The following is a 61,299-nucleotide window of genomic DNA, read 5'->3' as shown; positions in this document are numbered from 1 at the left end:
CAGTGGAGGTCACTGGCCCGACGCAGGGTGACGTCCGCACGCCAGCGGGGGCCCAGTGGAGGTCACTGGCCCGACGCAGGGTGACGTCCGCACGCCAGCGGGGGCCCAGTGGAGGTCACTGGCCCGACGCAGGGTGACGTCCGCACGCCAGCGGGGGCCCAGTGGAGGTCACTGCCCCGATGCAGGGTGACGTCCGCACGCCAGCGGGGGCCCAGTGAAGGTCACTGCCCTGATGCAGGGTAACGTCCGCACGCCAGCGGGGGCCCAGTGAAGGTCACTGCCCCGACGCAGTGTAACGTACTCACCCCAGTGGGGGCCCAGTGAAGGTCACTGCCCCGACGCAGGGTAACGTCTGCACACCAGCGGGGGCCCAGTGAAGGTCACTGCCCCGATGCAGGGTAACGTCCGCACGCCAGCGGGGGCCCAGTGAAGGTCACTGCCCCGACGCAGTGTAACGTACTCACCCCAGTGAAGGTCACTGCCCCGACGCAGGGTAACGTCCGCACACCAGCGGGGGCCCAGTGAAGGTCACTGCCCTGATGCAGGGAAGATGGCTTCCCACTGCCCTCCTGGGCTGTAGCTAGCTGATGAACACTGACAAACTTAAGGGGTGCCCTCACAAGCTGAACTGCACCTGTCTGTCACAGGGCAAATATAGCTGCTCACTAAACAGAATATCTGTTGCACTTTTGAAGATTGAGGCCAAACCTAAATCTCAGCCTTAGTTGCAGGACTGTGTTATGGAGGTCAGGTGATCGTGTAGAAAAGCAAAGCGTAGACAGGATAAATTGAATGCAACTGATTTGGACACTTCTCAGACAGTGACTAGAGAAGCTAAAGCTACATATCTTTCAGATATTTTCTCACAAAAAAAGGCCAAAGGTTCTGTTCAATACAATTAACTAGGCATTCAAACCTCCACCTAGCTTTTATCTTGAAGCTTCCTCTGAATTATGTGATAACTTCCTAGTTTTTTTCTGATAAGATCTGGAATATCAGATGCCAGATTACCCATCTGGTCCTGATCCATCTCCCCTCACCACCTGCATTGTTGTTTTTAATACTTTTCAGCAAATTTCATTAGCATCCTTAATTACTGTGGTGTCCAATCTAGCCTGTGGTACTGTGCCTGCTTCTCTGAAACAAGCGGTGATTCAACCACTTACTAAGAAGCAGAATCTGGATCTTAAGGTCACTAATTACAGACCCATCTCAAGGCTGCCATTTGTTCCAAAGTATTCGAGAAAATAGTCTCAATACAACTGTTACATTTTGTGAACAAGAACGAAGTACTGGAGAAGGTCCAATCTGGGTTCTGGGCAATTCACAGCATGGAATCTGCATTATCGAAGGTGGCAAATGACCTTCTGCTTGCACTTGATTCAGGGAATTGTGCTATTTTAGTACTTTTATACCTTAGTGCTGTGTTTGATACCATTGATAATGCCAATACAGCATCTAAAGCAGTTTTAAACTGGTTCAAATCTTATTTAGCCACTTGGCCACAGAACCGACTTAATATTGGACATTAATTCTCATTGTCTGTGTTAGTTGAGTGTGGGGTTCCTCAGGTATCAATATTGGAGCCATTTCTCGTCACGTTAGATATGTTTCCTTTAGATATGCTTACCAGTCACTGCCGTCAGTCCCACGGTCTTGGTTATAGTCCAAGGATGACTGTGCCTTTGCGGTCACTGCCGTCAGTCCCACGGTCTGAGTTATAGTCTAAGGATGACTGTCCCTTTGCGGTCACTGCCGTCAGTCCCACGGTCTGAGTTATAGTCTAAGGATGACTGTCCCTTTGCGGTCACTGCCGTCAGTCCCACGGTCTGTGTTATAGTCTAAGGATGACTGTCCCTTTGCGGTCACTGCCGTCAGTCCCACGGTCTCGGTTATAGTCCAAGGATGACTGTGCCTTTGCGGTCACTGCTCCGACCCTTTGGAATAATCTTCCATTTCACATTAGATCAGCTCCATCCATCAGTCTTAAAACTCATTGGCATCTTGAATGTTAGTGTTGGACAAACGTTACTGTTAGATTCGTATGCACAGTGATGGCCATTTGATTTGTTTTTATATATTTTAGGGCAGGTCCATTGACTAAGTTGCACAACGCTTTGGTGAGCGCTTCCTGATTTTAAATGTGCTTTATAAATAAATGACTTGGCCGCCTGCTGTCTAGTCTAGCTGGCTGACCTTGCCAGCTCTACAACCGACGCACTGACAGCTATGGCCCTGCTGTTCGAGCCTCTCACCACGCTCTTGCACATTCTCACTTCTTCTCCTGGGCTTCTATCCAAACACTGGCCCTCAAGTCTCAGATGTTCGCAATGTTATTGTATGGAGATGAAATATCTCTGCACGGTAACAGACCTCACAACACTGGCCCGGGTAAGAGGCTGGATGCTAGATGGTGAACAGTGATGGAAGCTGGATGCGATTTCATTAAATCTATGGTCCTACACGTCTACTTGTGCTGTAGAAGTTATTGCTAACCCTAGCCCTTCATTTAAGACACCACTTTCTTTGGATTTAAGCCAGGAATTTTCTATATCCTCGCACTAGCAGCAAAGTCTTGGGTGGATCTCCTCCACCATCTCACTTTGACTTCTGTAAACTTGGATGCATGTGGTGAGAGACCTTGCTAGTACAACTCACTTACCTGCCAGTCAACCGGTGAAGACTGATGACCACCCTGAGAGGACTGTGTTCCCTGGTACTGATAGCCGTAGACCACCAGAGTCAAACATGGAGGACAGTTACTTAATAAAAAAATACAAGCACGCTCTGGCAGCATACCAGCTTTGGGGGGGAGGGGCACTGAGGATTATGGGTACACAGATGACTGCAGCCCCCCTCCTGAGTGGGCACAGCTGGTGCCATTTCTGATGAGGTGATAAACTGGCAGGAAGAGGTTTGCTGCCTTAAGCTGGAGCTGTGAAGTGTGATATTTCACAGTGACTCTCTAAAATCAGATTTAAAAAACAGCACATAAAACTGTTTAAGGAAGAAAATTATGAAGAAATTATGTAATTAAGGAATAAGGAATTTGTAGCCAGAAGCCCTCTGGTTAAAGGCCCCTGAGGGCCACTGACACTTTTTGATTACCGAAAATGAAAATTCTTTGTTTGGACTGCAAATGAAACAAGGCGATAGCAGGCCTGGTGATGGCAGGCTAATTGATGGCAGGCCAATTGCTGGCAGGCCTGGTGACGGCAGGCCAATTGATGGCAGGCCTGGCGACGGCAGGCCAATTGATGGCAGGCCTGGCGATGGCAGGCCAATTGATGGCAGACCTGGCGATGGCAGGCCAATTGATGGCAGGCCAATTGATGGCAGGCCAATTGATGGCTAGCGGTGGCTAGGCTACGTTCAGGAAGTTCTCCGCAGCCACAGAAACACCAGGAAATCGCCACCAATACAGATTAAATTAAAGGCCTTCTCCACAGTTTAATCTGTTCTTTTTGTCGTTTTTGTTTGTCTTTTGTGTGAAAGGGGGTGGGGGGAAAGGTAAAACTCTACAAACTAGACAAGACACTAAGTTCCTCCTAAAAAGTTTCAAAATCAAAATTAACAGAGTCCATGACCTATGACGGAAAGCAAACAAGAGACCTGCTTGTTTCTCTGTTCACAGCTGAGGCAACAAATACTGCCTTTGGGGGAGGGAGGGGGAACGAAAGGTACACACAGCGGCCTGTTGGTCTCAGAACGTAGGATAGGGAGGATGGCACAGCTGAGCCAACCAGCATCGCTCCAAAGTCTGAGGCTCAGGCCATGCTCTACACTCACCCTGCCCCCAACAGACCTCTTTGGGGTTCATTCCTCAAAATGTACAGAAAGGGGGAGGGGGCCCAGAGCTCATCTCACAACCTGCCCACATCATCCACCTAAGCAGTATGGGGAGGTGGGTTCAGTTAGAAAATGCTGGAAGTCTACAGGTGGAGAGGTGCACGTTTAGATGAGTATCACCTGCTAGACTAGCGGGAAGCTCAGCGTAGCAAAAACACACACACACACACACACACACACACAAAATGGATCATTGTGCGGCAGAACCCCGGTGTCCCGGTCCTCCGAGTCGACTAACCCACAAATCTCTGTGCAGAAACACTTTGCTTACGCAAAGTTCTGAGACGAGCAGAAGGATTCGTTCCCGGCAGAGGAACCCAAAGTGGGAGGAGCCCCACCAAACACCACGGGCAGAGTAACACTCCAGAGGACGTGACCAGCGTGAAGGTCACTGTGATGGGTTCAGGGGTGAAAGCAAGCTCACCGAATGGGGCGGCACAGTCAAGTCTGGGAGTCACACGTATGAGTATCCTGGGAATAACGAGTATCGCGTCCGGTGCAACAGTCTCTCTGTCCTTCAGCATATGGGCTGCCAATGGGCGACGGAATCATGCCAGGTCAGGTGGGCCTTGTGGGGGGGGGGGGGGCACTGTTGAAACTGATGGGAAGGTGTGGAGAAAGGAGCCTGGAGTGGGGGTGCAAAGGTGCAGAATACCGCTGAGATGACCCAAAAAAAAGGGCTCTTTTTGAAAGTCGCCAGTTTTGGTTTTCCTCTTGTTGGGAGAGGGAGGGGTCGGGGTGGGCTTTATGCACCTTGGGCAGGCTGGGGGGGCCCTAACTGCCATAGTGCATGGTGCTGCTGGGGATGGCCATGGGAGAGGCCATGGAGAGGGGTGGGCCGCCCATGGTCAGCTGGCTGTTCACTGGGTAGTGGGGGCTGTTGCTGCTGCTGCTTGGTCCTGATTGGCCAGCTGAGCTTCCTGAAAAGATGACACACACACCAGCAGATCGTCTCACACTCGGAACAGGACACCCAGGATTCAAAGCACCCCGCATGCTGGCAACCCACAGTCCGAAGGGGGCGCCATACCTTGGACGATGCCCGTGCTCATGATGGAGCCCATTCTGGAGTGGGTGTGGTTCACAATCCCCGCATTGACTGGATAGAGAGGGGGTGAGCGGAGAGAAAGTCAACAGGGTCACAGTACGGCGACAGGAAGACCAGGCCCCGCCCCATCTGTAAACTCCACCCCTTCAGTATCCAGCCTGAGAGAGCAGCCATGGTGACGCGAGCATGCGAGCCTCACCCCCCCACACCCACCCACACCCACGGCCCGGCCAGTCGGTCCCTACCCAGAGGAATGAGGTTGTTATGTGACACCGAGGAGCCACTGCCGATGACGGTGCTGAGGTCATAGGCCGCAGGCATCCCTGGGGGTAAGATGGAGGAAGGGGGTCAGTGATGGGGAGGGGTGACCAAAGGGGGGGTGGAGGCAGGGCTGACCGCGTTTACCCGAGACAGCCATGCCCTGGTTTACGCTGTAGGCCCCCGCTGTGTTCCACATGTTTTCAGACGGGGAGGTGTAGTGTGAGCCAGGAGGAGGTGCTGGACTCGCCCCTGTGTACCTGTGAGAGAAGCACAGCTGGGCGAGTCAGATAGACACGCCCCCCCACCCACACCAACCCCCAGCGGCTTGGGAGACAGACCTGAAAAAGGGGTTCTTCAGATCTAGCAGGTTGCTGGATTTTGAGCCGGTCTGGTCCACCTGGGCCACTATGCTGATGTCGTAACTCTGCCTGTCGGAGTGCAAGGGTTGGGGGGGAGGTTGGCTGGTGTCACAAGAGAGGGCATTGGGGGGGGGCATCTCTAGGGAGATGAGGCCCTGGCCCCTCACCTCTTGTTGGCGATGAGCAGCACCGTGCCGGACATGGTGTCTCCAGCCTTGGCGAAGAGGGGTGACTGCAGCAGGCAGCGCACCTGGTACCAGTGGGTGAGGGGCTCCGTTGGGGCCGTGGACAGCCAGACTGTCATCCTGCGGGGGGGGGTTAGAAGAGGGGTCAGGATCACACGGGGCAGGCAGGGATTCCCACCCCTCCCGCAGCCTTAAATCACCACACCAGCGGCTTCACATGACAACTCACACTGAACCGATGAAAGCCACGTCAAACCAGAAGGCCAGGCCGTGCACCAGGCCCGAATGGACCATGAGGAACTTGTAGGGGATCTCTATCCTTCGATGACACACAGACAGCACACTTAAGTTCAAGAAACACAGGCGAAAATGGCAAAGCAAGGCCACAGAGAAACGTTGGCAAGGGACATGGGGCCAGACCTGTGAAGATCTCCTTCCTTGGCCTCCAGGAAGTTGACAGTGTACTTCACCGACTTGGCCATCAAGATTCGGATATCGAAGGTGTCCTGGAAGAGAGAGAGAGAGGTTCCTCTGGGGCCAGCAGCCATTCGTGTTGGATCACTCACAACTTACGGATGGGAAGGAAACGAATGTCTGAAGAACATCTCAAAGCTGCCAGATAATCACCTGCTGCCAGCTACACACACAGTCATTCATGCAGATGTGCCCCCCCCCCTCCCCCGACTACATGCCCATACAAAACATCAACTTGTTTCAATATGCCCCCTTCCCTGTAACACCATAGGTCTTCTCTCCTGATTTCACCCCCGGCAAGATTAACAAAATGTGATTGGTCCTCTGGAGGGGTTGAGGTTACTCCCCCCCACCGCACCCCACCCCACCCCCCAAGCAGTTCAGGCGAAGCTTTGAGCCCCAACTCACCACGATCGGTTGCCGGAAATACTCGTCGACGGCGGCTCCCCTGAGGGCAGACAGGTCGACACCATGGAAGGACGGCTGGTACCTGGGGGCGGGGCCAGGGAGAAAAGGGAGGAGTTATAGCATCACCCATAAGTTCACAAGGGGCTGCCTGTCTGGACCGGATCTGGTTTACAAACCGGGTCTGTACCGGGAAGCCAGCCACCACCCAAGACAAGGTGAAGTGGTTAAACTGGGCACAGGACACAGGACACAGACCTCAACCCATGAAGGGAAACCCGACCGAACACCGCTTCCCGGAAAGTATCACCTGCCACTGCAGTATAATGGTATAATCCAGTGCCACCCGGTATGCTCAATAGCCACGCCCTCACAGGTCATATGCACACACAGGCCACGCCCCCCCGGTAGCCATACCAGAAGTTGGCCTTGGTGAACTGCTCCATGTAGAGCTGCTCGTCTGTGAAGGGGGCCAGGTGCACGTCGCCGATGGTGGGGAACAGGTTACCTGCACAGGTGAGGTCACATAACACCGTTACCGGCAAGTGCCACAGCAGCAAGGGGGGGTGGGGTGGGGGGTCCGGCAAGGGGCCTCACCGTTGGGTTTGAGGAACTTCTTGGCATGCAGATAGCTCTCCAGCATCCTCTCATTGAAGAGCATGTAGCCCATGGGCTCCGAGATGATGATGTCCACCTGCTCGGGGAGGGCCACCTCTTCCACCTTGCCCGGGATCACCACCACCCGGTCTGTCAGCCCGTTGCTGTTCACCAGGACCTGGGGGGGCAGGATCCGGGGGGTGGCTGAGGCTCTGAGGGACTTGCTCAGGATTTAACTGAACACACAGTTTTTCTATGAGAAAGTCACCAAGCTCATCTTACAGCCATGATTCTCCACCTTTTCAACATTAAGGCCCAGTTATCAAAGCACGTTGTCAAAGTTCTCTGGGCCACGTTAGATGGTGTTTAATAACCAAGCAACGATATTAATGTTCTATAACTCAAAAGCTTTAACAAGAAAAATCCCAAAAAAGCTGAGCGCGGCTCCAGCAGCCTCCAGTGTTCATCTCTCAATGTGTCTGGAACAGCCTGGCAAATACATATTTAAAAACTGAGCCACAGGTAGCTGTAACTGTACACATATTTACTGAATACCTAATTCCTGGACACTACGAACAGTTTCTAAACAAACTGAACTGTTCACATCGTCATATGATGATGGTCGTATGATTCGGTGTGGATGCCGTTTCCCGATTATGCCACTCACTCTTCACCCACAACAATTTACTAGAAATTTAAGACAAAATACCTTAATATTTGTTTTATGGTAATTTATTTGCCAAAAAAGTGCTGTGTCACTAGTGACCCGAACATGGTAAAATGGATTATATAGTTACGTGCCCATTTTAAGTGACCTTTGCCAACAGCGCCGGAGAGCTTTTTACCCTTAGTAAAGTTTTCTGAAAGTCCCGTGTACACAAGGGTTAAATTAGCAGAGAACGATCAAACATAAAACACTTATTACATAAGCTGTGACTTAAGTTAGATAAAGCAATAATAAAACAGGGAGCCGGCAGCTTCCGCTGCCTGGAGCCTTAATGACAGGACCTTTCTGTAAACAATCTCTGACCACAAAATAGGTAATTTGCTTATAGCTCAGCAGCGGGATCAGTATCTTCTCGCATTGTGAGTGGAAGCTTTTCCTTGTGTTTGTGGGCATATAGACAGCCACCTTGGGCCACTTCTGATTGGTGAGCATGACTGTCACACAAGAACGGCATGAATTTGTAAAACTATTCTCACAGTTTTAAACCCTCGTTCAGACGTGCTGTAAAATACATTTCCTAAATTGCGTCTTTGCGATCCTGCATCATGTTCTGCAATTAAGTCTTTGCGATTCGCTAATCGCGTTGTTTCAAACTGCGATTTCCATCTGAAATTGATAAGTGGTTAAACTATACAGTATTTACTGTCCAAATTAAACATGGTGCTGACGGCCCTTTATGGACCAATAGCCTCTCCCGATGTTAGACTCGCGGTCAACACGAGAAAGCTGGGCTGACAGCACATTAGGGTTTTCGGTTCGGGCCTGTCAATCTCAGCCAGTAGGCAGTGGGAATATCATGGAATAATCTGTATACTACTGAAAAACTGGCATCTGGACAAACATGGCCGCCCCTCCTCTAAAGCCAAGCGATTATTGTGATTGCGCTGTATAATCGCGATATGATATAGTGCAGCCCTAGAGAGCAGGACACAGAGGTATTACTACATAAAATACATTATCATTTCAGACCCATGTCTGCTGTACTGCAGAAACTACAAACCAAACAGAAATAGACGTGTTTTCTCCTCTCCTTGTGCCACCTGGATAAGCCTTCACACAGTTGTTAGGGCAGCTTCTGCGGGCGCTGGCTCACCTCAGCGTGCTGCGCCATGGTGCTGGCTTCCACCGCGTACACCTTCCGCGCTCCTGCCTGGGCCGCGAAGAAGGACAGGATACCGGAGCCGCAGCCCACGTCCAGCACCACCTGCGCCAGAGGGAAGTGTGTTTAACGCCCCGCAGTGTCCGCCCCCCAGGTGCCATCTGCTGAGATATGTGACACATACTACACCAACTTTTGCCCACCAAAACTGGAAACGCCAACTCATCTGGAAGGTCCATTTAGTCAATATCCACTGAATGGTGCTTAGAGCGCCGCCCTAGTGGCCTGGAGGGACTCAAAGACACTAAATAGCTTAAACAGCCACTAGAGAACCTCTGGCCCACAGTAAACAAGGGGTCTGTTTGAACGTCACATGCCAAGCGTGCCAACGGTCTACATCCGCATTATCATCGGTCCGTCAGGCTCGACAAACCCGAGTCATCTTCTCCTCACTTCCTTCACTGCGGCATCAGTTTTAATTAGCCACGGGGAGCAGGAACATCCCCCACATGCCGCAGTTAGGCTCACTAGGGCCCACGGCCCCATCCCACAGCGCCCCCCCCCCGACTCTCCTTTAAGACCTAACAGCCAAAGTGGTCATGTGACCTCAGGCTGAGGGGTCAAAGGCTAACTGCGACCAGCCATGTTCCCTGATGGTTCACATGGAAACAGGCCTTGTTTGGCAGTAATCAGTGTTAGGCACAGATTTCTGCTATATGACCTGCTGCTTGATTCACACATGATGGGAACCTATGGCAGACCCGCGGGCCCAGGCAGGACGGCACCCAGCACCTTGTCCTTGAAGTCAGTGTGGTTCTGAAGGATGGCCCGCTGGTACGTTCCTGTCCGGACGTAATCCTGCATCATGTTCTGCTGCTGGGAGAGGTAGCCATAAAACTGGGGACAGAGAGATGGATTACACACGGATCACACACCTTCAGTTTGCATGCAGATTAAAATGCCAACTAACTGAGGAAGGAAAAGAGCAAATCCTAAAAGGCTCAGGAATAAAAACCAGGAGACAGATACTGCTCCCAGTGGCCTGCAGGGGGCGCTCACCTGAAAGTACTGCACAGCAGAGGACTCCTCTGTCCGTTCACTGAACACGGACCTCTCCACGCTGTGTCCGCGGCTATTCTTCAGGATGTTGTAGAATGAGTTAAAGTCTGGAGAGAGTGAGAGTGTGTGGGCATCGCTTTTCAGCCACAGAAGCGTTTGAACTCGGAAATTTCAACAGAAATGCCCCCTGACGTCGGAATTTCGACTAGGAAAGTTGGAGCAACCTCTGCAACCCCAACCTCAGAATTCAAGATGGCTGCACCCTTCAGAAGTTAAAGCTGAAGTTGTATACTGTTTATTAGTAATAATGTCTTATTTGGGGTTCATTACATCAGTCACACACAGTACAGTCCAACCTCTATCTGCGGACATATTGCTACGGTGTTTGTATGCACGAAATACAGTGTAATGCGTTATCAACTGATATTGCTAACAACTGGATGGATAACTTGCCAAATTTAAGGTAGTCTGAGCTAAATGTAGGTGAATGAAGATAAAGGCCATTTAAACTGGGGTTCCTTAAATCTGACAAGTCATCCAGCCAAGCAAGAAATCTTCCTTTCTGAAACTGGTACTGCTAAATGGTTTTCCGATTCATTGTACTGGAACGTGGTTAACTGGGTGTCATTCCCAGCACCGACTTCCAACCTCTGACGTAAATGGGACGCAGAATAATTCCCGCCTAAGACCTCAGACAGCCAAGGGGGCGGGAAAAGCAGTGGCCCCGCCTGAAGGGGGCGTGGTGGAGCGTTACCTGCTGGGGATGTGAACTGCAGCAGGACACTGTTGCAGCCCAGCGTGATGATGAAGGACTGTTTGCCCACACGGCTGCACTCTGTCTGCCGTGACACCGAGCATTTGAAGAGACACGTTTCCTCTGCTGAAAGAGGGATGAGCCTGTGAGTTGGGCCAGGCCCCCCCCCCCGGCCCACCCGCATGCACCCCAGTCACATGGAAACACAAAGGCACGTTTTCGAGACAGACAAGAAGAACAGCGTTAGACAGACAATGTGCCAAGTTCTGCTTAAATAAAATGTTTTACTTGCCATTTGTACACGTATGAGAGCAGGAACACTGGCATGCATTCCCCCCCCCCCCCCCCCACATCCCAGCATGCCCTGCTTTTTTAAAACAACACACATATACATGTGAGAGTGAAGCTTGGGGTCTGAGCAGAGGGTCAGCCATCCATCCAGTGCCCCTGCAGCATTTTATTCGGGGGGGGGGGGGGTAATAACCTTTGCTCAAAGGCCCAACAGAGATGTGGCGACGCTGTCGACCCAGGGATTTGAACCGGCAACCTTCCGATCACAGACACAGAGGCCCAGCCTGTGTCTTATTTTCACAAAGAACCTATTTAAACCGAGAGACTCATTCAGGAAGGAGCACAGCTGAAGATGACCTCATGGCCTGTATCTGTAAAGCTCGAGGCGGACAGCACGCCTCTAGGGTCACGCGGCAGCCAAGCTGAGAGATACTTATGGCGTGGAGGGTTATGGGGTCGGGGGCAGCGTCATAGTGCCGTACTTCCCGTTTGGAGAGCAGAGAGAGCGGGAAACCAGACTCCGGAACACAGCAACAGTCTGAACGTCACAAAACAGCATGAAGCGCAAGCTGACCTCCGTAAGCGGACCTCCGTAGGAGTTCACATAATCATCATGAGTCAATGATGTCTCAGTGAGGCCTGGGGTCCAACCCAGGACTGGATTTTGAGAGACAACCCTAAAATGTCCACGGAACCCAGAGGAACAAAGCCAGCAGAACTGGGCTTGAAACTCAACCACTGAAAAAGGACAAGAAATGGACCAGCACACACAGTGACCTCCCACAAGACAAACTCACAAAAACGGACCTGCCTTTCCAGAATAATCCACACAGGGACGGCTACTGCTCAACCACCAAGCGAATGTGATGGACAGGGGTCAGTCGGAGGACTCAACAAACACGAGGCCGGCTGCCATCTGAGGAAGTGACACCCAGACATGTGACCGGGGTTAAAGCAGCAGGGGCGCAGAGCCTAATCAGAGGCCCAAGTTCCTCTGCTAGGAGGATCTGAAAGCAAAATGACCAAATATCAAGCCATCGCTGCAATCTGAACGCCCAGGACATCCAGGGGTAAGTTTCAGAGCAGGGAACCGCAAAGACGCAGAATTAATCGAGCACCCCCCAAAACAATACCTGTATGACAGTAGCCTTCTCGTCCCACCTCCAGCATTAACGCTCCTAAGTATTCACTTATTAACTGATCACATTTTCAAGTCACAGGTTCAGAAAACAACTTCCTAAATGTCATTTGCCTGGTGGGCTTGACATATGTGCCTCTAGCCCCGAGAAACAAGCACGCATTTCTCCCTCTGCACATTTACCATATATTTCCCGGGCTCCACCGTAAAATTATCGCACGAAAGGTGGCTGGAGGGGAAGGTTGCAGAGCAGGGCTGGCTGCCCTCTCCTAGCCGCACGTATGATCTCACGCTGAAATCTTGGGCTTTTGCGTAACTTGCGCTGCTTGCGTTTCGCAGGCGAACTGCCCCGGTCTTATATGAGATACATGCCTATAAGCGGCACCATGAGACATCCCGAAGGGGCTTACGCGGGTCTCACTCTGCGCTGGGGGGGAAACACTAATAAACACACCGCAAAAGCACAGAGACGGCGGCAACTCGTGTATAACAACTGCCGGGTTTTGATTGTTAACATCGCCGGCGGCAAGAAAAAAAAACGAAATGTCCCACATGAAGGCCTCCCTTCCCCATCTGCGCCATTCGGCGTTAAACAAAAAGCGGCTCGATCGGGAGCCGCCAAAGCGTGGGAGCCGGAGATGGGGGCGGGGGCGCCATTGTTCACTGCGGACCGAGAACCGGGGGGCGGCAGCGGGACGCGCTCATTGAGGCCGCAATGAAAAGCCGCAGGAAGATTCCATGGGCTTTTCGGAGGAGCCGCGCTGCATAGGCTGGGTGTCCGATTACCGGGCCGGCGTGGCAGATCGCAGCGGGAAATGCGTAGACACCGTGCGGCGTCAGACAGCCGCCCGGACGGCGGTGCACAGCGGCATTGCGACCCCGCTCCGAGCGGACAACGCGCGCATCCACCGCGGCTGTCAGTCCCTCCGATGCAGCGTCACACTTAACCTACACGTATCCAAAAAAGGAGAAAACTGGTTACACTGTAATTAATGCAAATCGGTCGACAAAAGTTACCCCCTCCTGGGTATCGGCGCTGCGATCCGGCATCTCCGGGCTGCAGACAACGTCCTGACCACGGCATGATCGTGGCGGGTCGCCGTACGCTATAGTTTCGGATCGGAACCGAAAGCCACCACCTGGACACGGTGCTTGTGTCAGCGATGAGGATACGGATTGTCTGACTAAGGCGCTCCGCAACGTGTACGGTCCCACCATGGAGTTTTGGGGGGAGAAAATACTGCACGTCCGAAGTTAAGCGATCGCGGGGCTACGGCGGAAGAAACGACAACAGGCAACATAAGACGACCGGGCCGCGCTGCGCGGACTGAGCGCAGATCCTAGCCGGCTTTCGGTCGCTCCTGGGCCGGCCGGGAGACTGCAGAGGAAAGCCAGGATCTACCCACCGTTGGAAAGGTTAAGCAGGGCCGCGTCCGGCGTGGTTTTCACTTCCAGCCTCAGGGGCTGCTGCTCGGAGTGCCGCTGTATCTCTCCGTTGGCATCCACGATGGAGAGGAGCCGCACGCCGGAGAACACGGACACCGCCATCTTCAACTGGGTGCAGAGCCACGGGGGCCGCACGCTCCGCACCTCTGCGCACATAAAACCCAGAGCGACTCGCTAGCGCCCCCCCGCGTCCGCGGAGCGACCCCCAAAGCCCCCCCGACGTGGGTCTGGCAGGGCAGGTACTGAATGGTGCCGCGTTTCTTTGGATCCATCTCTGGCTCCAATTAATCCGCTTTGATTTCATGTAAAAAAAATTAAGGAAATTCGGCAAAGGCGTTTTACGCTCCTACCATCTAAAGACCAAGCCACAGTTTAAAGGTAGCGGTGACTTACACAAGAACAAATCGTAAAAAATGTAAAACATACATTTAAGGCACACTAGCTGTCGTCAAGTGTGCATTAAAAAATAACAAACCAGACGAGTCATTCACAAAATTAATGTTTAATGTTTTCATTAATCTATATTATAATGTCATCGAAGACAGTTCATCCGTGATTGAGGCATGAACAGCACCTGCCAGTCTTGTCATATTAGCTATCTGGACATTACGTTTTTGTACGGTTTTCACAAAGCTGACTGTGATGTTCATACAAAACTAATTTTAGGAAGTCGCAGGGGGAAAAAGATTTAAGGGTCCACTTTGCCTGCCATCAAGGAAATGACGTGTGCCGGACCCTGTCGAAATACCGCCCCCTAATGGCGGGGAAAGGGGAGTAAAGCTCTTGAAAGACGGCTGCCGACGGCTTCAGTTACCAAGTGTTTTGCACACGCTGAATGACAGAAATAGACATTGTTTACATTCTTAATAGGTTTTGCCAGAAAAGGAGGTGGAACCGTGGAAGAGAGAAAAAAAAGAAACAATGGTCATGTCATCTTTGAAAACAATAATAAAAAACATTTTACCTCAGTAATAGAGGCCATTTTACTGAAGGATTCAGGAAATGAGACAAAACAGATGACAAACAGGCCAAGACCTGAGAAAGGGAGCATTTGGCAGAGTGTGACACACAATGGCTGCCTGAATGACTCTTGTGCTCATTTACTCCCAAAATGACGAGACCCGTCAGGGTCAGGTTGTGTAGACGTGTTATTCAGACCAAAGGGGATCACTCCCCGGAAGCTGGACGCACAAATACCCCACCTGTACAAATGTAGGCCATAGTTGCCCTTCCAGGTAGGTCTGTCATCGGGAGTATGGCACCACAAAGGCTGAAAGCTGACCGTGCAGCCGCTCTTCCTGGCTGCAATCAGACGATTCCTTTACCAGTGAATGATGTGAGGCAATTAAAGGATCACTTTCATTTAGCTGGAAGCGTGAAAAAGGAGAAGTAGACTGTAGTGAGCAAGAGGCTTCTCTCTGGACACATTTCACCTCACCGCCGCCGAGCGAAAAATGCAAACCGTTGTCTGACACCTCCTTCAAGGCATGAGGTCCAGCGCCGTGACGTACAGCGGTGCCGATACCTGGCAGCGAAAGGCACTTTAAACAAGCCCTTACACAGATCCTGAATCCAAAATGGTGTATGTTACTGGGGGCACTGAAGGGCAAGAGCAGCGTGGGGGGTGGGGGGCAGAGGATTCAGGCTGCCAGGGCGATAAACACACCAGCACCCAGGTCAGCCACTTCCTCATCCTACAGGTTTGGCCGCACTGCGTCTGGACGGGTATCGGAGACGCAGTGTAGATGAGAACCAGGTCAGCATGCGCTCCTCAACACCAGCCAGGTACGCCTTAAAGGTTCCCTTCACGGACGATACCCATCATGGGGGGTGGTGACAGACCTGCTTGTGCTGCCAGATGAGGGGGTGCTGTCTCAGAGCAGGGTGTGGGTTCGCGAGACAGGCTGTCAGCAGTGGTACTTAAAAAAACCCTCAAACCAAAAAAGTTATTTAAATGCCTAAACTGTAAACTGATCTTTGAATAACAGTCTGGTAACTTGTTTAATATAACAGTGTAAAAATAGAGTTCTTTCTTGGAGAAGTCGTGTTGTGTTTTGTTTGATGATAGAAGGTGGCAGGTTAGTCGGGTGTGTGTGTGTATGGGTGTGTTGCGGGGGGGGGGGCGGGGTAGCCATTGTTGTGGAGATGATCTCCCATATAAGAGCGGTCTGTGTGGACGGGCTGAATGGACTGGGGGCTCCGCCTCTGAGTGTGGCAACTGGGCCTGAAAGAGAGAAGGGGGCAAACGGTGAACCACCCCCCCTCACAGAAACAATGCCCTTTCTGATGATGGGGGGGGGGGGGGGGGCAGCAGGAGGTCAGAGTACACGCAAAAGAGCAGCGGAAAAACACAGATTGACATTCATGTATGGGGAAACAGATCAGCGCCCCCTGTGGGCACAAGGGGAAGCAGCGGAATGGAGGTAGGCTTACCTCAGAAGAGGCTGCAAGACTTGGGGGGTCTGAAGGGGTTGTCACTGGATGACACCCCCATCAGGAGGGGGTCCCTGTGTGCATTCTGCAGACAGAAGCCCTTCAGGTCCGAGGCGGCCTGTGAGACCTGCAGGAGACGCACGGTCAGCAGGAGCCGCTCACACACGCCATTCACACACGCCATTCACACACGCCACTCACACACGCCGCACCCCAACGCCACTCACACACGCCGCACCCCAACGCCACTCACACACGCCGCACCCCCACGCCACTCACACACGCCGCACCCCCACGCCATTCACACACGCCGCACCCCAACGCCACTCACACATGGCGCACCCCCACGCCATTCACACACGCCGCTCACACACGCCATTCACACACGCCGCTCACACACGCCATTCACACACGCCGCACCCCAACGCCACTCACACACACCGCACCCCAAAGCCATTCACACACGCCGCTCACACACACCGCACCCCCACGCCATTCGCACACGCCGCTCACACACGCCGCACCCCCACGCCATTCACACACGCCGCTCACACACACCGCACCCCCACGCCATTCACACACACCGCACCCCCACGCCATTCACACACGCCGCACCCCCACGCCATTCACACACGCCGCTCACACACGCCGCTCACACACGCCATTCACACACGCCGCTCACACACGCCGCACCCCCACGCCATTCACACACGCCGCTCACACACGCCGCACCCCCACGCCATTCACACACACCGCACCCCCACGCCATTCACACACGCCGCTCACACACACCGCACCCCCACGCCATTCACACACGCCGCTTTTAAACTTCTCAGTGAGAAGCCTTTTTATTTATGTATGTATTCCTTTATATTAAGTAATAACAAAATAACCACTATATGTTGTTATTGATACTCTATATTATATATATATATATATATATATATGAGACACAAACACACACGCACACATATATAAATACACATATACATACATGCATAAATACAGTTACACGCCAGTTACACGTCGCTTCCGAGGCATATACATCGGCAGCCTCCCACCCCTGGCCGGCTGCCGTGAAGGTTTCCCCGTATCCTCTCCCACCCCGGCCGGTGCGACGCCACCCCCGGGTCCCCCGCAGGCAGACGTTTCCGGAACGTTTTTAAAAACATTAATTTCACCGCGAAGCAACGTCAGAGAAGCAACGTCACTTTAAACGAAAGAAAACAGATTTCGGCACATTCAAGGTTCACTTGTAGATTAAACTAAATAGTACAAACTCATAACAAGCAATGACTCTCGATAGTTTTTTTTTTTTTTAATATAGAGGCTCTATAATTGATACCCTGTTATTCCTGAATGATAAGTATCCTATAGTAATACAGTAAAATGCAACACGCTTTCGGATCTGCTCCATCGTGCTCTTGATTGTAATAATGCATTCTAATTTAAGCTATAGGCTATACAGTTCAGACATCCACAATATGAGACATAGAAAAACTGCAGGCCAGGTGGCCCTGGGTACCGCCATCTCCCGGCCCTTTCCCCGTCGCTGCCCAGCTCTCTCACCTTGATCCTGGACATGCTGGCCTCGAAACGCAGCTGCTTGACGGCTTTCTGCGCCATGAGCAGGGTGCCGTTTGCGCTGCTGTTGGACATGACAGCGGGGGCAGAAAGGATCCGCTTCGGGGGAAACAGAAAGAAAGAAACGAGGCAAAGCGGGGCTCACACGCTCCGGCTCTCCTTTCCTTTGGCAGGAAACAGAAAACGTCAACGCAGCCCAGACAACTTCCTAATTGCTGGCGAGATCGGCTTCAGATCAAGGGAAAGGTTACAGGTCCACAAAGCACTTTCGGGAAAACACCGAAAGGCGTCTGGTTACGTGAGACCCGCTTGTCACAGAATTACCGGGCGACACGGGAAGAGCAGAATAAATTCACAGTGGGTTTAAAGTTTACGGCATAATAGCTAAACTACAGTAAATTATTTAATTTTAATAAAATACCCACAAGACATATAGGCCTATAAAATAATTTTTATCTATTTATAATTCGCATTAACTAAGTAAAATAGCCCTGGAAATCGCACCAAACTAGGGGAAAGAGCAGTAACTATTCTGAAGGGTCGAGGAAAAGTAACACTGAAATGAAAGCGAAACAGCGTAAATAACTACGGTAGGCGACACAATCGCTGTATTTCAGGAGCGATGGCGGCAGGCAGCTCAGGTGGGCCGCTCGCCTTAGACTGCACTTCACCCGTGAGTGGCTGAGGTTTAGCGCTACTGTTACTCACCCTTACATTTTTCGAATTTTATCTCATTACAGATGCTGGTAAAAGATAAACTGCAGAAGAAGAGAGCTTGATCAAGATTCAAGAATCTTTATTTGTCACATGCATAGTTATACAGGTACAACATGCTTGAAATGCATCCTGAACCGCTCATACTTTGTGCAAATAACAAAGAAACTAGAAAATAAATTGTAAAATACACTAAATAAATTATAGAGAGTGTAAACAGAAAAAAGAAAAATTACCTATGAATTTACAAGAGTGTATATACAAATTACAGGATGAAATACTGTGCAAGAAATGCTTATAGCCAGTTTAAAGTGCAGTGTGCAGTGTCAGCACAGCAGTGTAAAGTGAACTGATAACCATAACACTATGACCAGGAGAGTGGCATGATAGCCAGTTAAAGTGCAGTGTCAGCACAGCAGTGTAAAGTGAACTGATAACCATAACACTATGACCAGGAGAGTGGCATGATAGCCAGTTAAAGTGCAGTGTGCAGTGTCAGCACAGCAGTGTAAGGTGAACTGATAACCATAACACTATGACCAGGAGAGTGGCATGATAGCCAGTTAAAGTGCAGTGTGCAGTGTCAGCACAGCAGTGTAAGGTGAACTGATAACCATAACACTATGACCGGGAGAGTGGCATGATAGCCAGTTAAAGTGCAGTGTGCAGTGTCAGCACAGCAGTGTAAGGTGAACTGATAACCATAACACTATGACCGGGAGAGTGGCATGATAGCCAGTTAAAGTGCAGTGTGCAGTGTCAGCACAGCAGTGTAAGGTGAACTGATAACCATAACACTATGACCGGGAGAGTGGCATGATAGCCAGTTAAAGTGCAGTGTGCAGTGTCAGCACAGCAGTGTAAGGTGAACTGATAACCATAACACTATGACCGGGAGAGTGGCATGATAGCCAGTTAAAGTGCAGTGTGCAGTGTCAGCACAGCAGTGTAAGGTGAACTGATAACCATAACACTATGACCGGGAGAGTGGCATGATAGCCAGTTAAAGTGCAGTGTGCAGTGTCAGCACAGCAGTGTAAGGTGAACTGATAACCATAACACTATGACCGGGAGAGTGGCATGATAGCCAGTTAAAGTGCAGTGTGCAGTGTCAGCACAGCAGTGTAAGGTGAACTGATAACCATAACACTATGACAGGGAGAGTGGCATGTCTTGGTTGAGGAGTCAAATCGCCTGGGGATAGAAACTCCTGAGTCTCTGTCTGGCCATAATGACCCGGAACCTTCTGCCTGAATGCAGAAGCTTGAACAGTCCGTTATTGGGGTGAGACAAGTCCTTAATGATCCTAGCTGCATACGGAGCGGTCAGGAAGGCGTCTGAACGTCACCGTGCCATAACGGAAAACCCTGATCATCAGCAAATAGTGTTCCATCCAATGAATGCTCTTATTCCGGACGGCCATGGATACCTTGACAGATCTGGGGAAACATTTGACAGGAAGCCTTGAAAACATAAAATGATACGTAAAATTGGGCTGGGGGGCAGTGATATTTTGTCAGGGTGACCAAAATTTCTAGATACACCCTTGCTCTTAGTTTATGTTATTTTATGTTTCGGCTCAGTCATACTGCAGTAGCAGACAAGCTGTACCAATATCGTGCCAGTGGCATCCCGTCTGCAGTGCCCAGTGCTATTTGGGATATGGTCCAATCTTTACCACGATCTTGTGCTAGACAAGAGCTTGGAACATGGCTGGATTGATGGATTTGTAGGTAAGGTAAATGACAGATATGTAAAGTAAATGTTAAAATCATCTCCTTCCATCTAGCGACCAAAACTTAAAATTTTAAACCAAGTCGCGCACTGCACCCTAAGCACTAGACAGAGACTCAAGGCGCTTGTGGAGTTTATGGATAAAATGCGACTCGGAATAAAAGCTGACATGATACCTGCTGTGTTTGATCACTGTAAGCAAAAGCAACGTGTCGACGACTGACTTTCAGTACTTGGACAACCAGCACAGTACAACATTTACGTTAAAAACGCATAAATCACGACAGATAATTACTGTTTTATTCCAGTTAATTACTGTTTCTGTTAGTTTTTGTCTCAAAAGCAAAATCTCACTGGTGTGTGACTCCGCATTGCCAGTGACCAGGAGGTCGCCGGCTCAGATCACTGCGTTGGCAGAGTGCCCCCCCCCGACCACGGCTCTCAACCCCCAACCGTTCCAAGGACTGTCAGCTTTCTCCAAAAAATGCATCTCACCGATTGCCCCACTAACGATAACACCTCTTTCTTTCCGTTGAAGGCCCTGCCTGCCAGCCCTTGCACACAGTGTAAGGTTTTGCTTCCTTTCACGGTGCTTCCTGAGTGTCTTCTGCCTCTCCTGGTCCTTGCTCACGTTTACCTGTCGGACGCTCCGTCAGTCCCCCGCCCTGGCACTCTCCCCGTGTTTCCTCATGCCCGTGTAGGTCTGACCTTACCGGCTACGGGCGCTCCGTCAGTCCCCCGCCCTGGCACTCTCCCCGTGTTTCCTCATGCCCGTGTAGGTCTGACCTTACCGGCTACGGACGCTCCGTCAGCCCCCCGCCCTGGCACTCTCCCCGTGTTTCCTCATGCCCGTCTAGGTCTGACCTTACCGGCTACGGACGCTCCGTCAGTCCCCCGCCCTGGCACTCTCCCCGTGTTTCCTCATGCCCGTGTAGGTCTGACCTTACCGGCTACGGACGCTCCGTCAGTCCCCCGCCCTGGCACTCTCCCCGTGTTTCCTCATGCCCGTGTAGGTCTGACCTTACCGGCTATGGACGCTCATGGAAGAGTGACCCTGCCAACACTCTAAGCTGATTCCAGTCTGATTACTTGAATTCCTAAGTAAAACCTGGATTCCCTGATCATCAAAATGACTGAAATATTAATTATTATTATTGTCAGTTCATTTAGAAAGATTATTGTAAATAAGACGGGTTCATATGGAACCGTATCTCCTGGGTCTCTTAGGGCAGTGACTCTCCCCTCCGGACCCCCGGATGGTCCACGCAGAGCATTATGCCGTCAACACTAAGGTTGTAATTTCAGCTTCCAGGGAGCCACATAAACTGAAACCCTTCTCTCTGTGGTAAGTTGGTTTGCATGAAAGTGTCAGATTAATGTAAATATACAGGCATTTGTTCAAATTAGCAGTTCTTGGCATTAATGCATTTCACTTGTAAATCGATAGCAGTTAAATTTCTTCCACATGGAGGCGCCATTGTACATTTGTAAAATCTTGGTGAAAGCTAATGTAAGGAGGGACCCTTAACACCAACCAAAGCCCACTGCTGTGCAACCAGAGACTCTTCATATTTACCCGACGTCAATTTTCTCTTACTCAACAGTACAATGTCACTATCATGGATTTATATCAGGCTTTTGTCACGACTGTAAAGTATGTTTATCAGTGTGTCAAGTATGTTTATCAAGCCAAGTAACTGCAGCTGCTGTATCATCCAAAAGGAGGTTCACCCTGGTCTCTGAGATACTGCCCCCTGCTGCACAGTACAGAAGCAGCAGTGCATTTAATCTGCCATGCAGCCTGAAAGCTTCTGCTCCCACCCTTTTCCTCCAAATCATGTGATCTGCTAATCCTTGGTAGTTTAATCTGAAACCTGTATCACATATTCATAACTAGGAGGTCTGAGTGAGGTGAGGGTTTGTGCAGAAGTTTGTGCAAGTTTGTGCAGAAACTCCACACGCACAAAGACGCGGGATTGAAACCACTGGCAGTGCTACTGACTGAGCCACTGCGCCACTTTTCTGGGGCTAGACTGTCACCTGATTCCCTCCCTCACACATCTACAGGCTCCTGCTGCATCCGATGACTCTGTTCAGCTGCTCCGAAATGTCTTTCTTCTCACATTTTTTTCACAGCTCCAGACTGCGCTGCGCAGCGCTAATTCCCAGCTGCCAGTGGGAGGCAAAGCTTTTCCATAGTGACCATCTGCCCACAGATACCGCAGTAAATAAAACCCGTCCATCTACCATCCAAATGCTTATGTACGTCAGGGTTCTGACGGGCCTGGAGTCCATCCCAGGCAGCAAAGGGCACAGGGCTGGGAAGCGAGATTTGAGTCCTTCACAGGGAGCACATTCATACACCACAGCCAGTTTAAAGACTCCATTCCACCTATCTGCACGTCTTTGGACTGCGGGAGGAAGCCACAGCAGATGCTGCTGTACACAGTGAACTTGCTCCACACATAGCCTGGATTTTGTATGCTGGCTTGTGCTTCTGTTGCGACTTTTTGTTTTGCCGAGCAGTTTTTCTAGGGGCCTGTCTCATGATTGCGACGTTTATCATGATGTGTTTGGCCTGCAGTCAACCCCACTGCTCATCTGCCAGATCTTCACCTCACAATCTGTCACTGATGTCTCCTGCATCTCTGTGTGCGTCCAGATAATCCATTTCAGAGGGGACACAGGTTTTACAAACTACTTTAAAACTGGAAAACTCCTGTGCTTGGCTGACTAGCTCAGTTCTTGTTGTACTTTAACTGGTTTGTTTCCTTAAGTGACTGAAAGTCTCATCCAGCTGTTTCACATTAGCATTAGTGACACATGCATGATTGTAGGGGACTGACCAATCAGCACACAGCAAAAAATCAGTGCTTAAGTGAAATTCGGGTCCTTTTAATTAGAAAAAAATCCTGTTCTGGCTCAAAGTGTCCCCCTTGACATGTATTATCTGATAACCCTGTATTAGAAACATATTGTAACGTTCATACACTCAGCATAGAATGGAACTTTACTGGGCACTGACCAAACAATATCCCAAATGTGAAATGAAAGAAGCTTTTAACAATGTCTTGCAGTCACTCCTGGGGCCGGCTCTAAGCATGGGGAAATGCCACCCCCCCAGCTGATGAGATCTAACGAGGAGGAACCCGCCCCCCAAAACTCATTTCTGGCTAAGGGTCTGCCTAGGGCCCCTGAAAAGGGAGACCCAGCCTTGATCCCTCCTCATCGAATCCTGCCATTTCTCCTCCCAGCCTTGGTCCCTCCTCACCGAATCCTGCCATTTCTCCTCCCAGCCTTGGTCCCTCCTCATCGAATCCTGCCATTTCTCCTCCCAGCCTTGGTCCCTCCTTATGGAATCCTGCCATTTCTCCTCCCAGCCTTGGTCCCTCCTCACCGAATCCTGCCATTTCTCCTCCCAGCCTTGGTCCCTCCTCACCGAATCCTGCCATTTCTCCTCCCAGCCTTGGTCCCTCCTCATCGAATCCTGCCATTTCTCCTCCCAGCCTTGGTCCCTCCTCATGGAATCCTGCCATTTCTCCTCCCAGCCTTGGTCCCTCCTTATGGAATCGTGCCATTTCTCCTCCCAGCCTTGGTCCCTCCTCATCGAATCCTGCCATTTCTCCTCCCAGCCTTGGTCCCTCCTTATGGAATCCTGCCATTTCTCCTCCCAGCCTTGGTTCCTCCTCATCGAATCCTACCATTTCTCCTCCCAGCCTTGGTCCCTCCTTATGGAATCCTGCCATTTCACTCACAATGTGCCACCACTCCATCGTGAACAAGCTGCCCTGCCCCCCTGGGACTGGCAGAAAATGGCGAGAGGACCTCGAATCCCAATAAATGCGCACAAACCAGACAAACCAAGCCCCCAGTCACTTGGTCTGCCCTCCGCCATCTGTATAAAAATATAAGTAACTTATTACTTCTAACTTATCTGACAGCATATAAAGTTGTTGCTGCAGTGAGTCATACACCAAGCTAGCGCCTCATAAACATCAGTCCCTTGTGTATGTAGATGAGGCTGCTAACAGATTGTGTCTGCCTGCGATTTAACTAGGAGTCACTGAGGTTTACGAAAGGAAGCTCAATCCAAGACTGATCCGCTATAACGGGGGCTGCAATCCTACTGGTAAGTCGTCATAAAATTACCTGATGAATGCAAAACACTGTGCTGTGCATGCAGTTATGTATAAATACCAGATGTTTAAGATAATTGATTGCATAGCTTTCATAAAACTTTACAGTGAACCACAACCTGAGTGAAATATCCTGGTATATTATTAAATTTAGAACAACATAGAATTAATCACTTGGGATATCTTTTCAGGGTAATGTTTTGTTGTGAATTCAGTGTTCATTACACTTACATAGTATTTATTACACATACGTAGTGTTTATTACACATACGTAGTGTTTATTACACATACATATAGTTTATTGCACATACATGGTTCAGACATCCTTTGTGGAATATGTCTGACCAAGGTTACGAAGAATGTGACAGCAAAATGTACTTGTTCTACTATGCTTAATAGAGGATTTTGGACTGATTTTTGGTGTATCATCATAACCTTAAATATAGTGCAATCATGAAGGATTACTGAACTTTTGATTCAAAAGTATCTGGTTCTTCGTAACCTGATATGAACACAAGGAGTATGTTATCTCATGTTCATGTGAATATACTAACTGATAAGCTTATCAACAGACATTTTAGTGCCAATATTCTGCCCTTTCTATTTTACAACAGATCTGTCTTTGCTAACCATTGTTTTGTAACAAACCTGTTTTATTTATTTTCCTAGTTTTTTGTCTCGTAAAGTTTCCTTTTTTTTAAAAAAAAAACAAAACACAGTATTATGCTTTTACAGCTGAAACAATGGCAGACATCACATCCCAGCTTTTCTCCACCCTGGAGGATCTGGTCAAGGATGAGCTGAAGCAGTTCAGGTTCTACCTTTCCCACAAGAACCTCCTGGAAGGATTCAAGCACATCCCCAAAGGCCAGCTGGAAAATGCGAGCTCAACTGACATCGTGACGCGGATGGTGGAGAGCTATGGCAGGCAGGGGGCGCTAGAGGTCACCATACACATCCTGAAGAAAATGAGCCAGATGGAGCTCGCCAGCCGCCTGGAGAAATCACGCAAACAAAGTATATTCTTTAGATTTTTACAACTGTCAGTCTTGATAAATGCTTTTATTTGAATTTGCTTTCATCAGCCTGTCAATAAGATCAGTTTGCACTATATGTTTACCTTGTTGACCCTACGGTGATTTGATTACAACGATTGAAGGAATGACACGGGAAATATTTTATCTATCATGATTCAATTTGATTAATCGATTGTTTTGATTACCTAAATTCACTTGAAATAATTCACAAATGTTACTATGGGAACATTGCCACACTATTTGTGGAATACAAGGAAAGCAAAATCTCAGATCATTATTTTTTATTGTTATTTGTAAACTAGGAGGAAACGCCAGCAGGTTGACCAGGCTTTCCTCATATGTCCATTGCTTTGGACAAACGCTTATGCTAAATACGTAGAATAAAAACACCACAATGGTCATGGCTGAAGTGGCTCCCCATTGATTCTGTAAAGCACCTTCATTCATTCATTCATTCATTCATGAAATGATAGAAGACCTTGACACACAGCAATCCCCCCTTTTCCAGGTTTAACATCACACTGTCTTTTTTCCTTCCCCATTTCAGGCACAGGATTGGAGGTACCTGCTGACCTAGGTGAGTGGATCACTGGCACAAAAATGCCAGATTGTTCGATTCAGAACATTAGAAAGAGAAACTAAAATGTACCGTAACTCCCACACCCCCACTGATGCTGTACCACCGCCGTAAAATGACACAATCATATATTTCACTGCTTCTTTGCACATTGAAGCTGTGTGATAAGGCACACTGTTCACAACAATCGCATTTGAGAATGGGGCTTTCCCCGATCTTTAACTGTAATTTGAAAAGTGAATGTAATTTGCCAGTTTTTCATGGCTGCAATGCTATTACTAAACACTAGAGGTGCTGCTCATATAATTCATCCCTTTGTTTCCTGTACTTCATTTTTGTATGTGGCCTTCATGTCATTTTTACTTTTTTATTCCTCAGAGAAGTCCATGAAGGCAGCACAGAACGATCTTAAATCCAATTTGATCGCAAAGTACAGGGAGATATCTGAGGGTGTGGCCAAGCAGGGTAACAAAACTCTTCTCAACGACATCTATACAGATGTCTATGTGACTGAGGGCGAATGCGAAGGGATTAACAGCGAGCATGAGGTACGGCAGGTAGAGTGGGCCACCAAGAAGCAGGCTGCCCCAGAAATCGCCGTGCTGTGCACCGACATCTTCAAACCCTTACCTGGGAAGAAGAAGCAAATCAAGACAGTGATGACCAAAGGTATTGCAGGCATTGGAAAAACAGTCTCCGTGCAGAAGTTCATCCTTGATTGGGCAGAAGGAAAGTTAAACCAGGATCTGTATTTCACTTTCATTCTTCCTTTCCGTGAGCTCAATTCGATCAAAAGTGAACCATTCAGCTTGCTGAAACTGATTCATTATTTCCACCCAGAGTTGGAATCATATGGAAATGTCCTCTTGGGAAACAGGAAAGTTTTGTTTATCTTTGATGGTCTTGATGAAAGTAGGATTGAGCTCAATTTCCAGGTGAAGAAGTGGTCAGATGTAGCAGATCCAACCTCGCTTGATGTGTTGCTGATAAATCTCATCAAGGGAAACCTCCTTCCTTCTGCTCTCCTCTGGATTACTTCCAGACCTGCAGCTACCAGCCAGATCCCCCCAGAGTATGTCCATCGGGTGACAGATGTGAAAGGCTTTAAAGATCCACAGAAGGAAGAGTACTTCAAGAAGAGGTTCAGCCACAATGAGGCCTTATGTAGAAGAATTGTTACATATGTAAAGTCAACAAGGAGCCTCTACATCATGTGTCACATACCTGTCTTCTGTTGGATTTCAGCTACTGTCCTTGAGAAGCTGTTGGATGGAGGAGATCAAAGGGACTCGACTGGCCCTAAAACCCTCACTCAGATGTACACAAGTTTTTTGCTAATCCTGACTAACATGAAGAATCAGAAATATGTAGGGAGTGCCAGTCCTGAGGCAAAGGCACAGTCTGACAAAGAAAAAGAGATCATTCTAAAGTTAGGGAAGCTGGCTTTTGACCACCTAGAGAAAGGAATCCTCACTTTTTATGAAGACGACCTGACAAAGTGTGGCATTGATGTTAGTGAAGCATCAGTATACTCTGGCGTATGCACAGAAATCTTCAAGGATTCAGAGATCACACAAGGGAAAGTGTTCAGCTTCATACATCTAAGCATCCAGGAGTATTTTGCCGCCCTCTATGTGTTCCTGAGGTACAAGAATGACAAAACAAACCTCTATGAAAAGCACAAAATAGGCAAAAAGTTTTCTAAGCTATTCAAAAAAAGCTCATTATTCGACTTGCACAAAGGAGCAGTGGACAAGGCATTGCAATATAAGAATGGGGAGCTGGACCTGTTCCTTCGGTTCCTCTTAGGCATCTCCAGGAACTCCAAGGAGTCAGCAAGCCTTCTCAGAAACCTCCTGAGAGAAACTACTAGCAGCGCAGATAGCCTTGAGGAAACAATCAAGTATATCAAGGGGAAGATCAAGAAAAACCCTTCCCCGGAGAGCAGCATCAACCTGTTCCATTGTCTCATTGAGCTGGATGACACCTCTCTGGTCCAGGAGGTCCAGTCCTACCTAAATGCAGGCAGTCTTGAAGGAAAGGAGGCATCCCTCTCGCCTGCACATTGGTCGGCACTAGCTTACATCCTGTTGATGTCTGAAAACGTGCTAGAGGAATTTGACCTGAAGAAGTATGTCAAGTCAGATGAGGGGCTACTGAGACTGCTGCCTGTCATCAAATTCTCCAAAGTGGCTCTGTAAGTGCCAGAGCGCTTCCCGTGATGTGACACACACTGATGCTCCACCTCCATGACTTTATATGTAACCGGTACATTGTGGTTTCTTTACAGGATGGACAACTGCAGCCTCACCAGGGCCTGCTGTGAATCACTGGGCCCGGCCCTCAGTTCTGACCTGAGACAGCTGATTCTGAGCCAAAATGACTTACAGGACTCTGGAGTGAAGCTGCTCTCTGCTGGCCTAGAGACCCCTGACTGTAAACTGGAGATACTGAGGTCTGGAGATATGAGTAATCAAGAGAAAACAGAATAAGCACCTACATTATGAATGAACTATTACATTTACAGAAAAACTGAAAGCAGTTTATTCAAAGGGAAATGTTCATAAAAATATATAAAAGTTTATGCAAACGTTTTGATTAATGATTTATTTGTCTGGTAATCAGGTACAAAATGTGACTGGCTCCTTTTGACGTCCCATCACCATGTTCCAAGTCACACTCTGTTTCTTACTCAGACTTGACGGGTGTAACCTGACTGGAAAGAGCTGCGACAGCCTTGCCTCAGCCTTGGCCAAAGCCCAGAATCTCAGAGAGCTGGATCTGAGCACCAATGACCTGCAGGACTTGGGAATGGAGAAGCTCTTGGAAGCACTGGCTAAGACTCCATGCACCCTGGAGACAATGAGGTGGGAATGAAGCTTCCTTGACTGATGCTTCAGAGTGAGGAGAATAGATACAATTATATTTTCATGGTATATTAAAGGGTTACCACAGTCAAGTCTTTCTAGGTATATTTAATAAGATACAATATTTCAGTACAGTACTTTTTAATACTTGTGATGTTGCATATTAATTTCAGTATCCATCAGTAATTTTTTTTTTTACAGAGATTGCAGTTGTAGATTCAGGACAAAATTAACCTCTTCTTCAGGTTGAAATGGTGTAAACTCACGGAGAAAACCTGTGAGGGACTAAAGAACGTTTTTAGCTCAAAGTCATCAAAACTGAAAGAGCTGGACCTGAATGACAATGACTTACAGGATTCAGGAGTGAAGCTGCTCTCTGCTGGGCTGAGTAACCGGGCCTGTGAACTGCAGACACTGAGGTCAGAACTCCGTCTTTTCATGGAGATCCAGTGAACTGTCCTGGGCTGGTTTCAAATGTTTTATGACAGGAAAGAAGCCGAGTTTATTACTCAGTCAGTTATTCAGGATGAGAGTCCAGGGGGCTGAAGTCTGTCCGAGGAAACACAGGCCACAAGGCTGGCGGACACCCTGCCATGTCCGTCACAGGCTAGTTTAGTTAGCATTAGCCAGTTAGCCTGACTGTGTGTTTTTGGATGGCATGAGGTAGCAGTGCTATGCATTGACCCATGGTAATGGTGACAGTAATGATAATGAAATTAAAGCTTAATTTTGCACATTTCTGCTCAGCCTCGAGAGATGTGGACTCACGATGAAAGGCTGTGAGTCCTTGGGCTCAGCAATTAGCTGCATGGGCTCCAAGCTGAGGAGGCTGAACCTGAGGGACAATGATCTACAGGACCAGGGCGTGAAGCTGCTGTCGGTGGGGCTGGGGAGCATCCAGTGCAGGCTGGAGAAGCTCTGGTCAGTGTGAGACTCGCAGAGACAAGGGGAAGGCAGTTTGGGTTGGCAAGGCCCTGGGGGCGGGGTTTCCCTTTCGAGGGATTAGCATTACCATGGCTGTAAAACACACCCATTTGCACCGGTATTCAGGGCCCACATTTTCACCTCTCCGCAGCCTATCAGGGTGCTACATTACGGAGGCAGGCTGTGCATCTCTGGTTTCATCTCTGAGGTCAAACCCCTCACACCTACGGGAGCTGGACCTGAGCTACAACCACCTGGGAGACTCAGGGGTCAAGCTGCTCTCTGCTCTGCTGGGGAATCCCAAGTGTAAACTGAAGTGAGTCTGTGTACCTGTACAAACTGCACAAGCAGAGTGTGGAGGTGATGCTCCCCCTCAGTCAGGAACATTAATAATACCCCCCCGCTGTCTTCCATTCAGCCTAACCAGGCCAAGGCCATTGGCTTTCCACTGCTACTGCTAATAATAATGCCAGTATGTTATTTGTATTGAATACTATATAATAATATAACAATCATTTATATCATTCCATCATACACCTGACACTTTTCCCCTATATCAGCCACCAGCTGAATTTTCACACTTCATTCATTCATTAGCTGAACGTGTTTCTCCTGAGACTGAGCAACGAGACACAGACAAAACAAGGTGATAGAAAGACAAAAGTATAAAGTGAGATATATTAAAAATGAACAGTGGGAGAGCATTTAACGGTCATTAATTGGGAAGGAAGGATACTGTGGCTGACAGGCTGGCTCTCTGTACACATCTGACCATCTGGTTTATCTGCAGCACAGACCATGCTGGAGAGAACAGGAACAGATCAGGGCTGCTGAAATGTAAGTGTTGCACATTAAGCGTCTAGAGCAGCGTTTTCACTGCGATCCTTGGGACCCCACAGTCTGTCAGGGAGCCGGCGAGGGGGAACAAAGACGTGGACTGTCTGTGGGTCCCTGAAGACCGTGCTCGGAAACTCTGCTCTAGAGAAGTTTTGAAAAGTGGCAGAACCTTCTTCGTTTTTGCATTGCTGGTTTCTGTTTACAACCAAGTACATAAGCTTACTCAGAAAATTGTTTGCTCAGAAAATTTGGGCAGAATAAAACTTTTGCTTTAACCCCTGCTTAACCCTTTGTTATGTAATCATAATATCACGGATAAGCCACCCACTGCTGGTATCAGTAACTGCTGGTAACTGCTTCAGACACCACCATAACCAGTAACGGTTCTGGCTAATGTGGAGCCCTAGGTGAGCATCACTGCTGGTGCCCCCTGTCTGAGGCAAAGTGAAACTGGCTGGCAAGTTGGCACCTCTCAGAAGTTGGTGTCCTATAGTAGGTGGCCATCTATGTGGCCTATCGGATTGACCGGTCCTGCTGGTCGCCTATGCGGCCTATCGGATTGACCGACCCTGCTGGTCGCTTGTGCGGAATATCGGATTGACCGGCCCTGCCAGTCGTCTATGCGGCCTATCGGATTGACCGGCCCTGCTGGTCCCTTGTGCGGAATATCGGATTGACCGGTCCTGATAGTCGCCTATGCGGGCTATCGGATTGACCGGCCCTGATAGTCGCCTATGCTGCCTATCGGATTGACCGGCCCTGCCGGTCGCCTATGCGGCTTATGGCCTGTAACCCTCGCCTTACCCAGGCTTTACTGTGTTCCCTTTGATACTGATACTGAGTCTATATTGCAGACGCTTGCCAGCTCACAATGGATCCCAACACGGCCAATAAGCACCTATCTCTGTCAGACGGGAATCAAAAGGTGACCCTGGACTCCGAACAGTCCTACCCCAGCCATCCAGAGAGGTTTGAGCGCCTGGAGCAGGTACTGTGCTCCCAGGATCTGTCTGAGGCCAGGTTCTACTGGGAGGTCGAGTGGGCTGGTTGCTGGACTTCTGTGGGCGTGGCCTATGCAGGCATAGCCCGCAAGGGGAAAGGTGACGACAGCCAGCTGGGCTACAACGAGCAGTCCTGGAGCTTGTTCTGCTCCGAGGCTGGCTACTCTGCCCGGCATGGTGGCAGGTTTCTGGATATCGCCGTACCGAGCCCCAAGCCCGAAAGAGTCGGGGTCTACCTGGACTGGTCCAGAGGCACTCTGTCCTTCTACGGCATTGCCTCCAGCACGGTGACGCTGCTGTATACGTTCCACTCTGCGTTCACTGAGCCCCTGCATCCGGCATTTGGGATGGGGTTTGAGGTCAAGGCCGGACACCGCCATCGGCTGGACAGCTGGGAGGATCCGTCCCACGTGTGTCTGTGTCAGCTGTGACAGAACATCTGGACCCCCTGAGATCCCACTTTCTTCAGACACACAAGCATTTACTGTCATTGCGAAAACATCCAAAGAACTTCATATCAAACATTAAAACTATGTGTCGTAATTTAATGTCTGTAGCCAGAAATAAATGCAATGGCGTATTGGGCAACCATACCGACACGTCCCCCTCGATAGAGTAATTTTACTATCTGTCTACATGCCTGGTCATCATTTGAATCTCGCAGTATTATACTTGCATGCTTTTCTTTAAAATTGGCTTTACTTTGCAGGATTATTCAAGCCGCCCTTGTTCCTGCTATTTCCTGCTAAGTGTCGGAGAGCTGTGCCAAAGCTCATTCACATTCAATAGTAAAATAAACAAGGAAGTGCCCATTGTCTCCTTCTTTCTTGCATCAGGACAAAGTCAGAATGTTCAGATATCATTTGGTTCTTCAGCCAGAACCCCTAATGTCATGTGGACCTAGGTGAAGGTTATCTAAAGGTAAATATGAATCTGCTGATTGTGGACAATAATTATGTTGTCAAAAAGTATAAAGATCAACACAGCTGAGGTACCAAGGTTTACTGATGTTTTCAGTTGCTGACAAAGAAAACATTTAGAGCCTCAGCAGATATTGTGAGATTAGATCTGCTGCACGCAGAAGCCGGGGAACATGCCAGCTGCCCACATGCAGCCCAAATGCAGGAACCCCCCCACGGTCCTGCGGGTGTGAGGTCACATGAGCCGCCATCCAGTTAAAGACGTTTCACATCTTTACCTCTGGCTGCGGGTTTTTTTTTTTTTTTTGCTGTAAAAGTTTTTATTTTGTTTCAAAGTGTAGCTTTTGAAAGGCAGTAAAGATTCTCTGTCCATATATATCTTCCTGTTTAGCTGAGTACTTCTTAGGTAATCTAATATAGAACAACAAATTTAAACTAGTTCTGATTGTGCATGATATTTTATATTATTAAAGGCAAAACTGATTGAACCAGATGCATTCAGTTTTAAAATAAAATGTATATAATACTGCATCAGCCCGAGCGGATAACTGGTTGGAAGTTCGGCAAATACATATAAAAACTATATAAAATATAAAAAACTTTACAATATTTTGTCAGTTACCCCAATTCTTGGGGAGCCCCATCCTGTAAAGATTACAGCAAGTAAGGATCCAATAAGAATTACACTTTGTGATTAAAAAAGTCTGCTGGCTTCAGCTGGACTCAGAAAATGACAGTAGCAGAGTATTTATTAGCCAAATGTTTTATTAAGCACATTTCCCATGAGCTATCAGCACGCAGGATATCGACACAGAAGTATTCACTTAAAATTGGGAAATAGCCTACATAGTAAAACAAACACCCCACCAAATGTCCAAGAGAATCTCAATAGTTTGCTGGAGATGGTGGACTGGGAACTATCATCTCGACTAACAGAACCACCCTGTTTCAGGACATTTCCCCAGGTCTGTGCAGGTCTGACATTGTGAAGCTCTCTTAAACCTCTAAAAGCTTTCTCGACGAGAGTGCTGGCTTTGTAGATACCACATGGAAAATCGCTTTTCAGTTTTCCAGTACAATCTGTTGAGTAGAGAAATGAAGGGGGACTTAAAAGCATTAAGTTGTTTTTACATCAGGATCGTTCTGACCGCGGAGCTGACTGAGCCCTGTGTTCCCAGATATCCAGCTAATACCCAGCAGGTACTTGGTCACAGTAGCGGTGTGGAGATGCGCTGCCCCCAGGAAGGCTGGTGGACTTTTAAGAAGGACGTGGCCAGGTTACGGCTCCACGCTCCTCTGTCTGACTCCCAAACCCAGTGGCGCTGCAGAGAAAAGCGTTGAAACCAGACCAGACCTGGTGGTGATACCAAATGTGAAAATGACGTTTTTGATCACTCCTATGTTTCTGTCTCTCTGGGCAAGTCTGAGGAAGGAGTCAAGATGTGGAAGTTGGAGATGAAGTCGGTCTCCATCTTCCTGTAGACCTCAGGGAGTCCCTTGCCGTGCTGAGCCCTGACGTTGTACTTCTTGGAATGCAGACCGATAGAGACGGTCGGAGTGGGCATGGAGCGTAGCGCAGTGTTGATCCTTCCCCAGTCTGGGATCAGGAGGAAAATCTGAATGCCCTGTGGAACAAGGAAGACAACAGGGTACTTTGCATCTCAGATACCTGAAAAAGGGCCCCTAATGCGTCACCACTCGCTCAGTAACTAAAAAAGGGCCCCTAATGCGCAACCACTCGCTCAGTAACTAAAAAAGGGCCCCTAATGCGTGACCACTCGCTCAGTAACTAAAAAAGGGCCCCTAATGCGTGACCACTCGCTCAGTAACTAAAAAAGGGCCCCTAATGCGTGACCACTCGCTCAGTAACTAAAAAAGGGCCCCTAATGCGTGACCACTCGCTCAGTAACTAAAAAAGGGCCCCTAATGCGTGACCACTCGCTCAGTAACTAAAAAAGGGCCCCTAATGCGTGACCACTCGCTCAGTAACTAAAAAAGGGCCCCTAATGCGTGACCACTCGCTCAGTAACTAAAAAAGGACCCCTAATGCGTGACCACTCGCTCAGTAACTAAAAAAGGGCCCCAAATGCGTGACCACTCGCTCAGTAACTAAAAAAGGGCCCCTAATGCGTGACCACTCGCTCAGTAACTAAAAAAGGGCCCCAAATGCGTGACCACTCGCTCAGTAACTAAAAAAGGGCCCCAAATGCGTGACCACTCGCTCAGTAACTAAAAAAGGGCCCCTAATGCGTGACCACTCGCTCAGTAACTAAAAAAGGGCCCCAAATGCGTGACCACTCGCTCAGTAACTAAAAAAGGGCCCCTAATGCGTGACCACTCGCTCAGTAACTAAAAAAGGGCCCCTAATGCGTGACCACTCGCTCAGTAACTAAAAAAGGGCCCCAAATGCGTGACCACTCGCTCAGTAACTAAAAAAGGGCCCCTAATGCGTGACCACTCGCTCAGTAACTAAAAAAGGGCCCCAAATGCGTGACCACTCGCTCAGTAACTAAAAAAGGGCCCCTAATGCGTGACCACTCGCTCAGTAACTAAAAAAGGGCCCCAAATGTGTGACCACTCGCTCAGTAACTAAAAAAGGGCCCCAAATGCGTGACCACTTGCTCAGTAACTAAACAAAACAGGGGGAGTTTTTTGAAAAATTTAACAGAACAATTTCTGTTTCTTTCTGCAGAATGTTTGGTGAGCATATTCGCAACATAACAGTGGTATACATTATCTCTCGTCCAAAGGACTTGATAAAGATATTCAGCATACTTGGGCCCCTGGGCATGAGGCTTTTGGGGCCCCCGAGGTAACTGATGGAGCCTTGGGGCCCTAAAAACCAAAACCGGTGTAGTGTCTAAGCCCTGGGCCTTATTAAATAAGGAGTACTGCCATAGCTGTGGTATCTAAGGGATGACATAATGCCAAAGCTGTCCATGGACTGGGGACATCGTTTGAGGCCACACTGTGACCTGGGCCTCTGGGCCCCAGCTGTGATCCACCCATGATTAAGGTCACTGTTAGAAAAACATCTCCTATATGCAAAGGCCTGTTTTCATAAACACCAAAGATGTGCATCAGACATTGTTTTTAGTGCTCCTGTTCATTCAAGACTAACGAAGATTCACCAAAGAACAGTGTGACATCTGGCACAAACCTGGGTGGTGTTGAAAACGCAGAAGATGATGCTGAGGACTGTGTGAACGTCTGGATCATGGGTCACCAGCAGCAAGTATCCTATCAACCAGGTGAGGCCAAGCAGCACAGCCAGAGAGATGCTACTGATGACCTCCTTCAGTAGGGTGCTGGTTTTGGAGGAGAACATCACAGATGTGAAACAGCTACTAGGCCTCGATACAGAGGTCGGGCCAGCTTTTTTAGCATGCTCTACACTGTAAACAATGTCTGTGAAATTAACAGAGAAATTCTGTAAAATAACGACATAAAAAAACTGTAAGAGGAAAAACAATAGAGCAGCGTATATTTTAACATTAATATTTTGTAAAATACTTAACAAAAAAACAACTTAATTTTTCAGTAAAAATATGTTTTAAAAAAATATTTTTTTTGGTAGAGTTAATAAATTACTGTAGTTTAAACGCATACAAATTGTAATATAAAAACCAATACAATAAAGTTAAAATTACAACATAACGGTGTGAAAATAATATTTTTTTAATCAGGTCAACTTTGTTTATACTGAAAGAAACCATGTTACATTTTACAAATTAATATTCTGTGCTTTACAGATGAGAAACAGTAAAACTTTAAATGATATTCCAACACTTGCTTTTTGCTTCGTGCATTATGAGCCAACAAGAAATAGCCCACACGAGTCAGGGTTTTCTGGTTTGTCAGTCAGCTTTTGAAATTGCAGTACATTCGGAGATACCGTCAGAACTTCACCTCGTAGCAACACCTCTGCTCAGTTGATAAGAAGGTATTTTTCCACTGAGGTGATAAAAAATTCTGTAGCACCAGCGGGACAAATGTCCAGGAATGCCCCGCGTGCAGTTATAAATAGCCCTTGTATTGTTGTCATTGTTAATGGTTATATTTCCTTATTGTCGCGTGTGTTTACCTGTGTCTTATGTGTACCCTGTCCGATCCTCGTGTGTGATTAGCTTACATAAATCTTCCACCGTGTATGCGTCTTACAGTTGAGCGTCTGACAACCTTGTGTTTCCTGCGTATAACTGGTTCGATACTCCTTGCGTGCCTGATGTAGCCCTTTTCAGGACTACTAATAAAGAGCGTGTTACCTCAGCAAGAAAGTGCTGGCAGCTGTGGTTACCAGAATAATTTAGTAAAAAAATACGGCAAAAATGTAAACAGCTTTACAAAACAGCCTGTCAATTTCACATACCAACATTGTAACATTTTACATAGTGAATTTGTAAATTCAGCATATTCTTTCTACTATTTAGCAGGGCCATGCTGCTGCTGTACCAGTTATTTCAGTATAATTCACATCTAATCATTGCTTATTCTACACTGAAACCAAGTAACACATGTAGTTGGTGGCTGTTTTACATTGAAATCGAGTAAAATTTACAAATGTTTCTGTAAAGTTGTTTACACTTGTACAGTATTTTTTACAGAATAATTCTGGTAACCACAGCTGCCAGCTTTTTTCCGTAAAAACAACGGGATTTTTTTTTTTTTTACAGTGTAGTTCAGGTAACGACAAAGTGTGAGGTTTGTACACCTCCAACACTTTGAAAGCATTTTTGTCCGGTGTATCCCAGGCAAGATAGAAAAGGATTTCACTCGAAGTCTGGTATGTTGGCTGCCTATTGAAGTTCTTCTAATTGTGGGAGAAATGGGGCTTTGATGGGTGGAGCTGGTGTTTGCCGCCAGTCATGAATTTAGGCCACTTCAATTTTCTAAGGCTGTGATTGACATTGCAGGTGGGACTTCAGGCAGCACTACTCATCTCATTTCCTCCACATGTGTGCTGGTCCGGAAAAGATGGTACCGTTTCATTCTGTGGGGTTATCACTCACCAGCTATTGTTGGTTTTGCTCTTGCTACGCCTCCTTGCCCTCCTTGCCTGCTTCACTGCTGTGATGGTGAAGTAAACTAGCTCCACGGTGTTGAAGAAGAGCAGCACAGCCACAGGCAGCAGGAAGCTCCAGAGCAGGGTGCGACGCGGGTCAAACTTCCCATTTTCATCCATGGTAGCCAACCAGCAGCTAGAAGAGGCGTTAGGTGTGAGTTTGCTTGGCAGACAGGCCCCATGTCTTTCAGCCGTGTGAAAGAGCGCCCGAGCGGCTAAATCGCATGTGCAGTCAGAAGGATGCAGATTTTGACCTGAAGGGGAACAGGTTCCTATACTTTTGATTAGCTGATCGGGTTTCTTGTCCTGCTGTCTAACACACTTCAGTGGGAGGCGCTTGGAGCTTTAAGTCCACTTCTGAAGCACCTAGTGCCAGTCGAAGCCCATGTGGAGCCCTGGGCAAGCTTCACCACCGCCCCCCCCCATCCCCGCCGAAGCCGTTCTGTGCTGGGGGGCAGGTGTGGTGCACACTGTTTGACACATAGGGACACCAGCTGGCTAAGTCAGCGCCCCCTCAGGTCACGGCGCCCTAGGCGGCTGCTTATGTCACCTGACAGGTCGGCTGCTGCAGCCTATTAGACAGCAGGTCACATGGGTCACGGCCGCAGTTAGACAGGGGTACGCACAGTCCACTACAGGAATGTCCTTTCATGCTTGCTGTGTCATGTCTGCTGATAGGAATCTATGCCAAACAATAAGATATTTACAACTGTGATTATAATTTCAGTCGCATTAGAAAATATTTAACTACAAAGACGAGGCATCTATAAAGGACACGGCAGAACGCTAAAAGCCTTGTTCATGTCTGGGCAAAGGTCATCTCCTCATGTAAGTGCGTTTATACATCCACATACACTGGAACCAATGCACTCACAACTCTTGCTGGCGATAGTTCAGTGGATTCTTCACACTGTATGAAACTGCAAGTGTAAAGGACGTCAGCACCAGTGGAAAACCTGAATACAAAACAAACATGCGTGAATATGTGACAATGTCAGAGCTCTGACCATTTTTTCCTGTACAGTTGGTTTTTATTCAAGATTTGGATGTGGATTTGGAGGAAGTTCACGGTGGTCCAGTACCATCTTCATGAGCAGCAGTACCATCTTTACGAGACTATGCTGCCCCACAAAGACAAAATGTTCTAACTGCATATTCTACCAAATAAATGATAAGTCCTTCATTAGCCATTTGCACAAGTACAGGTACACTGGAATTCGTCCTTTTGCCTGCCCAGTCTTGCGCTCCATAGCTTGGAGGGTCACAGCACAGAGCCAGCTAACGTGCCACCCCCCAGGGGCCCTGCTCAGCCATGCTCAAGGGCCCATGGACATCTCACCCTGCTGAGGCTGGGGCTCCTACATGGATCTGCTGATCACAGGCACAGAGACTTATTCCACTGAGCTACACACGCCCCCAAAAGTTGAGTTAGGACTGAAATTGAGTCTCTTAGGCTTTGTTTTATCTTGTAACAAAATATCTTTTGAAGAATTACACTATCATTTACCTACCCATTACATATGGGTAACAGGTCAAAAAACTCTTTCTCAGTTTCAGTGTCAGCTTAGTGACTGTGTTTTGTCTTTGCAGGGCAGTATGGAGATCTCCTGTGCATTCACATCATCCCATAATTTGATGACAAGTAAGACACTGCTTTGGGTGTGAACAGTGAGGACTCTTGTTGGATTTAATATGTGTCTATCTTGGTAATGACCACCAGGTTGACTATAGCTACCAAATTTAACAACACTTCTTTACACAGTGTGTAGTTAGAGTATGGAATAGTCTTCCTGTTCATGTAGTGCAAGCTAAAACCCTGGGTTCTTTTAAATCAGAGCTAGATAAGATTTGAACAACTCTGAGCTATTAGTGAAACGAGCTTGATGGGGCAAATGGCCTCCTCTCATTTGTAAATTTCTTATGTTCTTATGTTCTCAGGAGCCCGTTGTCTCTGTATATAAGCCACGTGAAACTGAGAAATGCCGAGTCATTAATTTGATATGACAGGCTGTGCCTGGCTGTGCCTGGCTGTGCCTCGCTCACCCCAGCCAACTGCCAAGGAAATCACGGTGAACTGCGACTGAGACAGCTGGAGGGAGCTCAACTGCGTCCTTCTCAGGTTGGTCAGAAGCATCTGCATGGCATACAGTGCATTCCAGGTGAAGGTAGCCAGCAGGAAAAAGTGCATGAGAGCCGTCACCGCCGTGCACGGGCCACTGTCGCGGTCCACGTGGAGGTCTGACTCCAGCATGTGATTCCTGCTGCGGTCGGCCATCACAGCGCCCCCCACTGGGGGCTTGTTGGCTCCGAAGATGAAAAGCAGGTTGAACAGCAACAGGGAGCTATATATGCTGACTAGGATCATCGTGGTGTTGCTCTTCCGTGACTTGCTGTGAACAGAAGGTAAATTAGAAGTTATAAGAAGTGGTAGAACCATAAACTAGAAGACGTGGAAGCAACATAACACAGTCAAACCCAGTTTCTTTGAATCCCTGTGTCATTTGGATGTTTTGAGCTTCCATTCCTTTTGTTGCCTATATCTGTGTAACTACCCTTCTTGATTCCAGGCTAAGCCAAACATACTAAAACTGCAAGGCCATAATCTTCGCATATAGGCATAATGTCTACAAACTATAATTCAATAATAATACAGAAGTATTTAAACCCAGGCTTTAGCTATAAATGAGAGCACCAAGTTCAGAACCTCTGTTACTTCTCCCGAACTTTGTCTGAATGGAATCTTTATTTGCAAAAATATGCCCCCCCATGATTATTTACATGTAAGAAATAGTCAGTAGACAGTGCAAAGTCATTTAATTAGCTGTGAAGGTGAAGGATTTTTACCTGACGATGAGCTCGAGCAGTATGGTGAAACTCAGGGCGATTACTGAGAGAAAGCATCCAACAAAGGTGATTATGTCCATTGCTTTTGAATATTTAACATCTTTCCTGAAAGACTGCAGATAAACAAAATCAATGATATGCAGGGACCAACTGTGAAGATGCACCAGATCCTGGTGCAGTTATCTGTATGTTCCACATAGTCCCAGGCAAACACAGCCATCACGGAGAACTTGGTCATCCCACGGATTATCCAGGATGAAACCCTCCACCCGCATGCCTCTACGCCCATGACGACCATAATGTAGTGCTGTCTGTTGGCAAGACCTGTACCAAGGTCTCCCATGTTAAAGGGGGCAACCCAGGTTGTAGCACCAATGGGTCAAAACCTGGAATCTGAGTGAGGAGATTGGGGCTCAGGAGATGTGCGTGGTGGTAAATATAATATGGGGGGGGGGGGGGGGGGGAGAGAGGCTTGGGTAGACTCTATGGGCTTTGATGCCCAACTAACTCCCTTTAGGACCTTGGGTAGAAAGCACCTTTAGGGGCTGATGGGCTTGGGGGAGGCATGGGAGAGCACTCACCAGCAGCATAGAGAAGCTGGTGGTATGGTTGCAGACACAGCCCACCACGCCCCGGGCCAGATCGGTCTCACTAAGCCTGTTGCTCTTGAAGCAACCCTCTGTGCTCCAGTCCCCAAGGGAGTAGTCCCAAAACACACAGGCAAAGTCGTAGAGGGTTGCATTGCGGATGGGCTGGCAGAAAAAAAGAAACGACACACATACAGGGTGAGAAACACGGTGCAGTGTGTAGTGATTGCTCACCAGAAGCCCGTGAGAAGCACGGTGCAGTGTGTAGTCATTACTCACCAGAAGCCCGTGGGAAGCACGGTGCAGTGTGTAGTGATTACTCACCAGAAGCCCGTGAGAAGCACGGTGCAGTGTGTAGTGATTACTCACCAGAAGCCCGTGGGAAGCACGGTGCAGTGTGTAGTGATTACTCACCAGAAGCCCGTGGGAAGCACGGTGCAGTGTGTAGTGATTACTCACCAGAAGCCCGTGGGAAGCACGGTGCAGTGTGTAGTGATTACTCACCAGAAGCCCGTGGGAAGCACGGTGCAGTGTGTAGTCATTACTCACCAGAAGCCCGTGGGAAGCACGGTGCAGTGTGTAGTCATTACTCACCAGAAGCCCGTGGGAAGCCCGGTGCAGTGTGTAGTCATTACTCACCAGAAGCCCGTGGGAAGCACGGTGCAGTGTGTAGTGATTACTCACCAGAAGCCCGTGGGAAGCACGGTGCAGTGTGTAGTCATTACTCACCAGAAGCCCGTGGGAAGCACGGTGCAGTGTGTAGTGATTACTCACCAGAAGCCCGTGGGAAGCACGGTGCAGTGTGTAGTGATTAATCACCAGAAGCCCGTGGGAAGCACGGTGCAGTGTGTAGTGATTACTCACCAGAAGCCCGTGGGAAGCACGGTGCAGTGTGTAGTCATTACTCACCAGAAGCCCGTGGGAAGCACGGTGCAGTGTGTAGTGATTACTCACCAGAAGCCCGTGAGAAGCACGGTGCAGTGTGTAGTGATTACTCACCAGAAGCCCGTGGAAAGCACGGTGCAGTGTGTAGTGATTACTCACCAGAAGCCCGTGAGAAGCACGGTGCAGTGTGTAGTGATTACTCACCAGAAGCCCGTGGAAAGCACGGTGCAGTGTGTAGTGATTACTCACCAGAAGCCCGTGGGAAGCACGGTGCAGTGTGTAGTGATTACTCACCAGAAGCCCGTGAGGCTTTATGCAGCCTCATAAGGTATCGTAATGACTTTTACTTTAATCTGATTCATTACTGATAAAGACCAGAGGTGCTCAAAAACAACAATCAGGATGTAATGTAAATTGATAGTCTCAGAACAAAGGTGCAAGTTCATGTAGACATGTAAAAACTGGTGGTAAAGCTATTAACCATGTTGCAGTATGCGGAAAGTTCAAGAGACCAAATTAAGGTGATGACAACACCTACGGGTGGTCGATAGAGCAGTTCCACGAATTCGGGCACTGTCTTCCGAAGTCCTGCACTGTCACTGCTGATACTCCCAGTGATCACATTCCTTGTGGTCCCTAAGGGTGTTGCAAATCGCCTTGACTGGAAAAACTTATCATTCTGGTAGAGGACGAAGCCAACCTTCATTGCCTCTTGAGTTCTTTCTATCCATGGTGACAGGGAAACATTACAAATTTTTGAGTTAGCATTTTACAATTTGAGGACATGATCTGCAGGTAGATTGACACAAAATGTTGACCTAGGGGCAAACTCATGTGTCTTACAGAATTAAGCATGCTTAGCCCAAACTAAGATGAGCCTAAGTATCTGGGTTTACTCTATACTGGGTCTATGCTACCTTGGACACCTACAACTGGAATTCGTCTTCTAAGAATACCTTGTGGAAATTTGATAAAAATGTGTACTCCTCTTGGTGTTGTGTTGTTGATGGTCAGCTGTGGTACGCTGCTGGTGTATATTCTGTCAGACACAAAGGACTGAGTTGTACCTGGGAAATAAGCCAAAATGCAATAAGAAATCTACATCATTACATCGTTTGCCAATCCAGTGCTGGGTGACATATGTCATGTACTATGTGAAAAGAAACTTTTAAAAACACAGCAACTGCTACACCGACTGCACACTCAAGCCATCTATTTCCCAGCAGAAAGACCTTTAAGTCCTGTCTGGTCCTGGTGTTCCACACCAGACACACACATCCTGTGGTAGCTGAAAGCCAAGGACCATACGTACTGGGTATAGCGGAGAACTGGATCCCCTGTGTGGCCCCATGTGACACATTAACTTTTAAGGACTTCATTGCTAAGTTGGGCTGGACCACTGCTTCAGAGTGACTGGCTCCTCCAGTGAGGGTGAAGTTCTCCAGTGCTGAAGTCAGGCTAAAGTGAACACGAGGACACACACACAAGAAACAAAATTTGTAAGGTAAGTTATTCAGCAACACATATAGAAAACCCATTCTGCTTCCATTTACTTTGTGGGGATGTACTTGCAACCTGAGTCTTCTAGATTGTGTTGTATTTCTTTGTGACAACATTTTTTTTCAACATGTATCCTCACAAAATATGTGTAACATGTACAAATACAGAAAAGACTGGGAAACAAAACATTCCTCGTGCATGAGGGGAAAGGAAAGGAGATTATATCCTCTGCATTATAAGTCGGCTAACAAAGCTGTCTTCACTGATGTCAGTGAATGTCATGGGTAAGCAATTTTAAGGCTTAGACCACAAGACTCTGTGGAAGGGCTTAGGGTCCTGCTCATAGCCCGCCTTGTGTTCTGGTTATGTGTGCTAATGTCCTTTGTGGTCAGGAGGGTGGAGAGGACCTGGCGTACCTCTCTGTGACATTGCTGGTTTGAGAAGAGAACTCAGATCTGCTGGCTTTCAGGAGTTGGCTGATGGTCACCACTGTGAAGTTAATGGCTTCCTACCAAATGAGAACGAGAGAGAGAGCAAAAGCACCCCGTTTCAGTTCAGGCTGATGTCTTTCATAGCGTAGAATCTCTCAATGTCTTGAAATGACCCTTTGCTATAGTGGTCTTTTCATTGGCTACCATCTGTGTGGGGTTTCGATTAAGCGGCCAATAGAGGAGCCTAGCTCTGTGACATATACAGTGCAAAAATTATTTCTAAATGATCTTAACTATGCTATCATGCCTGTCAAAGTGTGTCAGCGTAGCCATTTCAAAACTTCTGCTAAAATCACCCCAGTATTTGCAGCAGTATTTGGTTTTATTAACTAATTAAATTAATTAATTGAGCTGGTGGTGAAACTACATGTAATAGCTGGGCTTCCCCTATGGAGAGGTTTGGGAACTGAAGCTGTGTTCTTCTAGTCATCCACCAAGATATCAGTAAGTTTTTGGAGAACAGAAGAAAATCTTGTTAATTTTTACTGTTACTGTTAATTTGCATATGTTCTGTTAAATTTATTTTTTTTCTGTGCAAATATAGACTTACTACCCAGATAAACAGCTTTAAATATTGACTTTAACTGTCTAAGACTTTGGCAGTGTACTGCATGTGCGACTGACCATTTCATCTTGGCTTCGGCCTTTTATGAGCAGTTAAGAATCTGCACTAATCACTGCATGTTGCATTCTAATTGCCGGCAAGCTCTTCTGCACTAAACGAAGTGGTCATCTCTGTTTCCATGGCAATGGGGATAGTGCTGAGGCAGAACTCTGGTATCCTAGCAGCGTGAGAATGCCACATGGTGTTACCTTCAAGGAGCTGCCGAGCAGGAGTGATGTGATGATTTTGGCTGCCATGGTGATGTTCTTAGTGGTGAGGGTCTCGGGCTTGGATGTCAGGATTTGAGTGCTTATGGCGATAGTACTTGCATTGGTGGAGTTAATCTGTAATCACAGATTACCCCAAAAAGCAGCACATTTCATTGTGAAGGCAAAAAACAGCGGGCAAATAAATTGCTAGGTATTATTTTCTAATTACATGCAAATCTGCATGCAAGCCAGCCTCTTTGTTTCTAGCTAAAGTTAACATACTTCATGACATCTGACTAACATTGTGTGCCCTGGTTCATTATTCCTACGCCTTTCCCTCTTTTTCTTTCAGGAAGGTGTGTGGTTAGTGTCAGGGAGGGGCTGCAGCAGCAAGCTGACGGAGCAGACTCACCATCTGCTGGAGGTCATCCAGGCTCGTGCCACATCTGAAGACCTGCGCTCTCTGGAATGTAGGCTGTCCATTGTCACTGGTGCATTGCGTGGTGGCCTTGGGTAAACCCGCTAGCACAAAGAGGAGATCAAACTCAGCAGGCACGCAGGAAAACCCTGTCCCGATCCTTGAGGGAATATAGACCACATACATCACAAAATATCTCAAAGGCACCAGTTAATTTTTAACCTTCTTTTATATTCCAGTCACAAGTTATGCTTCTGATTCAATGCAGGCCCATAAAGTAATATCTCAGCAAAATGAGTGGCCCCTGCAGCTACTTGTAGGGCATCAGACGGCATGTGAGCGTGGACCTACTGCTCCCTTCACTTGAGTTGCACAGCTCATTGGAGTAACTGAACCATCCAACAGCAGTTTTGTTAAAAGTAAAACCTCCCATTTTGGTGGCATTGCAAAAGTTTGCTGTGGAAAAAAGGAACATAGCATTAGAAACGAATGTGATACATTAAATAAAAAGTGTATCAGCATTATTAATGAATTCAACGATAAAGAATCTGTGTTTGAACATGCATGTCTGGTCAGGTGTTTGTGAGTGTGTGTGAGTCAGTGAGTGTGAGTCGTGCATATGTGTGTGTGCTGGTGGCACCGATCTGATACCCACTATCAATATCGGGCTTATAACAGTAAAAAATGCTGGATTGGATATTGGGGGGGTAAGACACCGATCCGATTTTTCATCAGACATGGGTATAGCTATAGAGAAAGAAGAGGGAATTAAAACATGATGGAGCATCCATAATATGCTAATCAGACCATGTGGTGCCACTGGTAAAGCTTACAGATTAGGGTGGGGGCGTGAGTGCTGTCAGAGAAATTCACCGATCGGGGGAGGGGGGTACGGCGCCGGCAGATCGGTCAGCCAAATTTAAGATATATCATTATAGATTATAACATTTTGATCACATCATATCCCATATTTTGGAACACCTGTGATCTACAGTGTGGGCCCAGTGCTGTTTGCTTTGACTAAGAATAGTTGGTTGGGCTGTACAGTGATCTTTTTATGGCTGGTTTCTTTGTTATATTTAATTTGGCAAAAGATTGCACACTTTTCCCTTTAAGAAATATTTTTGTGATCATTGTTACTGAATCAAACAATGAAGCAGACTCGTGTAAACCAGGTTGGCCGTGAATTTCTCCCTGTACTGTAGTGGCAGAGCTTTTGTTTGAGAAACATGACCATTATATTTCCCTATTCTTAGCAAACTCAAACAATGCTGCTACAGCACTGAATGCAGTTTACAGCTACTGGAAATGTATCGATACAAATATCTCATTTAATGCTTAGTAGAAACAGATAAAGGGGAAAAATATTGGATTGGTATTGGCAGATACATGTTATTGGGATGGAATCAGAAAAAATGTTACTGTGCTATCTCTAATTGGGTGAATGTCTGTCTGCATATGTGTGGAAACCTTATTACTTACGAATCTCGCAGTTTCTCCCAGTAAACTCATCAGGACAAACACAGCTGGCTCCGATTACCTCACCACCATTTTCACAATTGAGGGGAGGGGTTGTAATGTTAGTAGTGGGCAGTTGAGTGGTAGCAATGGTAGTATGGGAATGTTGAGTGGTAGTGAAGTTAGTAGAAGGGAGATGAGTGGTAGTAATGGTAGTATGGGAATGTTGAGTGGTAGTGAAGATAGTAAAGGGCAGATGAGTGGTAGTAATGGTAGTATGGGAATGTTGAGTGGTAGTGAAGATAGTAAAGGGCAGATCAGTGGTAGTAGAGTCAGTGTAATCGGTTCGAGTGGTATTATCGTTAGTAAAGGGCAGATGAGTGGTAGTAGAGTCAGTGGATTGAGTGGGAGTAGAGTTAGTCAAGGGTAGATGGCTAGCAGTAGAGTCAGCGTTACTGGATACAGTGGTAGTAAAATTAGTCAAGGGCAGATTAGTGGTAGTAGAGTCAGTGTTACTGGATAGAGTCGTAGGAAAGGGCAGATAAGGGGTAGTAGATTCAGTGTCACTGGATAGAGTGGTAGTAAAATTAGTCAATGGCAGATGAGTAGTAGTAGAGTCAGTGTAATCGGTTCGAGTGGTACTATCGCTAGTAAAGGGCAGATGAGTGGTAGTAAAGTCAGTGTCACTGGATAGAGGGGTAGTAAAATTTGTCAATGGCAGATGAGTGGTAGTAGAGTCAGTGTAATCAGTTCGAGTGGTACTATCACTAGTAAAGGGCAGATGAGTGGTAGTAGAGTCAGTGTCACTGGATAGAGGGGTAGTGAAGATAGTAAAGGGCAGATCAGTGGTAGTAGAGTCAGTGTAATCGGTTCGAGTGGTACTATCGCTAGTAAAGGGCAGATGAGTGGTAGTAGAGTCAGTGTCACTGGATAGAGGGGTAGTGAAGATAGTAAAGGGCAGATCAGTGGTAGTAGAGTCAGTGTAATCGGTTCGAGTGGTACTATCGCTAGTAAAGGGCAGATGAGTGGTAGTAGAGTCAGTGTCACTGGATAGAGGGGTAGTAAAGTTAGTAAAGGGCAAATTAGTGGTAGAAGAGTCAGGTTCAATGGATAGAGTGGCAGTAAAGTTAGTAAAGGGCAGATAAGGGGTAGTAGAGTCAGTGTCACTGGATAGAGGGGTAGTAAAATTTGTCATTGGCAGATGAGTGGTAGTAGAGTCAGTGTAATCAGTTCGAGTGGTACTATCACTAGTAAAGGGCAGATGAGTGGTAGTAGAGTCAGTGTCACTGGATAGAGGGGTAGTAAAATTAGTCAATGGCAGATGAATGGTATTAGAGTCAGTGTAATCGGTTCGAGTGGTACTATCGCTAGTAAAGGGCAGATGAGTGGTAGTAGAGTCAGTGTCACTGGATAGAGGGGTAGTAAAGTTAGTAAAGGGCAAATTAGTGGTAGAAGAGTCAGGTTCAGTGGATAGAGTGGCAGTAAAGTTAGTAAAGGGCAGATAAGGGGTAGTAGAGTCAGTGTAATCGGTTTGAGTGGTACTATCGCTAGTAAAGGGCAGATGAGTGGTAGTAGAGTCAGTGTCACTGGATAGAGGGGTAGTAAAGTTAGTAAAGGGCAAATTAGTGGTAGAAGAGTCAGGTTCAATGGATAGAGTGGCAGTAAAGTTAGTAAAGGGCAGATAAGGGGTAGTAGAGTCAGTGTCACTGGATAGAGGGGTAGTAAAATTTGTCATTGGCAGATGAGTGGTAGTAGAGTCAGTGTAATCAGTTCGAGTGGTACTATCACTAGTAAAGGGCAGATGAGTGATAGTAGAGTCAGTGTCACTGGATAGAGGGGTAGTAAAATTTGTCATTGGCAGATGAGTGGTAGTAGAGTCAGTGTAATCAGTTCGAGTGGTACTATCACTAGTAAAGGGCAGATGAGTGGTAGTAGAGTCAGTGTCACTGGATAGAGGGGTAGTAAAGTTAGTAAAGGGCAAATTAGTGGTAGAAGAGTCAGGTTCAATGGATAGAGTGGCAGTAAAGTTAGTAAAGGGCAGATAAGGGGTAGTAGAGTCAGTGTCACTGGATAGAGGGGTAGTAAAATTTGTCATTGGCAGATGAGTGGTAGTAGAGTCAGTGTAATCAGTTCGAGTGGTACTATCACTAGTAAAGGGCAGATGAGTGGTAGTAGAGTCAGTGTCACTGGATAGAGGGGTAGTAAAATTTGTCATTGGCAGATGAGTGGTAGTAGAGTCAGTGTAATCAGTTCGAGTGGTACTATCACTAGTAAAGGGCAGATGAGTGGTAGTAGAGTCAGTGTCACTGGATAGAGGGGTAGTAAAGTTAGTAAAGGGCAAATTAGTGGTAGAAGAGTCAGGTTCAGTGGATAGAGTGGCAGTAAAGTTAGTAAAGGGCAGATAAGGGGTAGTAGAGTCAGTGTCACTGGATAGAGTGGTAGTAAAATTAGTCAATGGCAGATGAGTGGTAGTAGAGTCAGTGTAATCGGTTTGAGTGGTACTATCGCTAGTAAAGGGTAGATGAGTGGTAGTAGAGTCAGTGTCAATGGATAGAGTTGTAGTAAAGTTAGTAAAGGGCGGATGAGCGGTAGTAGAGTTAGTTTCACTAGATAGAGTGGTTATAAAGTTTGTAAAGGGCTGCTGGGTGGTAGAATGGATAGTAGTGTCAGTAAGTTCATTGGGCAGTTTAGTGTATGTAACCAGGGCATTAGTGCTAGTAGGAGGCAGGTCAGTTGCACTAGGGGACACTTTAGTGGAAATGGTGGCTGATTGCGTAGTGATTTCACCCCCGGGCTCTGGAGAAGTCATTCGTATAAATGCAGTGTCAGGGAGGGTCAGTGCAGTGTCATGAGGAGGAAGGCGGGGGCTTTCATGGGGGGAGGGGGGAGGAGGAAAGCTGCACGTTGATACAGGAGCTGGATCGCTGTCCTGACTACGTGAGGCTGTGGAGAGAGAGAGCAGCAGGCAGTTAGAGGCTCACTCTTGGGGACAGCCGTCTTCTCTGCCACTGAAGCTTCAGCCTGCAGTATGCAGCTAGCGTAAGCATGCGGTTTGCTGCAATTCACTCTGGATGAAAAACACTGCGTGTAACAGCCTTGTTTTGGATGCTTTACATTTACATTTTACATATTTGGCAGGTACTTCTATCCACGGTGACAACAGGGTCAGCCGGTCCCTGGAGCGTTTGGGGTTAAGGTTCCTGCTCAAAGGCCTGATGGTGGCATCCATCTACTCTGCCTGGGCTTTGAACCAGCCACCTTCTGATCATGGGCTGAGCAAAGGGGGGAGGGGGTGCTGTGTGGCTCAGCAGTTAGGCCACTGTGCACATGATCAGAACCTAGAGGACACTGCAACCCCCTAATCAGTTTACTAATTAGAGGACTGATTGGCTGAAGAGTCCTCACGCCTGGGTTTGAACAGCTGACCTAAAGCTTACCCCAAAAACCTGCATACACACCGGTCCTTTGCGGATAAGATTGCACCCCCCCCCCCCCCGATATAGAGCCACACAGAGCTGTACCTTCCTTATTAACATGAAAACATCATAATATGATATTGAGATGGCGAGAAATGCTTTCGAAAGAAGCAAAGTCCAATTTTCAGACTCATTTTCAGAGAAGCACACGGCAACATGTTCCAAACCTTTACGACCCCCCCACCCAATAAGGCAGCTGGAATAAGAGACACAGCAATGTGTGCTAGGGGCTTCCTGGCATTCTGGCACTGTTACATGGGGAGCTGTGCACAACACAGGCTGATCGTCACACTTTAGATTATCAGGTTGCTGCAGAATGGACACAGTTACATTAACTGTTATTGGTTAAAATCACGTCGTGCTCATTAGTATAACTGGTCCTACACAGCACTTCGTAGCTTCACAGGGATTAATGAGAAGTCCTACGATGCTCTAACGTGGTGTCCATGCCCCCCGCCGGGATGGACAAGCAGGGCGACAGCATGACAGTGATGTGACACCATCTGTCTCCATCTCTGCACACTCCATAAGCATCTCCTCAGTCATTCCCGATTTATCTCCACCACCATCCTTCCATACCACTCCCACCTTTCACACTGCGATGGAGTTCCACCACAGCATCTGCTCAGACACCAGACCTCATACATTCTTCCAGATTCCCCCTTAAACACGGCATCGCCCTCACCAGGTAAGAAGGACCCTGTCACTGCATGATCTTAAAAGTCTCCTACCTGTGGTACACAGCACCAGCAGAAACAAGCTTCTCATGTTGAAAGAGCGCGATTCCAGGCAGACGGCTCGCTCCTGGCTGCTCTGTGGGCTGGCTGCAGGGTCCACGGATCGCAGTGTGTGCCACCGTTCACTGTCTCAGTCACATGTTGTGCTGCTGTGCTTTTTATTGGCTCTGCCAGTTCAATCATTTACACAGCCTGCTCAGAGCCTAACCACTATATACCATATACTATATACCACTGTAGCCTACAGTGTGTGAAAACTAAATCAGGGACATTCTCATTTTTCAATGCAGCCAGGTATAAGATGTTGTTTTTGGATGTGAATGTGACAACAGGGACCAAATTAAATAGAAGTCAGCTTGACACTTGGGAGAGAAAAAAATATTGGAGATTTTCGAAAGAATTCACCCTTTCTAGGATTTCTGAAGCATTTGATACATTGTCTGGGATTTTTTTTTGTCTCTCTGTTGATCAGAGCAGCAGTGACTGAGATGCACAGCCTGGCAGGGAGAGATCTGTGACTCACTGCGATGGTTAGCAGGTTGGTTACGCCAACAGTCGCTTCCTGTCACACATCGGCTGTTAAAAAAGCACGATTATGTGGACACCCTAGAAATAACAGCCAGCCACTGAAAAAAGTAACAGTCCTTTAAAAAAATAGACGAGTGTTCAGAGCAGAGATGGACTCACACGGCACCACATACAAATTATAACAAAAGGACAGAGACAGAAACACCAGGTTCAAAAAGAAGGCAGGAGGCGATGGACCAACTATGCTGTCAGTAACACTTTACTTGACGGGGCACAGATGCTTAGTAGTAACTCATTTACTACTGAGGTACAAATCATGAACAAATATAGTCGCTACTTGAGATAGAAGATGCATCATGACTCATTAATGATGAACAAACTTGGGATCAGTAGTTAACGTGTTATTCATTTCATGTTCCTTCAGTAGTTCATAAAGGTTTATAGAATTAGATATAGTAACAAATACAGTAATGGCTTGAGAAAAAAGACACGTCACAATTATTAATGATGAACAAACTTGAGATCAGTATGTCACTAAGGCTTTGTTTGTGGTTAATTAATACATAAGTAATAGCTTATGCCGTATGCAAAAACCAAAATACTTGAGGGCAGGTGTTGGGAGAATGAAAAGGGGCTTTGTTTAAACAAAACAGGAACAGGGATAGGAGACGACAAGGGGTCTGACTGAGAAGGCCAGTGCAGGGAAGTGCAGGGGCAGACAAGGAGAATGACATCAGTGACCGAAGTGGGGAACACAGGACCTGGCAGCACTCATACGCAGCAGTAATGAAGGGCTGACATGATGCTGGTGAAGGCAGGTAGCACGAGAGGATTGGGGACGATGAATAAGACATTTAGGGGATACTGCAGGATCAGCAGCGACCTCTACTGGTCATTCTGAGGGATGGACCGGACAGGTCATGACAGCGTAATACTATTTTATTTCTGCCTCCTCATGTAAAATGTTACAAGTCTGTGTTCTGCCGGTGGTTAGTGATTGAGAAGAATCATATAAGAAGATTATCAATGATAAACCAAGTGAAGTAAATCAGTACTAATGGAAGACATTATAAGGACTGTAGTCAGAGAAACATAACAGTGGACTGTCATGAATTTTAAAATATAAGACCAGCTTGTTGGATGGAGCGTATAGCCTGATAAAGATATTTAAGGACATTGTGGGGGATCTTGGCAGTAATTCACAGCCAGAAATCATGTATGGATACCCTACAGTAACTTGTGTGTGAACATCTCTTTGCATTTAAGGTTGTGCAAGAACACAAGCTTATGAAGGAGTAGTAAGAATCGGATGCTCTGTCTCCTTTTCCATGAGGGTGATAAAGGTGGCACGGACCCAGAAGGTGTCGGCTAATAGTGTAAAGATCCTGTTAACATCCATCACTGTAACTGCTTAATCCAAACTGGGGTCACTGGAGCCTATCCCAGGAACAATGGGCACAGGCAGGAACCAACAATTATAGGGCCAACTTAGAGTTACCAAATAACACTGCACAATAAAGTTTTTGCTTCTTGAACAGTGTTGGGTGTTCCTTATAGATTTTTGGCTGCGGATCACGAAAATCACATCCAAATTGGCCATCACGTACCGGTCATCGAAATCTTCAGTTTTTTTCTCATATTTGTGTCCAAAAATTTTTGTTTCTGCAAGAGACCTATCAACAATGTTTTGTACAGTCTGTGAATGTCCAGGCATGGAATCAGGCCAGGTTGGTAACTGTTCTGTGGAAGTTTGGAGCCTGGGCATGCCTGGATAGGCTGGAGACAGCTTGACATTGCCTCAGCAGGCTATAAAATGTCCTGCATACACAGATGCTGCTCATTGGGTTAACCCTCTGGGATCGAGTGCATCGTCGGCGATGTCTCGGAGTAAGTTGACGGGTCCCGTACCGATCCATTATCTGGGATCTATTTGTTTTGACTTGCTGTACAGGGTAACCAATCAAATGTTACTCTCGGTTGACGACCCGCAGTGACCCGCCTACTGACTTTGATGGGTCACACTGACAGATAAAATTAATTCATGATGTGGTGAAAGTGCCAAAAGTGCCAAAATTAAATAAATAGTGAAATAATTGTAAATGACACATGTAATTAATTAATAATGATTTTATTTCTAATGGTAGATAATAATTCATGGCACATTTAATTAACGATATTTTTATTTCCCATTTTAAATAATTCATGACACATTTAAGTAATAATTTATCTTTATATTTCCCATTTTAAACAATTCATGGCACATTTAATTAATTAATTAATTATTGGTGTATTTATTTATTTAATTTTGGCACTCTTAGCCCTCCATACACTTCAGCTCACTCCATGCTAACATCGACCAGGAATTTCCAAAAGGGACTGAACTTCGCAAGCACAAGTTGGTCACTTTGAAAAGTCAGGCAGAAAAGCAGGTACAGTTTTTCCAAAAATTCACGAAGTGCTCAGAGACCGTAACGCTCGCATCGTATCAACTGGTTTGGAACATTGCACGGGCTAAAAAGCCATACAATGAAGGGGAGTTCATTAAAACAAAGTTCATTCAGTGAAAGTTGTTGAAATCTTGTCTCCTGAAAACGACAAACTAAAACGCATGGTATCAGACGTCCAACGGTCCCGCCACACTGTTGAACACAGAATATCGTACATTAACACGGCTATTGAATCATAGTTGCACTCTGACCTTCAAGCATGTGAGTATTTTAGTGTCGCATTGGATGAGAGTTGTGACATACAAGACAAGCCTCAGTTGGCAATATTTGCACGGTCTGTGTCAAACGATTGTGTGATCAAAGAAGAACTCCTTGATATTGTGCCATTAAAAGACAGAACCCGTGGCATAGATGTGAAAGAAACAATGATGGCTGCAATTGTGAAAGCAAATCTGCCCATACCGAAACTAACTGCAATAGCCACGGATGGAGCGCCAGCCACGATCGGATCTGTGAACGGGCTTGTGGGGCTGTGCAAAGCTGACCAAACATTTCCTGAGTTTTGGAATTTCCACTGCATCATCCACAGGGAGCAACTCGTGTCTAAATCATTGAATTTAGACAACATCATGAAGCCTGTGATGGAAATCGTCAACTACATCCGCATACATGCTCTTAACCACAGGCAATTCAAGAATCTCATCGCTGAGCTGGACCAAGGGCTTCCAGGTGACCTGCCGCTGTACTGCACTGTGAGGTGGCTGTCAAAAGGTCAGATACTCTCTCGCTTCTTTGACCTTTTGGATGCCGTGAAACTGTTAATGGAAGAGAAGGACAAGGACTATCCCGAGCTCTCGGACCTCAAGTGGATTATGGATCTGGCCTTTTTGGTCGACATGCTGTGTCACTTGGACAGGCTGAACCTGACCCTGCAGGGTAAGTTAAAAATGCTGCCTGACCTGGTGCAAAGTGTGTTTGCATTTGTCAACAAACTGAAGCTGTTCAAGGCGCATGTTCAAAAAGGAGATTTAACGCATTTTCCCACTCTGCTAAAAGCCAGCGGGCAAGTCACCAGCGCCACCCTGAATAAGCAAAGAGCCAGATATGCAACACTGGTTGAAAACCTGCACGAAAGCTTTGTGACCCGGTTCCGTGATCTACAACTGAAAAGGCCACAGATTACGTTCCTCGTTGACCCATTTAATGCGGAGACGGACTGTTTGAAAGCCCCGCTAGTCACAGATGAGGCAGCAGCTGAATTGGAGATGATCGATCTTTGTGAGGAGGACCAACTGAAACCTGCTTTAAGGGAAGGGACCATTGAGTACTGGAAAAGTGCGCCAATGGAAAAATATCCCAATGTCAAACGGGCTGCGCTTAAGATACTGTCAATGTTTGGGTCAACATACGTCTGTGAGTCTGTGTTTTCTACCCTGAAACACGTGAAATCAAAGCATCTATCTGTTCTGACTGACACCCATGTGAAAGAATTGCTTTGAGTGGCAACGGAATACAAGCCAGATTTGAAGAGGATTGTTCAAGGCAAGGAATGCCAGAAGTCCCACTAAGTAACATGCATAGTAAAAGAAAAACGCTATTGTAAATTATTATATTTTTGTTTGTGGACTTGGTTGAACTGAGAGTTTGTGTGTGTGAGACAGTGCACACATTGTTGAAAATGACTGGCCTGTGGTGTTAGTACTGTAGGAGTCAATTTCTGTCATTATCATGTTGGTGTGTGACATTTACAATAAATCTGGCTGAGCAGAGGTGTGTGTGTGTGAGAGAGGAAGGGATGGGTGATGTTCATGTGTGCCCATGTGTATGATGTGGCTCTTTGCGGTAACACAGTAAAAAATGTGGCTCTTGGTCTCTGACTGGTTGGCCACCCCTGCTATAGACATTTGCAGGATGATTGGTGTCGGTCGATATGTCTCGTCAATGTCGTAACAGCCGTGATACATTCTGCTATATTTGTGGCGAATATACACTTGTGCCTCAGAGACGCTCAGTGACTGCTCTTGTGAAGAAAGCATATCATCTGTACTTCGGCTGTAAAATTGGTGATCAAGACAAGCAATGGGTGCCTCACATTTGTTGTGCGACATGTGCTGTCTGAGAGCCTGCCTCAGAGGCACTCGAAAGACAATGTCATTTGCTGTCCCGATAATATGGCAAGAACAGAAAGAGCATGTGACGGACTGTTACTTCTGTTTGACTAATGTGCCTGGTTTCTCTGCCAAAAACGAGAAGTCAATTTAAAAACCCTTCAGCAATGAGACCCGTGCCACATGATAACAGTCTTCCAATTCCGAAACCACCAGAGGAATGGACCTTAGACGAACCAGATGAAGAAACTGCAATGCAGGGAACTGGCAGTGACAATGATCTGAATTTTGAACTGTGCTCATCGGAGTGGTGGCTCAGAAGGTTATGGGTTCAAATCCTGTGATTGTCCTGACTGATTCTACTCTGTTGGACCCTTGAGCAAGGCCCTTAACCTGCAGTTGTTTCACTGTGGGTATGATGTTAATCTACAAGGCTCTGCAAGGAGGTCCTCCAGCTTACAGGGAGTAACTTGGGGGTTGGTGGCAGGATTGGCACTGCAGCCACTGGAAAAAATCCTCCCACTAGTCCATTTGGACTAGTGTGGTGCTGAGGTATCACCTGCCCCATTGCTGTACTCAGGTTCTCATCCCTGAGGTGCTTTGTCATGTGGTGGGTTTGACAACGCACTGTAATCAGTGCATGCCCCTTACACACTGTAATCAGTGCATGCCCCTTACACACTGTAATCAGTGCATGCTCCTTATCTCCTCCCTCATCAGGTGATCCACATCTCATAACACAATCAGAATTAAATGATCTCATCAAAGATTTGGGTCTGTTGAGAACAAAAGCTGAATTGCTGGGTTTGAGACTGCAGGAATGGTGTTGGACACTGCAATGTGATGCATCTGATGAATGAAAAAAAGGTTAGTTGAGCTAAATCTGTTCAGCCTCAAGCAAAGGAGACTGAGGGGGGACATGATCCAGGTCTGTAAGATTTGTATAGTTCTTATGTTCTTAATGAAAATCAAGAACAAAACACCACCACTTCTAATTATGTTGAACTTAATAGTGTATGAGAATCATAAATAATAATCATCACTTTATCAATCCCCATGGGGAAATTGTCTTTTTTACACCTCTCTCAACTTGCTCTTTTGTAAGCAAGCTGTCCATGAAGGGCAGCCACTCATGGCAGCGTCCAGGGAGCTGGGGGTTAAGGGCCTTACTCAAGGACCCACAGACATGCTGAGGCTGGGTTTGAACTGGTCAAATCCATACCCCCCCCCCCCCTCCCTCAGACTGAGATGTAATGCACCCCCCTGGAAGTTCATTACTCCCTGTCACTCGTATTTTTCACTTGCACTTTATGTTGATATCATTTTACACCGTGAAAGTTCCTGGTTCAATCCCCATAGCCATGGAGAACCTTCTGGGTTGAGTTCACGTGTCATTCTTACTGTCTAATGATATTCCATATTATTTGATCTCCATTAAATACTTTCAATCACATCCGTATGAAATGCACGGATAACCATATATTGTCTTTGCTTTTTACTAATAAACTTTTAAACTGTGACTAAACAACATATAAAAATATCTTCCTGTCAATATTATTCTAATGGATTTTCCATTTCAGTCCTTGCATTCCATGTTTAACCTTTGTAATATGGGTACACTTATTTTAATTATTTTGGAATTAATTGGAATGCTGAGACGTGATTTTTATAGGCTTTAGTACATTTTATTACAAGACATGAGGAGTGAGAGCACGGAATTTCGTCCGATGGAACGATCTTTTAGGAACCTGCTCCCACACGTCGGACGTTCTTTGAGACAACGCGTAACTAAGCGAGACAGTTAACCTGTTGACTTGCATAAGTTACCATGGCAACTCAGCGGGGATTCATCGTGCATTCCATTTGCCCTCGGAACTCGGATTCTGAGTTTTGAAGCCGGAAGTGACTACATGCGCGTTCCCGTTTCTTGGCGATCCGAGAAATATCTCGGACAGCACAGAGGATCCCGAGTTCAGAATCCAAGATGGCTGCGCCCTTTATCAACAGAAGGGAAAGTTGTAGTTTTATCCTGTTTAAGCACTACTTCTCATTTGTGGCTCATTAAATCGGTCGCACACACTATACCGTCCAACTTATCTGTGCACGTGTTGCTACGGAGTTTTATACGTGAAGCACCGCGCATAATGTGCTATCAAGTGATATTGGCTACCAATTAACAGGGCTGGAATTGGATTTCATGATTAGTCGGATTATTTGTCGGATTTAAGGTAGTTCGGGCTAATTGTAAGTGAACGAAGTTAAAGGCCATTTAAACTGAGGTAAATCCAACAAGTTGTCCAGCTAAGCAAAAAAATCTTGCTTTTTCATATGGTAGGTATGTCACAAAAAATTTCAAAGTTGTTGGATTTTTACACTGCGTCATCCACAGGGAACAACTCATGTCTAAATCATTGAATTTAGACAACATCATGAAGCCTGTGATGGAAGGGCTTGATAAGACCTTTCCAATGATACCAAAAACTTCTTTCTGTGATGAATGGCAAGAAAGTTATAGGATATTTTGTAACGCCAATTAAGGCTTATTAACGTCCACTTATTAACAGATAAAATAATAGAGAACCATACTTGATTTTGTGACCTGTTTATGTTGTTCAGAAAAATGAGCATAACTCTGCGATGGGTATCTACTCCATTTTATTACAAGAATATATATTCATAAACACATATAACCTCATTTAAAAGCCTTCACATCATTTTAAAGCTGTAAATTCCATGCTGAAAATCATGCTATTTTCGGCTCTTGCTGCACTGTTCACCACAAAACATGGCTGGCTCTCACAGCAGATCCAAAAAAGTGAACTGCTTTTCGATAAATTTAGCTCAAAATACGCCTAAATACAATAAACTAACTAAGAAATATAATTATCATAGTTTGAAGAATAATTCTGCTTACCTTTATTGTCCCAACGAAGGTTTTAATGAGTGAAATTTTCGGTAAGATCGGGAGGAAATTTCGAAGTTATCAGAAAGTCAGATGACCGTGTTTTGAATGGAAATCCCCAGATGAAGGTGTGTTTTACGTTATCAGAATGGGTTACCCTAATAGACACAAAAATAACACCACAAAAAGGCAAAAACTATTGGGATACCCTGGTGCTCTGGGGAATGGCGACCAAATTGAAAACGAGGCTGCCTGCCAAAGCCCCTATGGCGCAGAACTGGTGATAGTGACATACCTACATATGGGTCCATGGTAATATGGTATTGCTACTTCTGTGGCAAATGGAACGCATCCGACTCGGTTTTCCCGAGTTCTTAGCGGATGTGACGTATGGAATGGAACTCCCACTTAAATGAGCCCGACTTCTCGAACTAAGTCAGACTTTCCCTTAATCCTGCTTCATGGAATACCCCCCAGCAGTATGAACGGGGAGGCCAGTTTTGTTTGCCAATAAATATATTGCTTCTGGAAACAAAGAAACACAGACTGTGTTTTTCTCAAGTATATCTGTGTATGTTTTACTGTTGTTGCTACCCTGTGTTTTTTGTAAATCGCTGAATTAGGAAATTAAGTCTCACTGCATTCATATGGGTGAGGCGTTTGAGGTGGCAGAGTGTAGACTGCAGTGTAGACTGCTCTGAGGGACCTTATTTGGGAACAGAAGCTTCCATTCCATCACCAGGCTGAGAATTACTGAATACTGTCTGGGACAGACTGAGTGGATATGAGAACCGGAAAATGAGTTTGCATTAGGGGGCAAATGGAGAGGAGATTATTTACAGTAAGTTGTGCAGTTATGAATGATGGACAGGCTAATAAAAACAGTGTCTAGTACCAGCATATACTAACAGACAGCTGGGAGTTCAGGAGCTGGAACTGCGGAAACACGTATGCATAACATGTATGACAGCTTTGGAGGAAACTCATGTCAAGCCACAGACAGTAACTGTCATGAATAACGACAGTGGGTGCTGCCCGTAGGGGAGAAAGTGGGAAGAACAGCCAAAGACAGCGTTCAGAGGCAGTGTAGGTGGCACATAGTGAATTGTGACATCACAAATGGGGCGGGGCTTACGTGGTATTCATTCAAGAGCACAATAAGTGGGTGTGTCCTTCCCATATGTAGCCCTCTTACACAATCCCAGGAAGCGCACACCAGGTGGAAATAGGCACAGGTTTTAAAGAAGGAATGAAACACTTTAACTTCAATGTGTTGTTTCAAATTGGTATAAAATGCGCTATTTTAAAATAGAATAAAACATTAAGCCAACAAACTTTAAGGAAGAATTTAGACACTTTAACTCAAATGTGTTCCAGCCTCCTATAATGTCTGTTAGAATTAACCAGTAAAGATAGAAGTGGACCCTTATCACAAACACCATGGGGGTGGGACTAAAGCTGCTATATAACGATACACCTGTCAATCAGCAGAGCCCATCATGGTGCCTACACAGGCGGGCGTGGCCACCACAGACCCCCATGTGGGATTGACAGAGCCCGTCATGGTGCCTACACAGGCGGGCGTGGCCACCACAGACCTCCATAAGGACTCACTGTGGATGGCTGCCTGTCATCAGAAGGTTGTTGGTCTGAGTCTGGCCTCGGCACGTCTGAGGCTCACAGAGCCTGGCTCTTAACCCCCAGCTGCCTGGGTGCTGCTGTTTATGGCTGCCTGTCATCAGAAGGTAGTTGGTCTGAGTCTGGCCTCGGCACGTCTGAGGCTCACAGAGCCTGGCTCTTAACCCCCAGCTGCCTGGGTGCTGCTGTGGATGGCTGCCTGTCATCAGAAGGTTGTTGGTTTGAGTCTGGCCTCGGCACGTCTGAGGCTCACAGAGCCTGGCTCTTAACCCCCAGCTGCCTGGGTGCTGCTGTGGATGGCTGCCTGTCATCAGAAGGTTGTTGGTTTGAGTCTGGCCTCGGCACTTCTGAGGCTCACAGAGCCTGGCTCTTAACCCCCAGCTGCCTGGGTGCTGCTGTTTATGGCTGCCTGTCATCAGAAGGTTGTTGGTCTGAGTCTGGCCCCGGCACGTCTGAGGCTCACAGAGCCTGGCTCTTAACCCCCAGCTGCCTGGGTGCTGCTGTTTATGGCTGCCTGTCATCAGAAGGTTGTTGGTCTGAGTCTGGCCCCGGCACGTCTGAGGCTCACAGAGCCTGGCTCTTAACCCCCAGCTGCCTGGGTGCTGCTGTTTATGGCTGCCTGCCATCAGAAGGTTGTTGGTCTGAGTCTGGCCTCGGCACGTCTGAGGCTCACAGAGCCTGGCTCTTAACCCCCAGCTGCCTGGGTGCTGCTGTGGATGGCTGCCTGTCATCAGAAGGTTGTTGGTCTGAGTCTGGCCTCGGCACGTCTGAGGCTCACAGAGCCTGGCTCTTAACCCCCAGCTGCCTGGGTGCTGCTGTGGATGGCTGCCTGTCATCAGAAGGTTGTTGGTCTGAGTCTGGCCTCGGCACGTCTGAGGCTCACAGAGCCTGGCTCGTATCCCCCAGCTGCCTGGGTGCTGCTGTGGATGGCTGCCTGTCATCAGAAGGT

General features: G+C 47.2%; 4 protein-coding genes across 8 annotated transcripts; 1 reads left to right on the top strand and 3 right to left on the bottom strand.

The window, feature by feature from the left end:
* Positions 1-3,425: 3,425 nt before the first annotated feature.
* Positions 3,426-13,875, bottom strand: LOC111858874 (histone-arginine methyltransferase CARM1-like). 2 transcript variants are annotated; one of them, XM_023841037.2, is made up of 16 exons: positions 13,653-13,875; positions 10,818-10,940; positions 10,064-10,170; positions 9,797-9,901; positions 8,999-9,109; positions 7,179-7,356; positions 6,999-7,089; positions 6,585-6,666; positions 6,123-6,208; positions 5,932-6,021; positions 5,685-5,822; positions 5,497-5,586; positions 5,303-5,415; positions 5,143-5,220; positions 4,880-4,948; positions 3,426-4,769 (listed from the first exon to the last, which is right to left on the bottom strand). In XM_023841037.2, exons 1-16 carry the CDS (start codon positions 13,846-13,848, stop codon positions 4,624-4,626), a joined length of 1,803 nt encoding a protein of 600 aa, XP_023696805.1. In that variant the 5' UTR covers positions 13,849-13,875; the 3' UTR covers positions 3,426-4,623. The 2 variants fall into 2 exon arrangements, with proteins under 2 accessions (XP_023696805.1, XP_023696803.1); XM_023841035.2 differs by having other exon boundaries at positions 10,818-10,943; positions 13,653-13,872.
* A 303-nt stretch (positions 13,876-14,178) lies between these two features.
* LOC111858876 (guanine nucleotide-binding protein G(I)/G(S)/G(O) subunit gamma-5) lies at positions 14,179-17,974 on the bottom strand. The gene is made up of 3 exons (XM_072711839.1): positions 17,695-17,974; positions 16,126-16,252; positions 14,179-15,916 (listed from the first exon to the last, which is right to left on the bottom strand). The coding sequence occupies exons 1-2, from the start codon at positions 17,782-17,784 to the stop codon at positions 16,127-16,129; spliced, it is 216 nt and encodes a 71-aa protein (XP_072567940.1). The 5' UTR covers positions 17,785-17,974; the 3' UTR covers positions 14,179-15,916; position 16,126.
* Positions 17,975-18,196: 222 nt separating this feature from the next.
* Positions 18,197-32,363, top strand: LOC111858870 (NACHT, LRR and PYD domains-containing protein 3-like). Of its 2 annotated transcripts, none has more exons than XM_023841029.2 (13): positions 18,197-18,350; positions 18,450-18,532; positions 24,215-24,286; positions 25,029-25,310; positions 25,878-25,907; positions 26,286-28,104; positions 28,198-28,362; positions 28,604-28,774; positions 29,020-29,193; positions 29,522-29,695; positions 29,850-30,014; positions 30,489-30,535; positions 31,390-32,363. In XM_023841029.2, the coding sequence occupies exons 2-13, from the start codon at positions 18,517-18,519 to the stop codon at positions 31,965-31,967; spliced, it is 3,693 nt and encodes a 1,230-aa protein (XP_023696797.1). In that variant the 5' UTR covers positions 18,197-18,350; positions 18,450-18,516; the 3' UTR covers positions 31,968-32,363. The 2 variants fall into 2 exon arrangements, with proteins under 2 accessions (XP_023696797.1, XP_072567938.1); XM_072711837.1 differs by lacking the exons at positions 18,197-18,350; positions 18,450-18,532 and adding exons at positions 20,878-21,502; positions 22,294-22,381 and having other exon boundaries at positions 23,235-24,286; positions 31,390-32,362.
* An 840-nt stretch (positions 32,364-33,203) lies between these two features.
* Positions 33,204-50,850, bottom strand: adgrg7.1 (adhesion G protein-coupled receptor G7, tandem duplicate 1). 3 transcript variants are annotated; one of them, XM_072711834.1, is made up of 16 exons: positions 50,722-50,844; positions 46,539-49,457; positions 45,408-45,512; positions 45,051-45,160; positions 44,639-44,773; positions 43,751-43,842; positions 43,147-43,292; positions 42,791-42,901; positions 42,373-42,557; positions 40,944-41,114; positions 40,363-40,475; positions 39,562-39,908; positions 38,393-38,474; positions 37,466-37,654; positions 35,617-35,764; positions 33,204-34,081 (listed from the first exon to the last, which is right to left on the bottom strand). In XM_072711834.1, exons 1-16 carry the CDS (start codon positions 50,756-50,758, stop codon positions 33,854-33,856), a joined length of 5,118 nt encoding a protein of 1,705 aa, XP_072567935.1. In that variant the 5' UTR covers positions 50,759-50,844; the 3' UTR covers positions 33,204-33,853. The 3 variants fall into 3 exon arrangements, with proteins under 3 accessions (XP_072567935.1, XP_072567937.1, XP_072567936.1); XM_072711836.1 differs by having other exon boundaries at positions 45,051-45,512; positions 50,722-50,850; XM_072711835.1 differs by lacking the exons at positions 33,204-34,081; positions 35,617-35,764; positions 37,466-37,654; positions 38,393-38,474 and having other exon boundaries at positions 39,823-39,908; positions 40,363-40,405.
* Positions 50,851-61,299: the final 10,449 nt, after the last annotated feature.

Source organism: Paramormyrops kingsleyae, chromosome 5 (assembly GCF_048594095.1).
Source record: "Paramormyrops kingsleyae isolate MSU_618 chromosome 5, PKINGS_0.4, whole genome shotgun sequence".
NCBI lineage: Eukaryota > Metazoa > Chordata > Actinopteri > Osteoglossiformes > Mormyridae > Paramormyrops > Paramormyrops kingsleyae.
Note: the sequence above shows the minus strand (reverse complement) of the source record. Positions and strands in the feature narration are given on the sequence as shown.

What these genes read in the sequence shown, in the direction of transcription:
- LOC111858874 (XM_023841035.2), bottom strand. Translation starts at nt 13,848, where the DNA reads ATGTGCGCAGAGGTGCGGAGCGTGCGGCCCCCGTGGCTCTGCACCCAG. An exon ending in GCAGTTCACATCCCCAGCAG is followed by an intron (nt 10,171 to 10,817) that starts GTAACGCTCCAC and finishes CACTCTCTCCAG; the next exon opens with ACTTTAACTCATTCTACAAC. An exon ending in TTCACCAAGGCCAACTTCTG is followed by an intron (nt 6,667 to 6,998) that starts GTATGGCTACCG and finishes CCCCGCCCCCAG; the next exon opens with GTACCAGCCGTCCTTCCATG.
- LOC111858876 (XM_072711839.1), bottom strand. Translation starts at nt 17,784, where the DNA reads ATGTCCAACAGCAGCGCAAACGGCACCCTGCTCATGGCGCAGAAAGCC. An exon ending in CCAGCATGTCCAGGATCAAG is followed by an intron (nt 16,253 to 17,694) that starts GTGAGAGAGCTG and finishes CGTCTCCTGCAG; the next exon opens with GTCTCACAGGCCGCCTCGGA.
- LOC111858870 (XM_023841029.2), top strand. An exon ending in GGAGGTACCTGCTGACCTAG is followed by an intron (nt 25,908 to 26,285) that starts GTGAGTGGATCA and finishes TTTATTCCTCAG; the next exon opens with AGAAGTCCATGAAGGCAGCA. An exon ending in TGTAAACTGGAGATACTGAG is followed by an intron (nt 28,363 to 28,603) that starts GTCTGGAGATAT and finishes TTTCTTACTCAG; the next exon opens with ACTTGACGGGTGTAACCTGA.
- adgrg7.1 (XM_072711834.1), bottom strand. Translation starts at nt 50,758, where the DNA reads ATGAGAAGCTTGTTTCTGCTGGTGCTGTGTACCACAG. An exon ending in GCTGGTGCTGTGTACCACAG is followed by an intron (nt 49,458 to 50,721) that starts GTAGGAGACTTT and finishes CTCTCTCCACAG; the next exon opens with CCTCACGTAGTCAGGACAGC. An exon ending in AACTATCGCCAGCAAGAGTT is followed by an intron (nt 37,655 to 38,392) that starts GTGAGTGCATTG and finishes CGCCTCTTCTAG; the next exon opens with CTGCTGGTTGGCTACCATGG.